This window comes from Bombina bombina, chromosome 10, assembly GCF_027579735.1.
Source record: "Bombina bombina isolate aBomBom1 chromosome 10, aBomBom1.pri, whole genome shotgun sequence".
In the NCBI taxonomy this organism is placed as follows: Eukaryota; Metazoa; Chordata; class Amphibia; order Anura; family Bombinatoridae; genus Bombina; species Bombina bombina.
The window spans coordinates 46076426-46148514 of record NC_069508.1 but is presented as its reverse complement, the minus strand read 5'-3'; the positions used below and the strand labels follow the sequence as shown (position 1 = coordinate 46148514).

The 72089-nt window shown below is 38.9% G+C and overlaps 1 protein-coding gene across 1 annotated transcript; it reads right to left on the bottom strand.

Moving 5' to 3' along the window:
* Window positions 1–29911: 29911 nt before the first annotated feature.
* On the bottom strand, window positions 29912–59100 carry LOC128641409 (DBIRD complex subunit ZNF326). The gene is made up of 10 exons (XM_053694032.1): window positions 58817–59100; window positions 56508–56601; window positions 46489–46867; window positions 44777–44927; window positions 43255–43354; window positions 42802–42949; window positions 42527–42623; window positions 33847–33977; window positions 31283–31378; window positions 29912–30360 (listed from the first exon to the last, which is right to left on the bottom strand). The coding sequence occupies exons 1-10, from the start codon at window positions 58878–58880 to the stop codon at window positions 30232–30234; spliced, it is 1389 nt and encodes a 462-aa protein (XP_053550007.1). The 5' UTR covers window positions 58881–59100; the 3' UTR covers window positions 29912–30231.
* Window positions 59101–72089: the final 12989 nt, after the last annotated feature.

Sequence of the window (72089 nt, the reverse complement as noted above, 5' to 3'; positions counted from 1 at the left end):
AAAAGGTATACTCGGTCTTTCCCACTCCTTAGCAATGATCTCAGAAGCTTGGTCTGGTACCGGAAAAACCTCTATCGAGGAAGGCACCTCAAAATATTTGTTCAGCTTACTGGATTTCTGGGGATTAACAATGACCGAGGAGTCGCTGTCGTCCAGAATAGCCAAAACCTCCTTAAGTAACAGACGGAGATGTTCTAGCTTAAACCTGAAGGATACAACTTCAGTATCAGCAAGAGGAATTACACTGTCAGAATCTGAAATTTCACCTTCAGATCCTACTACGTTATCCTCCTCCTCAGGCTTCTGTGAGGGGACATCTGAAATAGCAACAACTGCGACAGACACCTCGCTTACTGAATGTTTTTTTGGGGGGGTTTTTTTAATATTTTTTTTATTGAGATTCAATTTTAGGGTATACAAAACATGAATGTCAGTTTAGAATATACAACAACAGACAAGAGAGGAAACAATTGTTATACATCCAGCTATTACATAGTTTAACAGCAAGACATTTGTAGAATCAATAAACATAATCTGTACCCAACGAACTGTATGCCTTCTAAAATGAAAACCTATAAGGCCACTCTTGGACCTCACATTATTGCAGAAAGATATAACGTTAAAGAAGGCAACCAAGAACAGTAGGAGACCACTCTTGGATCTCAAATCACGAATCTCAAGTTTCATATTTAATGTAGTGTAGAGCAGGTTCTTATTTCTGCAGTTTGATATGTAAAGCTATAGGAGTAACATTGAGCTCTTCTGGACTTCTTACTGACTATAGCAAGATTTATGAGAGATGTACAAATATATAGCTACAGACCCAGCACGGTTCAGCATGCCCAGTAAATATAATGGAGAATAGGGTAAATAAATAAATGTATATTGGGACAGCCCAGAATAAACACAACAATACTCTGAAGTGACTGAGGAGGTCTGTTTTGTATGCCTACTTCTTATATTGAAAATGGAATATGTGTAAGGCTTCTCATTATAAGATAGGTGGACATTTAATTAGGAAGATTCTTTTGGAGAAATATTGTGAGATGAGATGACAGCCCTCAGCCATTTTATGAATCTAATCGGAGTCTACATTTGCTAAAGCTATGGATAGTAGAGTGCTATGGGTGTGTCATTAAACAATGGAGAGTATCTTTAAGAGCCTAAATCTTGACTCCACTCAGACACCGTGTTGTCTCGGCCGCTGACAACATGGTTAGTAATATAGACAGGAGGGAAGCTATGTTATATCAAGTCAGACTATTGGTTTAGTAATACTAACTTCTCTAAAATGTTATCCTTATAAGAAAGACATTATGCTATCAAATGAATAACAGTAGGAAACATATTATTACAATACTAGCTATATCAAACATAATAAGTCCCTTTAACTAGGAGTAATTGTTCCTTATCATGGATAAAACTATTTGCCAACACCCAGGCTAGAAAAATATAAAGATTGTTCAACTCTATAAAACAGATAAGGCATTAATATATCAGCTCAACCTCTTAGGTCTATTCAACTTTATATAGAACAGTCAAAGACAATCAAATAGCACCAGTCTCCTTAAAATTAAGTGGGGTATTGCCAAAACAGTTGCTCACATTCTAACTAGTTAAACATATGCGTGTTAATAATGTGAGGCATCAAACAATTCTTCTGACCCTTTATCCAATGCCAAGTTTGATTTTGGGGCTACCGCTGTTTGCTGTATTACAGGCAAGGGTGTCTGTGACAGGTTCAAAGTAGAGAACTGGAAGTAAAAGTACAGGGTGAAGCCACCTCATCCTGGGTTGGAGATCGTGGAAGAGACCATGAATAAGCTGTAATTTAATGTAATGCGTTGTCGATATGACTTGTGATATGTCCGGTATTAGTGCAGCCCGTTCATATGCACTTCGTTTCTGGGGGTGGAGTGTAATTTCTATCATATGAGAGGGCTCAGTGAAGCTATAATAAACAGTTTGTAATCCGTCATCGTCTATTTCAGAAGTAGCCCACAATGATTTCAACTGTTGGGGACACACGCAATCTGTAGACAGTACTGGCACGGGTGTATAGCTTGGAAGTATAGTCGCTCTCCTCTCCGGTATTGCAATCACCTCCTCGATCTCCAACCTCACATGTCCTCACATGTCCCATATCTAATTGTGAAGTTCAGGAGACCACAGTCATAAAAACACCAGAGTGCCAGCTAGATCCTCAGATACCACAGCAGAGATACAAAGTAGATTTAACAACAAGATGGTCCGATGTTACATGAATAATCGGCGGATTTTCCATCTCATGTCAGGAACTCCTGAAATTGCGACCATTCATGGCTGCCGCCTAGACACGCCCCCTTACTGAATGTTTGATTTTCCTGCAACATAGGGAAAGCAGACAACTCATCTGAAACTGCAGATGACATGAGAGAAACGATATCTTTAAAGTAACTACAGCGGGAGCTAGAGAAGAAGAGCAGGGCACTGCATGTGAGGGCGGTAAAATCTGGGACGCTTGAGGAGAAAGCTGGGGCATATATTGAACATTTTCATTAGATTCCTGAACAGCATCCTCTTTAGAAAATGTTGGTTCAGCAAAAAGTCTATCCCTGCCGCTTAAAGTTCTCTCAATACATGAGGAACAGAAAGGGATTGGTGGTTCCACATTGGCATCATAACATAGAGAGCAAGTGACACTTTGCAATGCCTCTTGTTCCATCTTCTAACTCCCAATTAACAAATTGACATAAAAGGATAAGATTTTTTAAGTAGAAAATGAACATTAATATATTCTTCAATAAAAAGCCTAAACACTTTCCATGTTTGTTGTTTTTGTGATAAGAGTGCTAAAATGACTCTTATGACAGGAGTTAGCAGAAATACACATCAAGCACACAGACATAAATCACTAGGCTAACGTGTGAAATCTGTATTTAAGATACATGAAGAGAACACATGCACCCCTGCAATAAAATTATGCTCCCAGCCCCCCTCTGTCATAAATGATGCCCCCAGCATTAAAATTATTCTCCCAGCCCCCCTCTTTAATAAATTATGCCCCCAGAAATAAATTATTCCCCCCAGCCCTCCTGCAATAAAATATGCCCCCTGCAATAAAATAATGCTCCCACCCCCTTTCTGTAATAAATTATGCCCCCAGAAATAAATTCCCCCAGCACCCCTGCAATAAAATGATGCCCTGAGCCCCCCTGCAATAAATGATGCCACCAGCCCCACTGCAATAAATGATGCCCACAGCAATAAAATGAAGCCCCAGGCCAGCCTCCCTGCAATAAAATTATGCCTCCAGCAATAAAATCATGCCCCCAGCCCTCCTGCAATAAAATTATGCCTCCAGCCATAAATGATGCCCCAGCTCACCTGCAATAAAATTATGCTCCCAGCCCCCCTTTGTAATAAATTATGCCCCCAGCCCTGCTGCAATAAAATGATGCCCCCAGAACCCCTGCAATAAAATGATGCCCCCAGAACCCCTGCAATAAAATGATGCCCCCAGCACCCCTGCAATAAAATGATGCCCTTAGCACCCCTGCCATAAAATGATGCTCCTAGCAATAAAATGATGCCCTGAGCCCCCCTGCAATAAATGATGCCACCAGCCCCACTGCAATAAATGATGCCCACAGCAATAAAATGAAGCCCCCAGGCCAGCCCCCTGCAATAAAATCATGCCCCAGCAATATAATGATGTCCCCAACCCCCCTGCAATAAAATGATGTCCCCAGCACCCCCTGCAATAAAATGATGTCCCCAGCCCCCCTGCAATAAAATGATGTCCCAAGTCCCCCCCTGCAATAAAATTGTCCCAAAAGTCCCCCCCTGCAATAAATTTAAGCCTCCAGCCATAAATGATGCACCCAGCCCCCCTGCAATAAATGAGGCCCCCCAGCACCCCTGCAATAAAATGATCCAGCATTAAAATGATGCCCTGAGCCCCCCTGCAATAAATGATGCCACCAGCCCCCCAGCAATAAATTATTCCAACAGCAATAAAATGATGCCCTGAGCCCCCCTGCAATAAATGATGTCCCCAGCCCCCCCCTGCAATAAAATTATGCCCCAAGCCCCCCTGCAATAAAAGTATGTCCCCAGCCCCCCCCCCCCCCCGCAATAAAATTATGCCCCAAGCCCCCCTGCAATAAAAGTATGTCCCCAGCCCCCCCTGCAAAAAAAGTATGCCTCCAGCCATAAATGATATCCCAGCCCCCCTACAATAAAATTATGCCCCCAGCCCTGCTGCAATAAAATGATGCCCCCAGCATCTCTGCAATAAAATGATGCTCCCAGCAATAAAATGATGCCCTGAGACCCCTGCAATCCCTGCAATAAATGATGCCACCAGCCCCACTTCAATAAATGATGCCCACAGCAATAAAATGAAGCCCCCAGGCCAGCCCCCCTGCAATAAAATGATGCTTCAAGCCCCCCTTGCAATAAAATTATGCCTCCAGCCATAAATGATGTCACAGCCCCCCTACAATAAAATTATGCCCCCTGCACCCCTGCAATAAATAGATGCCCCCAGCCCCCTTCAATAAAATGATGCCCTAAGTCCCCCTGCAATAAATGATGCCACCAGTCCCACTGCAATAAATGATGCCCCCAGCAATAAAATGAAGCCCCCAGGCCAGCCTCCTGCAATAAAATGATGTCCCCAGCCCCCTCCCGCAATAAAATGATGTCCACCAGCTGCCCCAGCAATAAAATGATGCCCCAAGCCCCCCTGCAATAAAATGATGCCACCAGCACCCCTGCAAAAAATTATGCCCCCAGCACCACTGCAAAAAAAGATGCACCAGCAATAAAATGCGCTCCCCCTCGCGCACCCCCCAAACTAAAAACCCGCAGTTATCTGCACAATGGGGGCCAAAGCTGTCATCATTTTCTCTGTTCACATCTGCATTACAATTGCACATAACACTTGGCAGCCAGGAAACGCAGCAGGTACCAATCCCCTTGCATTACATAGGCACTGCTGCAAAAGAAGACGTCATAGGTTTTCAATAATAATGAGACAGATAAGATTTTCAGCGGTATACTTGAATTCAGGGGATTGGGGAATATGACCGGGCAACCTAAATGACTGCAAATGCTGAAAAATCTAAGTAAATTGATTGAGCAAGTTATTAAGTGTTAGAATTAATGTCATTTTCTGTATCTCTTGACACTGAAAACAATTACCTAAACCTACAACTGAAAACCACTGTATCCGTTCTAAAGAAATTTGGCACGCAAGACTGTTTTTTTTGTGTCTTAGGTTCTTTTTTTGTGAAAAATGAGCCCTGGCTGCTGAAATGTAAATGTTTAAAAGTATAAATTGACTGAGAGGAGTTTGTGCAATGTGCAGCTGAGCCTGCCCTGAGCTGAAACTGAATGATCAAATGAATGAACGGTACCTACCTAAATAAAATTGCTCCGCTCCACTGTCTGACTGAGCCTGACTCCTCCTGATAGGTCACGGCTGACCGGGCTGACACAGTGACAGTGACTGCTCTCTCTGCTGCACAAACACACGCCGTCGACTTAGACAGTAGTACTGACACTGAGCTCTGCTCTCTCACCTTTGTGTTTGTTGATCTTCCCACCCGGCAGTCAGCCCCAGAGACTCAGACATGCTCATGTCTGATTGGCTGAGGGGCGGGCACTGCCGGGCAGGGCTCCCGAGGCTTGAAGAAACAAGCCTCCGGTGGGAGCAAGTATGGGCCGCAAGAGACTGCATTAGCTGTTATTCGCCACTGGGTGGCAGTCTCTAGCGGCCCATACAACACAATATTTTCATATTGCGCAATGGAAGGATAGCTGGCCTCTACTTTCTTGCGCAATATGAATATATTATAATTACTTAATATTACGTTTGTTTTTTTTAAAGTACAACTGAATTTGGTGGAGGTGGAGGGGTGTCACCTTTTAATGCCCAAAAAAAAAATTTGCAAAAAAAAACAAACCATTTAATTTTTTTTTTTTTTTAATTTTAATAAAAAAGGCTGTAATACATCACATTGGCAAGGGGAGGCACTGCCTCACCTGCCTCCTATGAGTGCACGTCACTGATTTTCTAAATCTAATGATGGTCTAAAGAAATCTCCATCATCACTGCAATTCCTACAAATACTAATATATATAATCCATACCTAGGCCGGCTGTATGGGATGATTAGTCGTACGACTTCTACACACCCCTAATCTTAATCATCTCCCTAGCAGTACATCTAAACCCAATGAGATGGCGGTTACTCTTTGGACTTGTAGTTTAGGGCACGCAGAATAACTGACACATAGTGGAAACCCACATATTTTCCAGATGTTATATTACCTTGTATTGTTTTGCGGGGACATGTTTTTTCAGCCTGTTTGTTTACCTGCAATGAATTACTGTAATGTTATTGCTACCTGATTGCGATATGTTTTGTTTTTTGCAAGTGCATTGGTATCCCAAGGTTATGTCCCAGGGCAAGTAGTATAGGAAATGTTCTCAACCCCCCCCCTCTCTCTCAATAATCAAAACACATCCCCTAATAATCTTAATGACCCCACGAGACGTCACTTATTTTCTCTAGCTTAATTCTAAATATTGCCCCCCTCGCTGAGATAGGCCCTTATGCTCTATATTGTTCCCACTCACCCATCCCTTTTAGGGGTATTATCACATCCCTTTTATTGTACACACCAAGTCCACACCTTTTATAGCCTTTCAAGCTCTGCCCCCCCCATGTGTACCTTCATTCCCTCCGCTTCCCTTATCCTTTTGTACAAACGTACTGTATATTATTGCTCTAAATTCCTTGTCCCCTTTATCCTTTGATGTAAACGTACTGTACGTTACTCGCCCGAATCCCTTACTCCAATTCTGTACACCATTGAGCTTACTTCGTAAGCAGTGGAAAATATATCCTATAGAAATTCTCCTATGTTTTGCATGTTCCATTGTCCATTAATCTTATAATTTAAGGTGGTCTTGAATTGTGTTTTGGTACAAACTACTATACACTCAAAATAACCTAGCCACTCCAGATCTCCTAGCTCCTCCTCACCCTCCTCTTTCTCCCTAAGTTTATACCTAAACCCTCTAGCTCTTTTTTTTTTCTCTCTCCCCGCCCAGATATATTAAAATTATGGCATATTCTCCACCTATTACCTTCACAACATTGAACATTAGGGGGCTAAACTCCCCGACAAAGAGAAGCCTATTGGTGAAATGCCTTCTATCACAGAAAACTGATGTAGGTTTCCTACAAGAGACCCATTGGGAAGATGGGGATACGTTGAGACTGAAAACTCCACTTTTCCCCGTTGTATATACAGCCTCTTATGTCGGTAAAAGCAGAGGGGTAGCTATTCTGGTCAATCAAAATCTCTCTTTCCAATGCTTACATGTTGAACAAGATGTAGAGGGGTGATATTTAATGCTAGTGTGTAAATTGAATAATTATCTGTTTACACTGGTTAACATTTATGCTCCCAACCAAGGTCAACTGAAATTCCTTAGGAAAATATTAGATCTGGTTGACAAAATTAAACAGGGAACCCTCCTTACAAGAGGAGATTTCAACTTAATATGGGATCCAGATCTAGATAAAGAAAATTCTCCAAACCGGACTCTGGTGATGCATATATTAAAGGGACAGTCAACACCGATTTAATTTTTTATTTTTTTTAATTTTAATAAAAAAGGCTGTAATACATCACATTGGCAAGGGGAGGCACTGCCTCACCTGCCTCCTATGAGTGCACGTCACTGATCTTCTAAATCTAATGATGGTCTAAAGAAATCTCCATCATCACTGCAATTCTTACGAATACTAATATATATAATCCATACCTAGGCCGGCTGTATGGGATGATTAGTCGTACGACTTCTCACTGGCCCTCATGAAGATCTTGTTATGTAGGGTACACGCCCCTAATCTTAATCATCTCCCTAGCAGTACATCTAAACCCAATGAGATGGCGGTTACTCTTTGGACTTGTAGTTTAGGGCACGCAGAATAACTGACACATAGTGGAAACCCACATATTTTCCAGATGTTATATTACCTTGTATTGTTTTGCGGGGACATGTTTTTTCAGCCTGTTTGTTTACCTGCAATGAATTACTGTAATGTTATTGCTACCTGATTGCGATATGTTTTGTTTTTTGCAAGTGCATTGGTATCCCAAGGTTATGTCCCAGGGCAAGTAATATAGGAAATGTTCTCAACCCACCCCACCCCCCTCTCTCTCAATAATCAAAACACATCCCCTAATAATCTTAATGACCCCACGAGACATCACTTATTTTCTCTAGCTTAATTCTAAATATTGCCCCCCTCGCTGAGATAGGCCCTTATGCTCTATATTGTTCCCACTCACCCATCCCTTTTATGGGTATTATCACATCCCTTTTATTGTACACACCAAGTCCACACCTTTATAGCCTTTCAAGCTCTGCCCCCCCCATGTGTACCTTCATTCCCTCCGCTTCCCTTATCCTTTTGTACAAACGTACTGTATATTATTGCTCTAAATTCCTTGTCCCCTTTATCCTTTGATGTAAACGTACTGTACGTTACTCGCCCGAATCCCTTACTCCAATTCTGTACACCATTGAGCTTACTTCGTAAGCAGTGGAAAATATATCCTATAGAAATTCTCCTATGTTTTGCATGTTCCATTGTCCATTAATCTTATAATTTAAGGTGGTCTTGAATTGTGTTTTGGTACAAACTACTATACACTCAAAATAACCTAGCCACTCCAGATCTCCTAGCTCCTCCTCACCCTCCTCTTTCTCCCTAAGTTTATACCTAAACCCTCTAGCTCTTTTTTTTTCTCTCTCCCCGCCCAGATATATTAAAATTATGGCATATTCTCCACCTATTACCTTCACAACATTGAACATTAGGGGGCTAAACTCCCCGACAAAGAGAAGCCTATTGGTGAAATGCCTTCTATCACAGAAAACTGATGTAGGTTTCCTACAAGAGACCCATTGGGAAGATGGGGATACGTTGAGACTGAAAACTCCACTTTTCCCCGTTGTATATACAGCCTCTTATGTCGGTAAAAGCAGAGGGGTAGCTATTCTGGTCAATCAAAATCTCTCTTTCCAATGCTTACATGTTGAACAAGATGTAGAGGGGTGATATTTAATGCTAGTGTGTAAATTGAATAATTATCTGTTTACACTGGTTAACATTTATGCTCCCAACCAAGGTCAACTGAAATTCCTTAGGAAAATATTAGATCTGGTTGACAAAATTAAACAGGGAACCCTCCTTACAAGAGGAGATTTCAACTTAATATGGGATCCAGATCTAGACAAAGAAAATTCTCCAAACCGGACTCTGGTGATGCATATATTAAAGGGACAGTCAACACCGATTTAATTTTTTATTTTTTTTAATTTTAATAAAAAAGGCTGTAATACATCACATTGGCAAGGGGAGGCACTGCCTCACCTGCCTCCTATGAGTGCACGTCACTGATCTTCTAAATCTAATGATGGTCTAAAGAAATCTCCATCATCACTGCAATTCCTACGAATACTAATATATATAATCCATACCTAGGCCGGCTGTATGGGATGATTAGTCGTACGACTTCTCACTGGCCCTCATGAAGATCTTGTTATGTAGGGTACACGCCCCTAATCTTAATCATCTCCCTAGCAGTACATCTAAACCCAATGAGATGGCGGTTACTCTTTGGACTTGTAGTTTAGGGCATGCAGAATAACTGACACATAGTGGAAACCCACATATTTTCCAGATGTTATATTACCTTGTATTGTTTTGCGGGGACATGTTTTTTCAGCCTGTTTGTTTACCTGCAATGAATTACTGTAATGTTATTGCTACCTGATTGCGATATGTTTTGTTTTTTGCAAGTGCATTGGTATCCCAAGGTTATGTCCCAGGGCAAGTAATATAGGAAATGTTCTCAACCCACCCCACCCCCCTCTCTCTCAATAATCAAAACACATCCCCTAATAATCTTAATGACCCCACGAGACATCACTTATTTTCTCTAGCTTAATTCTAAATATTGCCCCCCTCGCTGAGATAGGCCCTTATGCTCTATATTGTTCCCACTCACCCATCCCTTTTATGGGTATTATCACATCCCTTTTATTGTACACACCAAGTCCACACCTTTATAGCCTTTCAAGCTCTGCCCCCCCCATGTGTACCTTCATTCCCTCCGCTTCCCTTATCCTTTTGTACAAACGTACTGTATATTATTGCTCTAAATTCCTTGTCCCCTTTATCCTTTGATGTAAACGTACTGTACGTTACTCGCCCGAATCCCTTACTCCAATTCTGTACACCATTGAGCTTACTTCGTAAGCAGTGGAAAATATATCCTATAGAAATTCTCCTATGTTTTGCATGTTCCATTGTCCATTAATCTTATAATTTAAGGTGGTCTTGAATTGTGTTTTGGTACAAACTACTATACACTCAAAATAACCTAGCCACTCCAGATCTCCTAGCTCCTCCTCACCCTCCTCTTTCTCCCTAAATTTATACCTAAACCCTCTAGCTCTTTTTTTTTCTCTCTCCCCGCCCAGATATATTAAAATTATGGCATATTCTCCACCTATTACCTTCACAACATTGAACATTAGGGGGCTAAACTCCCCGACAAAGAGAAGCCTATTGGTGAAATGCCTTCTATCACAGAAAACAGATGTAGGTTTCCTACAAGAGACCCATTGGGAAGATGGGGATACGTTGAGACTGAAAACTCCACTTTTCCCCGTTGTATATACAGCCTCTTATGTCGGTAAAAGCAGAGGGGTAGCTATTCTGGTCAATCAAAATCTCTTTCCAATGCTTACATGTTGAACAAGATGTAGAGGGGTGATATTTAATGCTAGTGTGTAAATTGAATAATTATCTGTTTACACTGGTTAACATTTATGCTCCCAACCAAGGTCAACTGAAATTCCTTAGGAAAACATTAGATCTGGTTGACAAAATTAAACAGGGAACCCTCCTTACAAGAGGAGATTTCAACTTAATATGGGATCCAGATCTAGATAAAGAAAATTCTCCAAACCGGACTCTGGTGATGCATATATTAAAGGGACAGTCAACACCGATGAAAACTTTATCCCATACCTTAGATCAAGCAAAAAAAAGAGCCTGCACCGCATCCCATCTTCAATAACACTTACTTTAGGTGGCTAATCTTCAATGAACATTTAGTTAACAGCGGCAGATATGGCCGCCAAACTCCTCCCCCTGTTACGTAGGAGGCTTCTTGTTTTAAATCCATACTCGTTCACAGGGACACTGTTCTATTTCTAATGTGCACGCTCGCTATTAGAAATAGAGCAGTGACTCCGTGAACGCGGCTAAAGAATCTAGCCGAGGATTTGATTTGCATTGGCTGAAGACTTAGAGAAGCCTCCTACGTAACAGGGGGAGGAGTTTGGCGGCCATATCTGCCGTTGTTAACTAAATGTTCATTGAAGATTAGCCACCTAACGTTAGTGTTATTGAAGATGGGATGCGGTGCAGACTTTTTTTTGCTTGATCTAAGGTATAGGATAACTTTTTCATGGGTGTTGACTGTCCCTTTAATCTTTCTGCCCCAAAATTTCAGGACTTAGTGTACCAGCATCAACTCTTCGACATTAGATGGGCAGCTTTCAAGGCTAACTAGCGAAGATTAAAAAAAGATAGGGGAGCACCCTTAGGCAAATTGATGTGTGACTTCAGGGAAACAGATTAAATAAAACCAACCCTACACAGACTTACTCAGATAAATTGTTACATCTTAAGGCCCTCATCAAGGAAAGAGGAATTGAAAGAGTTAGAGAGGCCACAATGCGATTTAAACAGCTTATGTATTCAAAAAGCAATAAAGCAGGCGCGCTTCTTGCAAAAAAGGAAATTTATGCTTACCTGATAAATTGATTTCTTTTACGATATGACGAGTCCACGGATTTCATCCTTACTTATGGGATATCGCCTCCTGGTCAGCAGGAGGAGGCAAAGAGCTCCAAAGCAGAGCTGCATAAATAGCTCCTCCCTTCCCCCCCCAACCCAGTCATTCGACCGAAGTTAGGAAGAGAAAGGAAAAGCCAAGGAGCAGAGGTGACTGAAGTTTAACAAAAATAAAAACCTGTCTTTAGAAAAAAATGACAGGGTGGGCCGTGGACTCGTCATATCGTAAAAGAAATATATTTATCAGGTAAGCATAAATTTCCTTTTCTTTTACAAGATATGAAGAGTCCACAGATTTCATCCTTACTTATGGGATACAATACCAAAGCTATATGACACGGATGAAAGGGAGGGACAAGACAGGAACCTAAACGGAAGACACCACTGCTTGAAGAACCTTTCTCCCAAAAACAGCCTCAGACGAGGCAAAAGTATCAAATTTGGAAAAAGTGTGAAGAGACGACCAAGTTGCAGTCTTGCAAATCTGTTCAACAGAAGCATCATTTTTAAATGTCCATGAGGAAGCCACAGCCCTAGTTAAATGAGCCGTAATTCGTTCAGGAGGCTGCTGTCCAGCAGTCTCATATGCAACACGGATGATACTCTTCAGCCAAAGAGAAAGAGAGGTAGCCGTAGCTTTCTGACCTCTACGTTCCCAGCAAAAACAACAAATAATGAAAATGTTTGACAAAAATCCTTAGTTGCCTGCAAGTAGAACTTCAAGGCACGGACTACGTCCAAATTATGTAAGACGCTCCTTCTTAGAAGAAGGGTTAAGACACAAGGAAGGAACAAAAATTTCCTGATTAATATTTTTGTTAGAAACAATCTTAGGAAGAAAACCAGGTTTGGTACGTAACACCACCTTATCAGAATGGAAAATAAGATAAGGAGAATCACATTGTAATGCCAAAAGCTCAGAAACTCTGCTAGCAGAAGAAATAGCAACCAAAATTAAAAAACTTTCCAAGATAATAACTTAATATCTATGGAATGCATAGGTTCAAACGGAACCCCTTGAAGAATATTAAGAACTAAATTCAAACTCCAAGGAGGAGCAATTGGTCTAAACACAGGCGGATTCTAGTCAGGACCTGACAAAAAGATTGAACATCTGGAACATCTGCCAGACGCTTGTGTAGCAAAATAGACAAAGCAGAAATCTGTCCCTTTAAGGACCTTGCTGACAACCCTTTCTCCAATCCTTCTTGGAGAAAAGATAAAATCCTGGTAATCCTAACCCTGCTCCATGAGTAGCCCTTGGATTCACATTAATAAAGATATTTACGCCATATCTTATGGTAATTTTTTCTAGTAACAGGCTTGCGTGCCTGAATCAAGGTATCAATGACCGCATCAGAGAACCCCCACTTAGATAAAATCAAGCGTTCAATCTCCAAGCAGTCCGCTGCAGAGAAGTTAGATTTGGATGATGGAAGGGTCCCTGAATGAGAAGGTTCTGCCTCAATGGAAGCTTCCACGGCGGCAGAGAGGACATGTCCACCAGATCGGCCTACCAAGTCCTGCGAGGCCACGCAGGAGCGATTAGAATCACCGAAGCCCTCTCCTGTTTGATCCGTGCAATCACCCGGGGAAGGAGAGCAAACGGTGGAAACACATAAGCTAGGTTGAACTGCCAAGGCATCTATCAGTTCGGCCTGAGGATCCCTGGACCTGGATCCGTATCTTGGGAGCTTGGCATTCCGACGAGACGCCATCAGATCCAATTCCTGTCTGTCCTACCTGAGAATCAGGGTGACAAAGACCTCCGGATGGAGTTCCCATTCCCCCGGATGAAACGTCTGTCTGCTCAAAAAATCTGCCTCCCAGTTGTCCACTCCTGGGATGTAGATTGCTGACAGATAACAAGAGTGAGCCTCCGCCCACCAAATTATCTTGGATACTTCTGTCATCGCTAAGGAACTCCTTGTTCCTCCCTGATGATTGATGTAAGCCACAGTCGTGATGTTGTCCGACTGAAATCGGATGAATTTGGCCGAAGCCAACTGAGGCCAAGCCTGAAGCGCATTGAATATTGCTCTCAATTCCAGAATATTGATTGGAAGTAGAGACTCCGACTGAGTCCACACACCCTGAGCCTTCAGGGAATTCCAGACTGCACCCCATCCTAGTAGACTGGCGTCCGTTGTCACTATCACCCATGAAGGTCTGCGGAAGCACGTCCCTTGGGACAGATAATCCAGCGACAACCACCAAAGAAGAGAGTCTCTTGTCTCCTGATCCAGATCTATCTGAGGAGACAAATTTGCATAATCTCCATTCCACTGTCTGAGCATGCTCAGTTGTAGAGGTCTGAGATGAAAACGAGCAAACGGAATGATGTCCATTGCCGCCACCATCAATCCAATTACCTCCATGCACTGAGCCACTGATGGCCGAGGATTGGACTGAAGGGCTCGGCATGTATTCAGAATCTTAAAATTTCTGACTTCCATCAAGAAGATTTTCATGGATATAGAGTCTATTAGAGTTCCCAGGAAAGGAACCCTTGTCTGTGGAATTAGTGAACTCTTTTCTAGATTCACCTTCCACCCGTGAGTCCTTAGAAAGGACAGAACCATGTCGGTATGAGACTTTGTCAGTTGATAAGACGACACCTGGATCAGAATATCGTCCAGATAAGGCGCCACTGCAATGCCCCACGACAGCAGAGACCCTAGAACCTTCGTGAAGATCCTGGGTGCCGTGGCCAGCCCGAAAGGAAGAGCCACAAACTGAAAATGTTTGTCCAGGAAGGCAAACCTTAGGAACTGGTGATGATCTTTGTAGATAGGAATATGAAGATATGCATCATTTAAGTCCACGGTAGTCATATATTGATTGACCCTCCTGGATCAATGGAAGAATTGTCCGAATAGTCTCCATCTTGAAGGATGGAACTCTGAGAAACTTGTTTAGACTCTTGAGATCTAAAATAGGTCGGAATGTTCCGTCTTTTTTTGGGAACCACGAAAAGGTTTGAGTAAAACCCCTGCCCCTGTTCCTGTTTTGGAACGGGACATATTACTCCCATAATGGAGAGGTCTTTTACACAACGTAAGAACGCCCCTCTTTTTATCTGGTCTACAGACAATCGTGAAAGAAGAAACCTACCCCTTGGGAAGGAATTTTTGAACTCCAACTGATACCCTTGAGACACGATTTCTAGTGTCCAGGGATCCTGAACATCTCTCATCCAAGCTTGGACAAAGAGAGAAAGTCTGCCCCCTACTAGATCCGGTCCCGCCCCTTCATGCTGTCTTGGTAGCAGGTTTCTTGGGTTGTTTACCCTTATTCCAACCCTGGTTAGGTTTCCAGGTGGCTTTGGCTTGAGAATAATTCCCTTCCTGTTTAACGGAAGAGGGGATTCCCTTGAAGTTTCGAAAGGAACGAAAATTACTCTGTCGTCCCCTTTGCTTAGCTGTTTTGTCCTGAGGGAGGAGATGACCCTTAACTCCCGTAATGTCAGAAATGATCTCCTTCAAGTCAGGCCTGAACAGGGTCTTACCTTTAAATAAAAGCTCTAGGCGATTCCTTTCAGAGGACACATCCGCAGACCAAGATTTTAACCATAAGGCTCTGCGCGCTAAAATGAAAAATCCTGAATTCTTAGCCGCCAATTTGGCGATCTGAAAGGCGGCATCAGTAATAAAGGAATTAGCCAGCTTAAGGGCCTTAATTCTATCCATTATTTCTTCTAAAGGAGTCTCAGTCTTAAGGGACTCTTCTAGAGCGTCAAACCAAAAGGCACCCGCAGTTGTGACTGTTACAATACAGGCCGTTGGTTGAAACAGAAACCCTTGATGAATATATAGCTTTTTAAGAAGACCCTCCAATTTCTTATCCATAGGGTCCTTGAAAGGTCAACTGTCTTCAATAGGGATAGTCGTACGCTTAGCCAAGGTAGATATAGCTCCCTCCACCTTAGGGACCATCTGCCAAGAGTACCAAACGGTGTCAGCAGGGCCGCCACTAGAAATTTTGGGGCCCCTGACTTAACCATTGATCAGGCCCCCCCCCCTCCTTTGACATGTGCAATTTTTGACCAAGTGACTAAAACGTATATGCACTTTATTCTTCAGTGTCTATTTAAACTTGGAAATGTTGTAAAGGTAGTAACATACACTGAAACACACAGAAGGATTCACATATAGACACTCTAGCAAACACACAAAGAAACTCAGACACAGACACCCAAACAGACACTTAGCACTTGTTTACATTGACCTGACAAGTAATGAGGTAAACTACAGTTTTGTAAAAAAAAAAAAAAAAGGAGATTTAGAAAACAAAATATGGAGTTCTGATTATCTTTTTGTAAAGGAAGATGCCAACTAAATGATGACAACAGCATGCAGTGGCTGAAAGGAAGGGCCCTGAACTGCCTAAACAATAATTTAAAGGTCAAATGGTAGATTGGTGACTTCCGGAAAGGTCTCAGTCTCAAAATCTGTAAAAAGATGTGAATAATCAGTATTAAGGTCAAAATGTCCTAAAAAGGAACAGACAATGGACACACACACAAACTCAAACTTGCACATACACCCAAGGAAACACCAACAGAGACAGCCCCAGAAAACACACAAAGACATGCACGCACACACACACACAGAGAAACCCACAGAAAGACATACATACACACCCTCACTGAGATATCCACAGAAAACACAGACATACACACACACCCTCACAGAGACACCCATAGAAAATACACACCCTCACAGAGACATCCACAGAAAACAGACATACACACCCACCCTCACAGAGGCATCCAGAGAAAATACACAAAGACAAACACACGCCCACCCTCACAGAGACACCCAGAGAAAAAGCTCAAAGACATATGCACACACCCTCACAGACATCCACAGAAAATGCACAAAGACATACACCCACCCTCAAAGAGATACCAACAGAAAAAAAAATACATACACACTCATAGAGACACAAACCAAAGCACAAAGACATAAACACAGACACCCACAGAAACACTCACAGGAGGAAACATATATGCACCTTGCATCCCCTAAATCAACAGTGTGTGACATGCATGATAAAAAAATGCAGACATTAAGAGATCACTTTTTAAAGAATCGTATTTGTAAATGTGCAAACAAATCTGTCAGCTGTACTTGTGGATTTTGAAAATGCTGTACCCTATATGGTCTTGGTGGAACCATAAGCTGTGGTGCTCATACCATTAGATCTGGTTAAATGCAGGATTTAAGCTTGTTGGTATGCATTTCAAAATTAAGTCATCTGTAGTGTAAACTGAACAGTTTTAAGTTAACTTGTCTCATTTCCAACACTGAGCAATCTTAGTCTGAGAGTATAACATGTTATGCAGATGTAAAAATCTTAGATAAAATGCCTCCTTGTATCTGGAAAGTCTTTGCATAAAGGGGCAGTAAACTGGAATGTAATATATATAATTTGTGTATTGAGGAGAAAACATTTCTGCATGGTTTTAAATATAGAATTTCTACAGGATTGTCAAATAATCATAAATACACTACTGCTAAAAAAAAAAAATGTGTTTTTATGGACCCCTGGCCCCACCATACAACTACTGCCACACTGAAGTTACAATCTTAAATTGCACAAAGAAATAAAAACCATTTGCTAAGTAATTCCTACCTCCTCTGCAAATGAAAGTGGTCAGCCATCTGACTCAGGCACACACTCTACAAAGTGGCAAGTCTGTCTCACACTGTGCATAGTGGTTTAGTGCACACTCAGAAATCCTCTCAAATGCTAATACTTTACTCCTTGTAATAACATTTCCCATGCTCAATTAGCACTCTGCTGTAGTACCCACTGGTGGCTGCCAAAAATTTTTTTTAGTTCTTGCCTCATGGGGCCCCCCTAGCCCATTGGGCCCCTGACAGGAGTCACCCCTGTCACCCCCTGATGGCGGCCCTGGGTGTCAGCTATAGGGTACATTTTCCTAAACATAGGGGAAGGGGAAAACGGGATACCCAGTCTCTCCCATTACCTTGTAATAATTTCCGAAATTCTCTTAGGAACCGGAAACGCATCGGAATAAGAAGGGACCTCTAAGTATTTGTCCATCTTACTCAATTTCTCTGGCGGGACCACAATAAAGTCACAGTCCTCCAGAGTCACCAAAACCTCGCGTAGCAAAAGGCGGAGGTGTGTAATGCACTTCCTGAGACAGTTCCCCCTCAGACAGGGCCTCCCTACCCCCCAATTCAGAGCCCTGGGAAGGTATATCGGAGAAAGCCATTAAAGCATCAGAAGTTGCAGGGACCACATGGGCCTCTGTCCTGCTGCGTTTGCCTTGTAACACTGGCAACTTAGATAAAACTTCTGTAAGAGTGGATGACATAACTGCAGCCATATCCTGCAGAGTAAATGAAGCAGACGCCGTTGAAGAACATGGCGTCACCTGTGCGGGCGTTAAAGGCTGTGCCGCTTGGGGAGAAAGATGTGGCATACCCTGAATTTCATCAGTCTGATGACATTCATTAGATATATCTTTATTAAAGAAAATGTGTTCTTTACACTGTAAAGCCCTCTCAATACATGAGGGACAAAGTGTAACCGGGGGTTCCACAATGGCATCTAAACACATAGGACATGTAATGTGTTCAAGATCGTCCATGTTAACAGAAATGAAAAGTTAGCTTGATTGTGTCTAACAATAAAAATCTAAACTTATAGCTAAGAAAAACGTGTGCACTGTATCCTTAAAAACAAACTGTCCCAGCTTTAGCTTAGCGTTTGACTTAAACAAAAATACAATTTGAGTATAATTTTTATCCCAATTTGCTAAGAAAGGGCCACAGATACACAAATTTAAACGGTCACCTCGCTGCAGCTCTGCTGCGGCTCCTACCTGACTCCACTGACCAAAAATTCTCCTCTAAAACGGTGTGCCTAAGATCGCTTGTCTATACTATCACAAGCGGACTTAGGAGCCGTAAGGAATGCTGTCCGTCTCAGAAAACAAACTGGGCGGCTGAAGGCGCGAAAATTAGCCCTGCCCTTCGTGGGCGTACACAACATACCCCGGGGGAAAAAAACTGGGTACCACCATATACCGGAGCCAGATAGAGAGTAACTTTATCTCCCTCCGACTCCGGTACTACTCCCAGCGTCAGCCTCATATTCACAAGATCCCCCATGTAAGCCAAAACATAGGACATGTAGTGAACTCCGCACTTAACATAACAAGTGACTCACCCGTTGCGTCAGCAATTGTATCTAACGCAGCTCCCAGCGCATCTAAGTCTATTTGTTCCTGCCAGATGAGATGGGAAAAGAGTAACATGTTGGGATCCCAGTTACAATAAAAAGACAGCCCACACATGCTACCAAGGGAAGCCCTTACCCGAGCCCCTCACAGGAAAAAAAGGCAGAGTACAGTGGGTTCTGGGATATGTTGCAGAGCCCCAGAGAACAAAAGGACTGCACTTACCTCCATGCTGAGGAACAGCATGAAAATCTTACAGTGCCAAGAGGTCCACTCTTCCTCCTGAGGTCCTGTAAGGTAGAAGGGTCTTAAGTCAGTATTCTATGACCGTACACAGAGAAGCAGCACAAGTATGGGAGGCGCAGTGAAGCTAAAAATCCACTAGTTCAGATAACCTGACAGGCTATTTCCAGACGCTTCTCTGTAGAAAAATAGTACCCTCTGCGCCATTTAAAAATAAAAAAAACTCTTGATTGAAGAATCCAAACTGACACCTCACTCCTATCACTTACACAGGCAAAGAGAATGACTGGGTTGGGGGGGAAGGGAGGAGCTATTTATGCAGCTCTGCTGTGGAGCTCTTTGCCTCCTCCTGCTGACCAGGAGGCGATATCCCATAAGTAAGGATGAAATCCGTGGACTCGTCATATCTTGTAAAAGAAAACAGGCAGCGGGCAGCCGCGGCAAGAATCTCCTCGTTATCTTACGAGTGACAGACAGCATATACTCCAGCAGATAACGGGACAATGTTCACGGAATTCTATTCAAAGCTATACAACATTGCGGAACATGAGCGCCCTGAGGCAGTATTGCATCAAGACATCAAGCATTTCTTAAAAGCCTTACTTACCACAGATATAAGAGAAGTGTAGGGAGGCGTTAACAAAACTGTTTTCTGTAGAAGAGGTTGAGAGAGTCCTGAAACAAATTCAAAATAATAAAGTAATTGTATTAATTACCGTCCCATATCCCTTATTAATTTAGATACTAAGCTGTATTCAAAGCTTATAGCCAATAGGATTGTCCATTTACTACCAACGATCATACACTGATCAAGTTGGATTCATGATGGGAAGACAGGGTCCGGATAATACCAGAAGATTGATTTCAGTATTCACGGAGGCACAACGTTTGAATGTCCCTATGGTGGCCCTGTCGGATGCTGAAAAGGCCTTCGACAGGGTCCGATGGGAATATATTTTGGAGGTTCTTCCATCCTTTGGGTTTCCCAAACCCTTTATCTTAGCAATTCAAACCTTATATTCAGTTCCGCATGTGGGAGTCAAGGAAATGGGATTCTGCTCTTCAGAATTCCCAATTCGTACTGGGACTAGGCAGGGTTGCCCACTTTCACCGCTAATTTTCGCGCTGGCAATGGAACCCTTCGCCCAAAAGATTAGACAATCTGATTCATGGGGTCCCTCTTTTAAGTCCCTCGGAAAAAATAGTTCTTTTTGCAGATGTGACCTTGCTTTTGACGGAACCAGTGACCTCCATTCCAGCAGCCTTTGACGTGATTGGACAATCCACTCTAAAGCTTAAGTCCGCTTTTTCGTTTCCCTGGTCAACACACCTCAAGCACCTAGGTATTTACCTTAGTGCCAAACCGGATCAGTTAATTCGGGACAATTATGACTCATTAATTTCCGAGCTTAAGCAACTGTTAGCTAGATGGGACTTTAACCCTTTGAGTGCTAATAACAGCTCTGAGCCGTCACAGAGTTTCCCACTCTGGTGCTAATGACGGCTCAGAGCCGTCACTAGCACTCTTTTTGCAGATGTGACCTTGCTTTTGACGGAACCAGTGACCTCCATTCCAGCAGCCTTTGACGTGATTGGACAATCCACTCTAAAGCTTAAGTCCGCTTTTTCGTTTCCCTGGTCAACACACCTCAAGCACCTAGGTATTTACCTTAGTGCCAAACCGGATCAGTTAATTCGGGACAATTATGACTCATTAATTTCCGAGCTTAAGCAACTGTTAGCTAGATGGGACTTTAACCCTTTGAGTGCTAATAACAGCTCTGAGCCGTCACAGAGTTTCCCACTCTGGTGCTAATGACGGCTCAGAGCCGTCACTAGCACTCTCCCAACTTGAGGGAGATCTGGGGGCTCCTACCCCGGCGATGATGCCTGTAGAGTGACAGGCATCACCGGGGCTTCCTGTTTTGCGTGGTGACGTCACCGCGCAACTTTATTTATACTTAATGTTAAGTATAGGCGCAGGGGGCATGCTACTTAGAAGCCTGTATCTCAGGCATCTAAGCAGCTACAGACCCCCAAGACCCACCATTGGATAGGTAATCGCCTAACCTTTCCAATAGTGTAAGTCTTGGGGTTCTGAAAAAGAAAAACAGAATTTATGTTTACCTGATAAATTACTTTCTCCAACGGTGTGTCCGGTCCACGGCGTCATCCTTACTTGTGGGATATTCTCTTCCCCAACAGGAAATGGCAAAGAGCCCAGCAAAGCTGGTCACATGATCCCTCCTAGGCTCCGCCTACCCCAGTCATTCGACCGACGTTAAGGAGGAATATTTGCATAGGAGAAACCATATGATACCGTGGTGACTGTAGTTAAAGAAAATAAATTATCAGACCTGATTAAAAAACCAGGGCGGGCCGTGGACCGGACACACCGTTGGAGAAAGTAATTTATCAGGTAAACATAAATTCTGTTTTCTCCAACATAGGTGTGTCCGGTCCACGGCGTCATCCTTACTTGTGGGAACCAATACCAAAGCTTTAGGACACGGATGAAGGGAGGGAGCAAATCAGGTCACCTAAATGGAAGGCACCACGGCTTGCAAAACCTTCCTCCCAAAAACAGCCTCAGAAGAAGCAAAAGTATCAAACTTGTAAAATTTGGTAAAAGTGTGCAGTGAAGACCAAGTCGCTGCCCTACATATCTGATCAACAGAAGCCTCGTTCTTGAAGGCCCATGTGGAAGCCACAGCCCTAGTGGAATGAGCTGTGATTCTTTCAGGAGGCTGCCGTCCGGCAGTCTCGTAAGCCAATCTGATGATGCTTTTAATCCAAAAAGAGAGAGAGGTAGAAGTTGCTTTTTGACCTCTCCTTTTACCAGAATAAACAACAAACAAGGAAGATGTTTGTCTAAAATCCTTTGTAGCATCTAAATAGAATTTTAGAGCGCGAACAACATCCAAATTGTGCAACAAACGTTCCTTCTTCGAAACTGGTTTCGGACACAAAGAAGGCACGACTATCTCCTGGTTAATGTTTTTGTTAGAAACAACTTTTGGAAGAAAACCAGGTTTAGTACGTAAAACCACCTTATCTGCATGGAACACCAGATAAGGAGGAGAACACTGCAGAGCAGATAATTCTGAAACTCTTCTGGCAGAAGAAATTGCAACCAAAAACAAAACTTTCCAAGATAATAACTTAATATCAACGGAATGTAAGGGTTCAAACGGAACCCCCTGAAGAACTGAAAGAACTAAGTTGAGACTCCAAGGGGGAGTCAAAGGTTTGTAAACAGGCTTAATTCTAACCAGAGCCTGAACAAAGGCTTGAACATCTGGCACAGCTGCCAGCTTTTTGTGGAGTAACACAGACAAGGCAGAAATCTGTCCCTTCAAGGAACTTGCAGATAATCCTTTCTCCAATCCTTCTTGAAGAAAGGATAGAATCTTAGGAATCTTTACCTTGTCCCAAGGGAATCCTTTAGATTCACACCAACAGATATATTTTTTCCATATTTTGTGGTAAATTTTTCTAGTTACAGGCTTTCTGGCCTGAACAAGAGTATCAATAACAGAATCTGAGAACCCTCGTTTTGATAAGATCAAGCGTTCAATCTCCAAGCAGTCAGCTGGAGTGAGACCAGATTCGGATGTTCGAACGGACCTTGAACAAGAAGGTCTCGTCTCAAAGGTAGCTTCCATGGTGGAGCCGATGACATATTCACCAGATCTGCATACCAAGTCCTGCGTGGCCACGCAGGAGCTATCAAGATCACCGACGCCCTCTCCTGATGGATCCTGGCTACCAGCCTGGGGATGAGAGGAAACGGCGGGAATACATAAGCTAGTTTGAAGGTCCAAGGTGCTACTAGTGCATCTACTAGAATCGCCTTGGGATCCCTGGATCTGGATCCGTAGCAAGGAACCTTGAAGTTCTGACGAGAGGCCATCAGATCCATGTCTGGAATGCCCCACAGTTGAGTAATTTGGGCAAAGATTTCCGGATGGAGTTCCCACTCCCCCGGATGTAATGTCTGACGACTCAGAAAATCCGCTTCCCAATTTTCCACTCCTGGGATGTGGATTGCAGACAGGTGGCATGAGTGAGTCTCCGCCCATTGAATGATTTTGGTCACTTCTTCCATCGCCAGGGAACTCCTTGTTCCCCCCTGATGGTTGATGTACGCAACAGTCGTCATGTTGTCTGATTGAAACCGTATGAACTTGGCCTTTGCTAGCTGAGGCCAAGCCTTGAGAGCATTGAATATCGCTCTCAGTTCCAGAATATTTATCGGTAGAAGAGATTCTTCCCGAGACCAAAGACCCTGAGCTTTCAGGGATCCCCAGACCGCGCCCCAGCCCATCAGACTGGCGTCGGTCGTGACAATGACCCACTCTGGTCTGCGGAAGGTCATCCCTTGTGACAGGTTGTCCAGGGACAGCCACCAACGGAGTGAGTCTCTGGTCCTCTGATTTACTTGTATCTTCGGAGACAAGTCTGTATAGTCCCCATTCCACTGACTGAGCATGCACAGTTGTAATGGTCTTAGATGAATGCGCGCAAAAGGAACTATGTCCATTGCCGCTACCATCAAACCTATTACTTCCATGCACTGCGCTATGGAAGGAAGAGGAACGGAATGAAGTGTCCGACAAGAGTTTAGAAGTTTTGTTTTTCTGGCCTCTGTCAGAAAAATCCTCATTTCTAAGGAGTCTATTATTGTTCCCAAGAAGGGAACCCTTGTCGACGGAGATAGAGAACTCTTTTCCACGTTCACTTTCCATCCGTGAGATCTGAGAAAGGCCAGGACTATGTCCGTGTGAGCCTTTGCTTGAGGAAGGGACGACGCTTGAATCAGAATGTCGTCCAAGTAAGGTACTACTGCAATGCCCCTTGGTCTTAGCACCGCTAGGAGGGACCCTAGTACCTTTGTGAAAATCCTTGGAGCAGTGGCTAATCCGAAAGGAAGCGCCACAAACTGATAATGCTTGTCCAGGAATGCGAACCTTAGGAACCGATGATGTTCCTTGTGGATAGGAATATGTAGATACGCATCCTTTAAATCCACCGTGGTCATGAATTGACCTTCCTGGATGGAAGGAAGAATTGTTCGAATGGTTTCCATTTTGAACGATGGAACCTTGAGAAACTTGTTTAAGATCTTGAGATCTAAGATTGGTCTGAACGTTCCCTCTTTTTTGGGAACTATGAACAGATTGGAGTAGAACCCCATCCCTTGTTCTCCTAATGGAACAGGATGAATCACTCCCATTTTTAACAGGTCTTCTACACAATGTAAGAATGCCTGTCTCTTTATGTGGTCTGAAGACAATTGAGACCTGTGGAACCTCCCCCTTGGGGGAAGCCCCTTGAATTCCAGAAGATAACCTTGGGAGACTATTTCTAGTGCCCAAGGATCCAGAACATCTCTTGCCCAAGCCTGAGCGAAGAGAGAGAGTCTGCCCCCCACCAGATCCGGTCCCGGATCGGGGGCCAACATTTCATGCTGTCTTGGTAGCAGTGGCAGGTTTCTTGGCCTGCTTTCCCTTGTTCCAGCCTTGCATTGGTCTCCAGGCTGGCTTGGCTTGAGAAGTATTACCCTCTTGCTTAGAGGACGTAGCACTTGGGGCTGGTCCGTTTCTACGAAAGAGACGAAAATTAGGTTTATTTTTGGCCTTGAAAGACCTATCCTGAGGAAGGGCGTGGCCCTTACCCCCAGTGATATCAGAGATAATCTCTTTCAAGTCAGGGCCAAACAGTGTTTTCCCCTTGAAAGGAATGTTAAGGAGTTTGTTCTTGGAAGACGCATCAGCTGACCAAGATTTCAACCAAAGCGCTCTGCGCGCCACAATAGCAAACCCAGAATTCTTTGCCGCTAACCTAGCCAATTGCAAAGTGGCGTCTAGGGTGAAAGAATTAGCCAATTTGAGAGCACGGATTCTGTCCATAATCTCCTCATAAGGAGGAGAATCACTATCGATCGCCTTTACTAGCTCATCGAACCAGAAACACGCGGCTGTAGTGACAGGGACAATGCATGAAATTGGTTGTAGAAGGTAACCCTGCTGAACAAACATCTTTTTAAGCAAACCTTCTAATTTTTTATCCATAGGATCTTTGAAAGCACAACTATCTTCTATGGGTATAGTGGTGCGTTTATTTAAAGTAGAAACCGCTCCCTCGACCTTGGGGACTGTCTGCCATAAGTCCTTTCTGGGGTCGACCATAGGAAACAATTTTTTAAATATGGGGGGGAGGGACGAAAGGTATACCGGGCCTTTCCCATTCTTTATTTACAATGTCCGCCACCCGCTTGGGTATAGGAAAAGCTTCTGGGAGCCCCGGGACCTCTAGGAACTTGTCCATTTTACATAGTTTCTCTGGGATGATCAAATTCTCACAATCATCCAGAGTGGATAATACCTCCTTAAGCAGAGCGCGGAGATGTTCCAACTTAAATTTAAATGTAATCACATCGGGTTCAGCTTGTTGAGAAATTTTCCCTGAATCTGAAATTTCTCCCTCAGACAAAACCTCCCTGGCCCCCTCAGAATGGTGTAGGGGCATTTCAGACCCATTATCATCAGCGTCCTCATGCTCTTCAGTATCTAAAACAGAGCAGTCGCGCTTACGCTGATAAGTGGGCATTTTGGCTAAAATGTTTTTGATAGAATTATCCATTACAGCCGTTAATTGTTGCATAGTAAGATGTACTAGGGGCCTCCTGAGTGGGCAAGACTCGTGTAGACGAAGGAGGGAATGATGCAGTACCATGCTTACTCCCCTCACTTGAGGAATCATCTTGGGCATCATTTTCAGTGTCACATAAATCACATTTATTTAAATGAGAAGGAACCCTGGCTTCCCCACATTCAGAACACAGTCTATCTGGTAGTTCAGACATGTTAAACAGGCATAAACTTGATAACAAAGTACAAAAAACGTTTTAAAATAAAACCGTTACTGTCACTTTAAATTTTAAACTGAACACACTTTATTACTGCAATTGCGAAAAAGTATGAAGGAATTGTTCAAAATTCACCAAAATTTCACCACAGTATCTTAAAGCCTTAAAAGTATTGCACACCAAATTTGGAAGCTTTAACCCTTAAAATAACGGAACCGGAGCCGTTTTTAACTTTAACCCCTTTACAGTCCCTGGTATCTGCTTTGCTGAGACCCAACCAAGCCCAAAGGGGAATACGATACCAAATGACGCCTTCAGAAAGTCTTTTCTATGTATCAGAGCTCCTCACACATGGGAATGCATGTCATGCCTCTCAAAAACAAGTGCGCAATACCGGCGCGAAAATGAGGCTCTGCCTATGATTAGGGAAAGCCCCTAAAGAATAAGGTGTCTAAAACAGTGCCTGCCGATATTATTTTACCAAAATACCCAGATTAAATGATTCCTCAAGGCTAAATATGTGTAATATATGAATCGATTTAGCCCAGAAAATGTCTACAGTCTTAATAAGCCCTTGTGAAGCCCTTATTTACTGTCTGAATAAAAATGGCTTACCGGATCCCATAGGGAAAATGACAGCTTCCAGCATTACATCGTCTTGTTAGAATGTGTCATACCTCAAGCAGCAAAAGACTGCTCACTGTTCCCCCAACTGAAGTTAATTCCTCTCAACAGTCCTGTGTGGAACAGCCATGGATTTTAGTAACGGTTGCTAAAATCATTTTCCTCTTACAAACAGAAATCTTCATCTCTTTTCTGTTTCAGAGTAAATAGTACATACCAGCACTATTTTAAAATAACAAACTCTTGATTGAATAATAAAAACTACAGTTAAACACTAAAAAACTCTAAGCCATCTCCGTGGAGATGTTGCCTGTACAACGGCAAAGAGAATGACTGGGGTAGGCGGAGCCTAGGAGGGATCATGTGACCAGCTTTGCTGGGCTCTCTGCCATTTCCTGTTGGGGAAGAGAATATCCCACAAGTAAGGATGACGCCGTGGACCGGACACACCTATGTTGGAGAAATAAGAGTAAAAAAAAAAAAATTGTTCAAAAAATAAAAAAAACACCTTAAAAAAATCTTAGCACCCAGGTGGGAAAGTGCTTAGCACTCAAAGGGTTAAAGAACTCTCCTGGTTAGGGAGGGTTTCTTCAGTTAAAATGTCCTTAAAGGGACACTGAACTCAAATTTTTTCTTTTGTGATTCAGATAGAACATGCAATTTTAAGCACTTTTCTAATTTACTCCTATTATCAATTTTTCTTCGTTCACTTGCTATCTTTATTTGAAAAAGGCATCTAAGCTTTTTTTTTGGTTCAGGGCTCTGAACAGCACTTTATTGGTGGATGAATTTATCCACCAATCAGCAAGAATAACCCAGGTTATTCACCAAAAATGGGCCGGCATCTAAACTTACATTCTTGTATTTCAAATAAAGATACCAAGAGAATGAAGAAAATGTGATAATAGGAGTAAATTAGAAAGTTGCTTAAAATTGCATGCTCTATCTGAATCACAAAAGAAAAAATATGGGTTCAGTGTACCTTTAATCCCGAAGGAGTTATCTGTTTCGCTGTATACCGCTCAATGTTCCGCACTCTACGGTTTCATTTTCATAAATTATTCTTCGATTACATATGGCAATATAAAGCACATAGAATAGCCTACAACACGCTGCATAGGCCATTCCCTCGCAGAGGCATAGCAGCCCCCAACATCTTTACCTACTATGAAGCAGCGAGGTTATCACAGGTCACTGCATGGGGTCTAAGAGGATAAACCGGGCTGGTACCTTTTAGAGGCGTCCGGAATACCGGCGGATTTAGAACTCAGACTTAATTTGGGTCCCCACTACAAAGAAACTTAAGTCCCATCTCCATAATATTAAAGTACAACACAACCTTTTAATATGGCAATCCCCGAGAAGCAGCCTATTAATTGCCCCTCACCCTTCGCCAGTACACCACACTGCAGGTTTGTTTTGGGATCTTCAAAATATCCACTCAGAAGAATGGAGACAAAGGGTTTTTGGTCATTGCGGACTTTTTTGACCAAAATATGTCACCCACTAGATTTGAGCCAGCTCCGCCCGGCTCCCGTTTGAGTCCCTCAGAGTCCTTAGCTTTCTGAGAACTTGGGGATTTCTTGTGGATCCCCTTAGGTCTACTCCGTGGGAAATCAGATGGAGAAGTGTCTCTAAACACCCCAAACCTCTTACAATTCACTATAACCTACTCTTATCAGACCTTACCCAGGGGTGCCATGGCAGTACAAAGCGTGGAATAGGGAAATTAGATACTAATTGGGAAGGTGCTATTTCGTTGACCAAAAGAACCATACACTGCATCACTATGCTTGAAGTTTATATAAAAAAGGTAATATTGAAGTGGCACAGAACTCCTGCAAGACTAGCTAAAATGTATCCAACGACCTCACCTTTGTGCTGCCGTGGATGCGGAGCGGTAGGCTCAGACTTACACATCTGGTGGGAGTGCCCGAAAATGGCCCCAATATGGAGAGAAATTAGGAGACTTTGTAACTCGCTGAACCTTATTCCTGAGATTCTACCCGCCAACGCTTTGTTATATATAATTGGAAATGACATGCCACAATTGTCGATATACATATTTACGGCAGTTAAGTTATGCATTGCACGGGCAAGGAAGTCCCTTGAACCCCCAAGCCTTAATGAAATATATGCAGCGATTGACTACATGGCCAGATACTTTTTTAATTTGATTAATCAGATGGACACCTACTAGCTGGTTTGGGACGCCTGGTTACACAAACGCTAAGGATTCTCAAAGACACCCTAATTCTTAGAAGGATTAAAAGGAATTACCTTACCTTTTCCCTTTTTTTTTTTTATCTCCCTATCCTTACCCTATTCATCCTTTCCGTAACCTTTTCCTCTACCCATCATTCCCACAGGAGGATCTAAGAACGGACTAATTTTTAATTGGCTGTTACACAGACTAAGACTACAAACTATACCCTATGCTACTACGTACCAAAAATTATATTTTCTTTATGGACACGTTAGTGAATTATATAGATCATGTGACGTACCATAAGTGTATGGTTCATCTGTTTGACACCACTTAAAATATATATGCAAAGACTATTTAAATTTTATCCTGTATACACCTGTAACTAACAACTATTTCTACAACAGTCAACGTTCTTTATGCAATGAATGCATATGAATGATCCTATGTTAATCAGCATTTTGTACGCAATTATATTGGTTGATTCTTTGTATAATATAGCAAAACCTTTTCAATAAAACACTTTAAAAATTTTTTTTTAAAAAATAGCGAACTAAAATGTGCATTTCAATTTTAAAAAGCAGCATTTTGCTTCTAGTAAAAGTTAGTGTTTTAAGGTGACTCATAATGCTACGTGTGATCTGCAGGTTGGAATTCCAGTGCACCATTTCCATGTCTCTCATACGGTGGTAATTACATGCTTCTGCCCCTTTTCCCAAGTCTATACTAAGCAAATGCATCCTTGTGAAGAGGTCCTACTGGTCTCTAAAATCACTTAAAAAAAAAAAAAAAAAAAATTTTACAAAAAAAAAGTAATGAAATTATGTTTATTGTCATCTCTGAACAAGTATGACAGATGAAGCAAATAAACCGTTTACTGCCAGTGTTTTGGTCACAGGGTCTAAGAAATAGATATAGATCTCTTTAACACCAATAACAAATTAGAGATTTTATTATTTTTTTAAACTACAGAAAGGATTTGATGAGGTTGGGAAAAAAAAAATTTAATTGCAGTATTTATACCAAAACACAGCCAAAGTAATAAAAAATAATTTGACTTCCACAAGACCAGACCTAAAAAATAGGATACAACATTTAAAATAGGATTTACATAACAATCTTTAACCCATCAGTTATTCAGTAGTTTCAGCGACGATTATATCAGAAGTAAAATCTTCTTCTTTATCAACTTCAACTGATGGAGCTGTTTGAGCTTCTGTCTCAGAAGCTTCCACTTCTTGAGTTTCAAATGGATTCTCACCCTAAAAAGACAACAACAGTTTAATATTCTAAAAAGGATTCTTAAATACAGAATTGTGAACACTGGCAATCCAGTTAAAAGGACAGTCAACATTAATACAACATTACCCAGTTGGCACTAAAAAACAAACAAACCCACAAGCGTGATAAACATTTAACCCCCTAAACCAGACATCCTCAAACTTGGCCCACCACTGAGCATCTTGGGAAATGTAGTTCCAAAACCTGTGGAGGGCCAAATTTGAGGATGTCTGCCCTAAACTATACTTGCCTTCATCACTGACCTCTTCTGCTCCTCTCTTTTCAAAAGCACATCACAGATGCACTGTAATCACACTGTGCCCGACTACGCACTTGTACTAAATAAAGTGTGCACTCCAGTACAGGAGCGTGCTATTTTAAGTTCAATGGCGCGATCGATTACTTTAGACAGCGTGCCTGTGACGCCCTTTTAAAAAAATAAATATGAAACAAATACTAATGTTGACTGTTCATTCAATATCCAGGATGTCAGGTTTTGTTTTCTTTAAAAAAAAAAAAAAAAACATAAATATAAAAACATCCATACAAACAGTGCATGCTTGTAGTTTAGGAAAGTTTTAACTGCATAATTGCCAACATGCTATGTAACCAAGAAGCAAAAGAAATCTATCAGACAAAAAAAAAAATCTGTGCAGCCCTATCGTTTTTTAAATGCCTTCTGCAAATTAAAAAGCTTTTAAGGCTGTTTTAGCCAGAGCAGTCCCTTGTGCACATACTGACAAGCCTCATAAGGCGATTGCTCGCCCATCAGACTGGTTGGCTATGCTTGTATAAGTGTCTATAGAGGAAGGCTCTAATACTGGCACCTGGTGTATACAAGAGGGGAATGAAACATAACTAGTGCACTTTTAGAGAATTGTACTACAGGATAAGTCTCATTACCTTTAAATAGCGTTCATATCGTCCTTTTACAACTGGGTTGTTCAGGATGCTGGTTGCAGTCAAGATACTCTCTCTCTTTATTTGATCCTTGTAGGTCTGCAGAACACACAATGACATTTATACAAACAGGCAAAAAGTTACTTACGGACTACACTAAAAACAGAAACCAGTTCAGTTTATTTTTTACAGTACCAGTGATATTGCACTGCAATATAAAAATTATATTTTGCTTCAGCCTTTCAGTGTTCAGGTACCAATATGATTAAGAGTATTGTAAATCTTACACAGTTGTGGTCTTAGTTTGTATTGCTATTAAATAAGTGACTTTTGTGAGTCACTTAGATTTTTAAGTCCCCCCCCCATATACATATCAGAGGTCTATAAAAACTAACTAGTTTTACATGTCATTAAAATTTTAATTAGCACAATGTGCAGAATTTTGCAAATCAGTAATAAACTACTTGAAAACTTTGGTGAGTATGTTAGTCTAGCTTTTGGCTGTAACACTGCTGAACAACCAATGTGTGGAATGCAACTGGTTCAGGCAGTTTGCAATATACCCAAGATTTTTCTTGGACAATTAAGATAGAGGGTACAATGTTTCTATGTACTTCTATCATATTTGCTTCATTCCTATGGTGTTTGTTAAAGGAGCAGCAATGCACTACTGGGAGCCAGCTGAACATGTTGAGTGAGGGAACGCCAAGAGGCACATATGTGCATTAGCTAGCTCCCAGTAATGCATTGATGCTCCTAAGCCAACCTAGTATTTCTCAAATGAACAATACCAAGACACCAAAATCAGAGAACAGAAGTAAAAAGCAGAAACAGAGGGGCGCCTCATGTGCAGATCAACCAATGGAAACAGATCCAAATAATGTTAGTGTAGCCAAATGAGTAATCGCATTTATGGAAAGCACCCTAATGTGCTAGCAGCAGCAGACCGATGGATAACTCGGGGTGTATCAGCTCACCCTCTCCTGGTAGCAGCAACCGACCAAGGATGCAGGATACACAGGAACACAGTGGGAGCAAAAGAAGGTGCCATCACTTAGCTTAAGTTAAAAAACAATATGCAGTTTCATCAGGTATATGTATATATATATATATATATATATATATATATATATATATATATATATATATATATATATATATATATATATATATATATATATATATATATATATACACATACATACAATATATGCCTGATGAAAAGGCTACTTATTAAGCAGAGAAACGCGTTGCATATCACAAATGTCCCCTTTTCACTGAATGCTTATTATTTCTGATTTTTTTTTTTTTTTAAATAAGCTGGTTTATAACTTAAGCTAAGTGATAGCACATTCATTTGTTTGCTGTGTAGCTCCCACTGTGTTCCTGTGTATCCTGCATCCTAAAGTTGGTCGGGTGCTGCTACCAGGAGAGGGTCAGCTGATACACCGAGTTATCGGTCGCCTGCTGCTGCTAGCACATTAGGGTGCTTTCCATAAATGCGAGTACCCATTTGGCTACACTATCATTATTTGGATCTGTTTCCATTGGTTGATCTGCACATGAGGCGCCCCTCCATGTTTTCTGCGATGAGGAGAGCAGCCACCTTCAACCTTTTTCTTCTCTGAGAAAATGTACAGGACTGCATAGTTCTTGCACAACATCTTACATTGTAACATAATTTACTTATTTGTATCACTATCACAATAGGTGGGAAATAAGATGATTGAAAAAGCATACAATTAAACAACTTTCCAATTTACTTCCATTATATAATTTGCTTTGTTCTCTTGATATCTGAAAAAGCATACTTAGAAAGGCTCAGGAGCTGGGAGCTAGCTGGACATATTCTTTTGTCATTGGCCTAGCAATTTGTTCAGCTAGCTCCCAGTAATGCATTGATGCTCTCTCCAAAAGGATGAGAATGAAGCAGAAATAGAATTGGAAAGTTGATTAAAATTATCTTTTTTTTTTATTGGTTTCTTGCCCCTTTAATAATAACACCATCTGGCTGACTGTCTACAAGGCTAAATTTTTAACCAAAATATTAAAAGCCCTTTAACATCAGTAGAACTGCGTAATTAACAAGTGCATAATAGAAAGATAATGCAATAGCACTTGCTCTGAATTTTAAAATTTACTTCCAATTTCAGTAATTGAAAACACATTAAGAGGAGACCAATGTTACAGTACACTGTAATTGTAATTATGGAACCCCCCTATCTTATTTTGTAATACAATTATGTGCACTCAATTCTTTGTATATCTCTAATATGACATACAGCATTAATGCATTGCACGGCTATGAATTATTTTTGCAAAGCTCATTCCTATTACACGATCTTAGAAAAAACTAAAATCAAGAAATGTGATAAAATAACTTCAGTATTTAAAACCTGAACCATTGTTAGGATTAAGCAAAATGGTTTCCTCAAGACAAATCTGCTGTTTATATTGTGAGCAAACATGGATTTTTGTGGGATAGCAGTAGTTTTATTTTCACCTCTAATATTTTACTACACTTTTTTTAACACTATCTTAAGCAAAAAGAAAAAGCAAGATCTTACCACTTTACTCTTTATATGTTCAGGAGATTTCAGATGAATCTGCACAGAAACGTTTAGAGCAGGAATGTATGCGTTACAGGCACTGCAATGCACAGTCTCTACCTTCATCATGTGATCTTCAAGAGTAACACCTGAAAAACATCCAAAGCATCAATAAACATATATGTACTTAGTGAACACTTTAAAAGGGACATAAAGCCCAACATTTTTATTTCCCGATTCAGATAGACCATACAATCTTAAACAACTTTCCACCGCACTGTTATCACATTTTCTTTGTAAGCTCAGGAGTGTGCACGTGTCTTCAGCACTATATGGCAGCAGATTTGCAACAATGTTATACATTAGCAAGAGCACTAGATGGCAGCACTAGTTTGTCACTTGTGGCCTCAGGCATGTGCATGCTAACTTTCTAGATATCTCTTCAACAAAGAACATGAGAATAAAGCAACATTTGATAATAGGTAAAATGGAAACTTTAAAAATAACATAATTTATGTAAGAACTTACCTGATAAATTCATTTCTTTCATATTAACAAGAGTCCATGAGCTAGTGACGTATGGGATATACATTCCTACCAGGAGGGGCAAAGTTTCCCAAACCTCAAAATGCCCATAAATACACCCCTCACCACACCCACAAATCAGTTTAACGAATAGCCAAGAAGTGGGGTGATAAGAAAAAAGGTGCGAAGCATAAAAAATAAGGAATTGGAATAATTGTGCTTTATACAAAAAAATCATAACCACCACAAAAAAGGGTGGGCCTCATGGACTCTTGTTAATATGAAAGAAATGAATTTATCAGGTAAGTTCTTACATAAATTATGTTTTCTTTCATGTAATTAACAAGAGTCCATGAGCTAGTGACGTATGGGATAATGACTACCCAAGATGTGGATCTTTCCACACAAGAGTCACTAGAGAGGGAGGGATAAAATAAAGACAGCCAATTCCTGCTGAAAATAATCCACACCCAAAATAAAGTTTAACAAAAAACATAAGCAGAAGATTCAAACTGAAACCGCTGCCTGAAGAACTTTTCTACCAAAAACTGCTTCAGAAGAAGAAAATACATCAAAATGGTAGAATTTAGTAAAAGTATGCAAAGAGGACCAAGTTGCTGCTTTGCAGATCTGGTCAACCGAAGCTTCATTCCTAAACGCCCAGGAAGTAGAAACTGACCTAGTAGAATGAGCTGTAATTCTTTGAGGCGGAATTTTACCCGACTCAACATAGGCAAGATGAATTAAAGATTTCAACCAAGATGCCAAAGAAATGGCAGAAGCTTTCTGGCCTTTCCTAGAACCGGAAAAGATAACAAATAGACTAGAAGTCTTACGGAAAGATTTCGTAGCTTCAACATAATATTTCAAAGCTCTAACAACATCCAAAGAATGCAATGATTTCTCCTTAGAATTCTTAGGATTAGGACATAATGAAGGAACCAGAATTTCTCTACTAATGTTGTTGGAATTCACAACTTTAGGTAAAAATTCAAAAGAAGTTCGCAACACCGCCTTATCCTGATGAAAAATCAGAAAAGGAGACTCACACGAAAGAGCAGATAATTCAGAAACTCTTCTAGCAGAAGAGATGGCCAAAAGGAACAAAACTTTCCAAGAAAGTAATTTAATGTCCAATGAATGCATAGGTTCAAACGGAGGAGCTTGAAGAGCTCCCAAAACCAAATTCAAACTCCATGGAGGAGAAATTGACTTAATGACAGGTTTTATACGAACCAAAGCTTGTACAAAACAATGAATATCAGGAAGAATAGCAATCTTTCTGTGAAAAAGAACAGAAAGAGCGGAGATTTGTCCTTTCAAAGAACTCGCGGACAAACCCTTATCTAAACCATCCTGAAGAAACTGTAAAATTCTCGGTATTCTAAAAGAATGCCAAGAAAAATGATGAGAAAGACACCAAGAAATATAAGTCTTCCAGACTCTATAATATATCTCTCGAGATACAGATTTACGAGCCTGTAACATAGTATTAATCACGGAGTCAGAGAAACCTCTATGACCAAGAATCAAGCGTTCAATCTCCATACCTTTAAATTTAAGGATTTCAGATCCGGATGGAAAAAAGGACCTTGAGACAGAAGGTCTGGTCTTAACGGAAGAGTCCATGGTTGGCAAGATGCCATCCGGACAAGATCCGCATACCAAAACCTGTGAGGCCATGCCGGAGCTATTAGCAGAACAAACGAGCATTCCCTCAGAATCTTGGAGATTACTCTTGGAAGAAGAACTAGAGGCGGAAAGATATAGGCAGGATGATACTTCCAAGGAAGTGATAATGCATCCACTGCCTCCGCCTGAGGATCCCGGGATCTGGACAGATACCTGGGAAGTTTCTTGTTTAGATGAGAGGCCATCAGATCTATCTCTGGGAGCCCCCACATTTGAACAATCTGAAGAAATACCTCTGGGTGAAGAGACCATTCGCCCGGATGCAACGTTTGGCGACTGAGATAATCCGCTTCCCAATTGTCTACACCTGGGATATGAACCGCAGAGATTAGACAGGAGCTGGATTCCGCCCAAACCAAAATTCGAGATACTTCTTTCATAGCCAGAGGACTGTGAGTCCCTCCTTGATGATTGATGTATGCCACAGTTGTGACATTGTCTGTCTGAAAACAAATGAACGATTCTCTCTTCAGAAGAGGCCAAAACTGAAGAGCTCTGAAAACTGCACGGAGTTCCAAGATATTGATCGGTAATCTCACCTCCTGAGATTCCCAAACTCCTTGTGCCGTCAGAGATCCCCACACAGCTCCCCAACCTGTGAGACTTGCATCTGTTGAAATTACAGTCCAGGTCGGAAGAACAAAAGAAGCCCCCTGAATTAAACGATGGTGATCTGACCACCACGTTAGAGAGTGCCGAACAATCGGTTTTAAAGATATTAATTGATATATCTTCGTGTAATCCCTGCACCATTGGTTCAGCATACAGAGCTGAAGAGGTCGCATGTGAAAACGAGCAAAGGGGATCGCGTCCGATGCAGCAGTCATAAGACCTAGAATTTCCATGCATAAGGCTACCGAAGGGAATGATTGAGACTGAAGGTTTCGACAGGCTGTAATCAATTTTAGACGTCTTTTGTCTGTTAAAGACAAAGTCATGGACACTGAATCTATCTGGAAACCCAGAAAGGTTACCCTTGTTTGAGGAATCAAAGAACTTTTTGGTAAATTGATCCTCCAACCATGATCTTGAAGAAACAACACAAGTCGATTCGTATGAGACTCTGCTAAATGTAAAGACGGAGCAAGTACCAAGATATCGTCCAAATAAGGAAATACCACAATACCCTGTTCTCTGATTACAGACAGAAGGGCACCGAGAATCTTTGTGAAAATTCTTGGAGCTGTAGCAAGGCCAAACGGTAGAGCCACAAATTGGTAATGCTGGTCTAGAAAAGAGAATCTCAGGAACTGATAATGATCTGGATGAATCGGAATATGCAGATATGCATCCTGTAAATCTATTGTGGACATATAATTCCCTTGCTGAACAAAAGGCAATATAGTCCTTACAGTTACCATCTTGAACGTTGGTATCCTTACATAACGATTCAATAATTTTAGATCCAGAACTGGTCTGAAGGAATTCTCCTTCTTTGGTACAATGAAGAGATTTGAATAAAACCCCATCCCCTGTTCCGGAACTGGAACTGGCATAATTACTCCAGCCAACTCTAGATCTGAAACACAATTCAGAAATGCTTGAGCTTTCACTGGATTTACTGGGACATGGGAAAGAAAAAATCTCTTTGCAGGAGGTCTCATCTTGAAACCAATTCTGTACCCTTCTGAAACAATGTTCTGAATCCAAAGATTGTGAACAGAACTGATCCAAATTTCTTTGAAAAAACGTAACCTGCCCCCTACCAGCTGAACTGGAATGAGGGCCGTACCTTCATGTGAACTTAGAACCAGGCTTTGCCTTTCTAGCAGGCTTGGATTTATTCCAGACTGGAGATGGTTTCCAAACTGAAACTGCTCCTGAGGACGAAGGATCAGGCTTTTGTTCTTTGTTGAAACGAAAGGAACGAAAACGATTGTTAGCCCTGTTTTTACCTTTAGACTTTTTATCCTGTGGTAAAAAAGTTCCTTTCCCACCAGTAAAATAATTTGTTTCCCTGGAAAGAAATGGAAAGTAGAGTTGATTTAGAAGCCATATCAGCATTCCAAGTCTTAAGCCATAAAGCTCTAATAATATCAAAAATGGCATCACAGATGAAATTATTAGCATGCTGGAGAAGAATAATAATATCATGAGAATCACGATTTGTTACTTGTTGCGCTAGAGTTTCCAACCAAAAAGTTGAAGCTGCAGCAACATCAGCCAATGATATAGCAGGTCTAAGAAGATTACCTGAACATAGATAAGCTTTTCTTAGAAAAGATTCAATTTTTCTATCTAAAGGATCCTTAAACGAGGTACCATCTGATGTAGGAATGGTAGTACGTTTAGCAAGGGTAGAAATAGCCCCATCAACTTTAGGGATTTTGTCCCAAAATTCTAATCTGTCAGGCGGAACAGGATATAATTGCTTAAAACGTTTAGAAGGAGTAAATGAATTACCCAATCTATCCCATTCCTTAGCAATTACTGCAGAAATAGCATTAGGAACAGGAAAGACTTCTGGAATAACCGCAGGAGCTTTAAAAACCTTATCCAAACGTATAGAATTAGTATCAAGAGGACTAGAATCCTCTATTTCTAAAGCAATTAGTACTTCTTTAAGTAAAGAGCGAATAAATTCCATCTTAAATAAATATGAAGATTTATCAGCATCAATCTCTGAGACAGAATCCTCTGAACCAGAAGAGTCCAAAGAATCAGAATGATGGTGTTCATTTAAAAATTCATCTGTAGAGAGAGAAGATTTAAAAGACTTTTTACGTTTACTAGAAGGAGAAATAACAGACAAAGCCTTCTTTATGGATTCAGAAACAAAATCTCTTATGTTATCAGGAACATTCTGCACCTTAGATGTTGAGGGAACTGCAACAGGCAATGGTACATCACTAAAGGAAATATTATCTGCATTAACAAGTTTGTCATGACATTTAATACAAACAACAGCTGGAGGAATAGCTACCAAAAGTTTACAGCAGATACACTTAGCTTTGGTAGATCCAGCAGGCAGAGGTTTTCCTGTAGTATCTTCTGGCTCAGATGCAACGTGAGACATCTTGCAATATGTAAGAGAAAAAACAACATATAAAGCAAAATAGATCAAATTCCTTATAAGACAGTTTCAGGAATGGGAAAAAAATGCCAAACATCAAGCTTCTAGCAACCAGAAGCAAATGAAAAATGAGACTGAAATAATGTGGAGACAAAAACGACGCCCATATTTTTTGGCGCCAAATAAGACGCCCACATTATTTGGCGCCTAAATGCTTTTGGCGCCAAAAATGACGCCACATCCGGAACGCCGACATTTTTGGCGCAAAATAACGTCAAAAAAATGACGCAACTTCCTGCGACACGTATGACGCCGGAAACGGAAATGAATTTTTGCGCCAAAAAAGTCCGCGCCAAGAATGACGCAATAAAATGAAGCATTTTCAGCCCCCGCGAGCCTAACAGCCCACAGGGAAAAAGTCAAATTTTTGAGGTAAGAAAAATATGATAATTAAAGCATAATCCCAAATATGAAACTGACTGTCTGGAAATAAGGAAAGTTGAACATTCTGAGTCAAGGCAAATAAATGTTTGAATACATATATTTAGAACTTTATAAATAAAGTGCCCAACCATAGCTTAGAGTGTCACAGAAAATAAGACTTACTTACCCCAGGACACTCATCTACATGTTTGTAGAAAGCCAAACCAGTACTGAAACGAGAATCAGTAGAGGAAATGGTAAATATAAGAGTATATCGTCGATCTGAAAAGGGAGGTAAGAGATGAATCTCTACGACCGATAACAGAGAACCTTATGAAATAGACCCACTCTCCTCACATCCCTCTGACATTCACTGCACGCTGAGAGGAAAACCGGGCTCCAACTTGCTGCGGAGCGCATATCAACGTAGAATCTAGCACAAACTTACTTCACCACCTCCCTTGGAGGCAAAGTTTGTAAAACTGATTTGTGGGTGTGGTGAGGGGTGTATTTATGGGCATTTTGAGGTTTGGGAAACTTTGCCCCTCCTGGTAGGAATGTATATCCCATACGTCACTAGCTCATGGACTCTTGTTAATTACATGAAAGAAATATATATATGTAATTGTATTCTCTATCTGAATCATGAAAGAAAAAATGTCGGGTTTCATGTCCCTTTAAAAAGCTTTTTCTGTGAAAAATAATCACAGAACAAAGGCGCCTCCTAGTGTGATATAGTATATACAGGATGAGGTGAGTAAAAGAAAAGAATGAATACTCACAAGTGGAGCAGCACTAAATTGTGCCAAGTCAAGCAGGAGATTGCTGTGTCCCAGCATGAGTACCAGTATCCCAGGTGTCCTCAGTGGAAATAATAAGTTCAGAATCTCAAATAAAATTGTAATTATCACAATTTAATATAAAACATAAAAACAGATCAAAATGAATGGCTCTGGTATTAAAAAACAAAAACAAAAAAAAAAAAAAAACAGAAAGCAACGCGTTTCTCAGAACACTTTCATCAGGCTTCTGCTAACTAAATGAGTTCTGACTTAAATACAAACCACCAATCCTAATTTCCTAAAGAAAGACCCACCTCCTCAGGTGTTCTGAAGCTTAATTGAAATCAATTAGTGCTTGCAACATACAAGACTGCAAGTGCAGCAATAGGACAGGATATTGATCAGGTCAAATGACTCTTAGTCTGACGTTTTTTGACGTAGTAGTAGAGCTAACCTCTCACTGCAGACACGGAAGTAGCCTCCAAGTTTGACAATAGGCTGGACCTCCAACGAGTCAAATGACTCGTTATATGATGGATAAAGAAGTATTTGCTGTATACAATCATGGACTGGCATGGTTGGCAACGATGTGATCATCACGTGAAATTCAAACTGTAAGGTAACACTCTAATGGCTGGTAACGATGTGATCGCTATCTGAAATTCACTCTGTAAGGTTACATAATAGGTGGCGATCATATCGAGCAAGTTAGTAAAATGCCACCCATATACCTATACGTAATTGAAATCAACAGCATAAAAAGGTATATATATATATATATATATATATATATATATATATATATATATATATATATATATATATATATATATATATATATATATATATATATATATCACCTAAAAACGAGAAATAAAATTGCTTAATTCTTCTTAGGGGATACTTGGATTACTCACATTGCGACTTCGTAATATAAATGGTTCATTTTGTTTATCCATAGGCAATTCTTTATATTATACGATTAAATCATTGGGACTGATAGGTTTTACACAGTGCATTTAATGAAGGAAACAATTATAATCTTCATAAAGGAGATCAGCTAGGTTTACACTTTTTTATTTCTATGAAAAATGTAATATGATTATGGTGACATGATGTTCACATCAAGGTACTTGCAGTTGTAATGATTTGTGTTGGTAATGCATGTTCATTTATGGTTAGTGTGAAGACACTTGCAGTCTTGTATGTTGCAAGCACTAATTGATTTTAATTAAGCTTCAGAACACCTGAGGTGGGTCTTTCTTTAGGAAATTAGGATTGGTGGTTGTTTGTATTTAAGTCAGAACTTATTTAGTTAGCAGAAGCCTGATGAAACAGACAGTGTTCTGAGAAACGCGTTGCTTTCTGTGTTTTTAATACCAGAGTCATTCATTTTGATCTCTGTTTTTATGTTTTATATTAAATTGTGATAATTACAATTTTATTTGAGAGTCTGAACTTATTTCCACTGAGGACACCTGGGATACTGGTACTCATGCTGGGCCAGTGAGCTGGGAACCTGCAATCTCCCAGTTTGCTTGACTTAGCAAAATTTGGTGCTGCTCCACTTGTGAGTATTCATTCTTTAATTTACTCACCTCATCCTGTATATACTATATCACACTAGGAGGCGCCTTTGTTTTGTGATTATTTTTCACAGAAAAAGATTCATCTTGACGGGATGTTGTGACAGAGAGCTGACTCCTATCGGGTGTGAACCCTTGTGTGACTATCCTATGACCTGAATGAATAATCAGGACTAGCATCAATAAAGGACTTGTGCTCCTAGTATCCATCTAAGGACTAACATCCAAAATCAGCCAAGAATCATTAGGACTCATGTCCACTGCTATAGTCTGTCTTTAGACACCATTGATTTTTATTTATTGTTTTGTTTTTTATTACTGGTATATTATTCCTGTATTAATTGTGCTGTAGATAGAAATAAACACTTTTATACACATACTTTTATCCACAAATTGCGCCCCCTAGAGTTGGTACAAAGTTTGTATCAACATTATAGGAGTCCCTTTAAAACAAAATTTATGCTTACCTGATCAATTTATTTCTCTTGTGGTGTATCCAGTCCACGGATTCATCCATTACTTGTGGGATATTCTCCTGTTGGGAAGGAGACTATCCCACAAGTAATGAATTAATCCGTGGACTGGATACACCTTACAAGAGAAAAGCAACCACTAGCTAAAGCAGAATAAAACATGCATAATTACAACTAATTAAAAACAAGTGTTAGTTTTAATACCTTCCATTGTTGCTTTTTCCATTTGTTTTGATGTCTCCACCTGAGAAGTTTGTGCCTTTCTCATTGCAGTTTTCTTGTACTTATTTACAATGCTCTCCTAATATGAAAAAAAAAAAATTATATGTATTTATCTTTATCTATATTTCAGATACACAATAGAATGGGTGAAACTTTATAAAAATATGACTGCTAACACTGTCATTGGGAGGGAGGAAAGAAGGACCGCCCCCCCAAGGAATAAGCAGTTTAACAAAGGCAAAACAAATGCCACTTACATGTAGAAAGTCTATTACAGCTTTGTCAAACTTAGTTTGCTTCTGAATATGCTCCAAAATTTCCTTGTGAGCAGCACTCTCCAAATGTTCTTCAATACCTTTCTCGTCAAAAGAGCGGAACTTACAAAATGAGCAAGTGAAAGCCATCCTGCAATGAGTTATAAAATGAGTACACACATTTTATTTTGAGAAATATTTATATTGATATCTATATGTATATCTATATCTATAAATACATTTTGACTTAGAAAATAGGTATGGTATGGCATCTAACAAGCGTTTTGAGTCAAATTACACACATTCAAGACAGCAAAGTTCTTTTAAAGAAAAAAATGTTCCATACTAAAATTATAATTTAGTCACTACACAGGTTTAAATAATTCATGACTGGTTGAGTATGGGATATCCTTTTAACTACAATAGAAAATTAGCTCCACACGAACTACAGCTTACCAATAACCATCTCCATATTTCTCAATGTACTTTTCTCGTCTACGTTTCTGCTGCTCTTTTCTTGCTTCTGCTCTGCGCTGTTCTTCTGCTTCATCTTTCACTTAATAAAATAAAAAAAATATTTATTAAGATCACGGATATACAGGGCTGGAACTTCACAAGTCCTGGTGCCCCAGCAATTTTTGGGGAATAGAGTTCATCTGCTTTGTGTTCACATTGTAGCCATACTTTTCTCTTTCTCCTTCCCTTTACTTGGTCAAGGGAACATAAAACCCAACATTTTTCTTTCATAATTCAGAGAGCATACAATTTTAAATAACTTAATTTTACTTCTATTATCAAATTTTCTTAGTTTTCTAGTTATTCTTTTTCAAAAAGCAAGGCTAGCAGTTTTGTAAGAACACTAGATGGCAGCACTGTTTCCTGCCATGTACTGCTCCAGACGTGGACACTACCTATCTAGATATCTCTTCAACAAGAACATAAGAGAAAAATTTGGTCATAGAAGTAAATTGGGAAAAAAAAAAAACTTTCAAAATTGTATGTTCTGTCTGAATCATGAAAGAAAAAGGTTTCTCTTTAAATCACTTTCTCTGGCATAGTGTAAACTTGTGTTGGAACGTAGGATAACACTTATTTTAGTCATGCAAACAAAACTGCACTGTGGGTAGCAGACTGCTATCTTTCCTCTAATCTGAATAGAGTAAAAGGGACACTAAACAAACTGTAAGCTGTATAACAATGTATCTGAGCAGAATTGTGCAATAAATAATGCAGCTTTATGTCACATAACATTTTTTCTTTTCACATATTTCCCTGTCTCCCAGAACAAGAGAACCCTTGCTAACCAATAAGCTAATATGCGGATATAACATGAACTCTGTTTGCAAATGTGCAGCTAAGCGACTGGGGAAGCCTGTCCTCTTCTATTTTCTTAAAGACATACTAAATCCCAAACAATTCTCTCACGATTCAGACAAAGCAGGCAATTTTAAACAACTTTCTAATTTTCTCCTATTCATTTTTCTTCGTTCTCTTGGTACAGAATCTATTTGAAAAAGCAGGAATGTAACGCTTACGAGATGGCCCATTTTTTTTCAGCACCAAAGGCAACGCTACATTTAGCTACCAATCAGCTCCTAAGCTTACATTCCTGCTTTTTCAAATAAAGATACTAAGAAGAAAAATTGATAATAGGATTAAATTAAAGTTGCTTAAAATGGCCTGCTCTATGTGAATCATGAAAATAAAAATAAAGTGGGTTTCATATCCCTTTAAACATTAGTAGTTTTTTTGCAGGCTCAGCCCATTGTTATTGACATGTCCTGTTGACTACAGGTGATTGATGCTATTTCAAATATAAAAATAAAACAAATACTTTTTCCATACATTTAATACTCTGCAGTAGGTATAACATGAAATTTAGAACACATTAAAGGAAAAACTATTATAGTATAATGTCCCTTCCAACTACACTTGGAAATGACTGCCCCCCACGGAACTACAATATCCATGATCTTACCTGGTTGAGCGCCATTGTTTTCATTTTGATTTGTCCCAGAATTCGGAAGCTTTTGTTTCTTTTTAGCTGGTGTCCCAGATTTACCAGGTTGCACCATCTTCCTCTTCGCTCCCCGTGCAAATCCAGCTTTAGCAGAACCGCCACCCCTTCTCTGAGAACGATCATAAGAAATGTCAGGCAATTTAAAACATGCTTTCTTTATAGACAGGAGATCAAAAAGGAACAGTAAAGTCAGAAGTAACCTTTAATAGATTGGCTAAAGCATAGAATTATAAACAACTTTACAATGTATTTATAGTATCAATTTTTGCTTATTTCTCTTGTGATCCTAGGTGAGCTCAGAAGAGTGCATGGCTAGCTATCTAGCAGCAGTGTTTAACAATGTTACACATAGTTACATACACTGCAGCCACCAAATGCTACAGACACTATGGCAGCAACGTTTAACTATGTATAAAATTGCTATAAACATTGTTGCAAACACTGCGGTCAGATGACTAAGAACATTTGCATACTCGTGAGCCCACCTAGGATTACTGTTTACAGCAAAGGATACCAAGAGAACTAAGCAAAATGGATCATAAGAGTAAATTGGAAAGTTGTTAAAAATTGCATGCTCATTCTGAAACATAAATGTTAAAGACTTTACGGTCCCTTTAAGTTACTACACAAACTAGTTTTGCAGCCTCATGCTATAAAATGGGGGGGCGGAAATGGCTTCCAAAATTCCAAATTTGGCAGATCATGCTAGAGGCAGCTTTATACAGGCTGATATAGAACTGAATCGGACCTAGTAAAGTGAAATTGCAACATGCTATATATTTAAGTTAATTAAAGGTGCAATGCATTTAAATAGTACTTCATGCACAAGGGTCAATACACTCATCCCCTTGTTTTGTTTAATTGTAGAACAGAACTGCAGGAGCTGTCCTGGCCATATATCACTCTGAAGGCTCAATTTCAGAATTGGAAAACAGAAAATAAAGTACTGCAACCCAGGCAGCAATGTGAGAATGAAAGCACTTACACAGTGCTTTATCTATGAAAGGGTCGCTTACAGTACATGCCTAGCCTTTGCTAAATAATAAGTGACAAGTTAAATTCTCCTGTGACAGGAAAACCATTTATAGTTTCACATAGTAAACGCATTGCACCTTTAATTGTATTGCAAAAGGTTGCAAGACCTTGTATTTAGTAGATTACCACACCCACGCTAGTTGAGTGTGGTCAAGGAAAATGATATAGCCTTGTTACCCTGTATTCAACAGAAAGATTAGTTTCTTTCATGACCAAGAGATTTCCAGAATGCAAAAAAGTACCCATTGTCTTTTAAAATCAAACTGCTTTTACAGACAACTTTAAAAGTGGGATTTTGCATAGCCCTAAAGACATTCCCAATATGGGCATTATGTCATTTTATGGTTTTGGTCTTGGAATGATGCAATATTACTAGGCATGTGCATTTGGAGTATTCCGGCAAAAACAAATGCTTAAGACTGTCTGCAAAACATTCAGCAATTTTCAACGCTGGATTTATTCTTGTGAAAGTGCAACACTCAAGATTTGCATTTTCACAAGAAAAAATCCAGCTCCGATAATTTCCGAATGCAGATTCGGTAGCCATGTTTGGCATTTGTTTTCGTCGGAATTCTCTGAATGCACATGCCTAAAAATTACTATCAAAAAAGAATCTGGAGAGATTCTGTACTTACTCCTCTGCCACGACCTCTGCCTGGTGATGGTCCTCCAAAAGCAGCAAAGCTTCTGCCGCCAAACGCAGGCATTCCTCTCCCTCGAGAGCCTACAGCTGCAGGCTTATTAAAGGGTGAAGAAAATCTGCCGTAGGAAGAGTAATCGCCTCTTCCATCATCCATATAGTCAGTCAATCTTTCACGTGTGTAAGGTTGCTCCCAGCTAGACCCGCCCTGGTTTCTACCTTCATAAGAGTCATGGCTAATCCAGGAGTTGTCATATCGACCATCATTACTATCTCCGAAGTTGCTTTCTCTGGGGTCACTATTACCATAGCCAGATCTGTACAGATCTCGCCCACCCAGAGAAGACCTGGAGTCATAAGACTCATATGGTCTGCTGTGAGGAGAAAAATAAAGTAAGCATATGAGCATAATGCACATTCAGAATAAAAAGTATCAGTTGACATTTATCAACTTTAAAAGAGACACCAGACTATAGATTAGCAATGTATTTTAAATAGTTTATATTATATATGGTGGGAAAAGTATAAAACTCAAAATAAATAGGTTTACTTATTGCACTGGTCATATCACTCTCCCAGGCATTTCCCGTCCCCCAATGCAGCACTAGCCAATGGTACAGGTAGTTATCTACCGCACAACAGAATATTCCAACTGCTGTGCTTTAGTTAATACTTTTGTATGACAAGTCACACAACAAGATGTAAAGTCTGGGGCTCTCCACACTTACTGCCTGTTAAAGTATTTTATCTGAATTGCTGCATCACCAGCTTGCATTGTATTGAAATGAAATGTCTGGGAGGCAGCACATATAAAGACCAGTTGTCAATATTGCTAGACTGTTTATAGGACTTGCTATGTTTTAGAAGTGATTATTATGAAACTCAAATTCTTTAATTTGTTGTAACTTAAAGCCTTAGATTTACAAACCCCTGAAACTAACACCAACACCACCATCAGTGTCATATGCCATCCAATCACTGGACTCTAATCAGTCAGTTTGTATCAGAAAAGGACACAAATGAAGACTGAATTATTGTTTGAGGACAAGCACAAAAGATTAAAGGGACACTGAACCCAATTTTTTTCTCTCGTGATTTAGATAGAGCATGCAATTCTAAGCAACTTTTTTAATTTACTCCTATTATCACATTTTCTTCATTCCCTTGGTATCTTTATTTGAAAAGCAAGAATGTAAGTTTAGATGCCGGGCCATTTTTGGTGAACAACCTGGGTTGTTCTTGCCGATTGGTGGATAAATTCACCCACCAATTAAAAAATGCTGTCCGGGGTCCTAAACCAAAAATTGTCTGGCTCCCTAGATTAGATGCCTTGTTTTTCAAATAAAGATAGCAAGAGAACGAAGAAAATTTGATGAGTAAATTAAGAAGTTGCTTAGAATTGCATGATCCACCTGAATCACGAAAGAAAAAATTTGGGTTCAGTGTCCTTTTAAATAAGCTTTAAAGGGACAGTATACACGAAAAAAATAAAAAAAATAAGGGCTGTTTTAATAAAGCTTGTTATGTAGATTAAGTTTGCAATATATATGTATTGGCTATTTTGCTGCTAAATGTGCTAAAAATGAGAAAAACCTTGCTGTATTTTCAGGACATATGGAGACGTACATCATACTGACTTGTTACAGGGCTAAAGCTTTCCCCACGCTCCCTAACTAGTGTGCTCAAAGCAGGAAGTCACCGGCTTTCTCGTGCTGGAGATTTAACTAGCCTGACTATGCACTGTGTACAAATGTGAAGCGTTGCATAGTCTCCCCAAAGGCGGCTAAAAAACAAAAAAAACAAACCCAGTTGGTTTCTTACCTTCTCTGCTTCACAAAAATGTAGTGGAATCTCACCACTTCCTGTCTCTCCATTTACTTGTCTTAGCCACTGCTAAAAGCAGACATGAATATCACACTCACAGCTCTGTCAATTTGAAATATGATCCTCACATCTGTTTACAGAGCTGTGTGTGCTTCTTTACTGTCCGGTGCCCTAAACAGTGATGAGGGGAGAAGGGTAGGATTTCACCACACTATTACGGACCAGGAGAAACCAAGCATGACTGTTAGAGGGTTAAAGGTTTTAGGTCAGACAATGGGGATACAACTAATCCATGCTTGAGTTCTCCTGGTCCATAAAAATCTGATGGAATGCTACCCCCCTACCCACCCTCAGTATACACTTTGGTATACTGTCCCTTTAAAATTAAGTTTCTTATTAGACACTATTCTAAGTTATATTTAAACATTGCATGAAGGTTGAGATATCAAGCATGTTTACTTTCTAAGTTTAAAGCTGAACTCCAAATAAGGATAATGAGCAGGATGTGCCACTTTAAGTGTGGATTTTCATGTATAAAAATACTTACTTGAAAATTGTTATTTAAAAAGATAGATAATCCCTTTATTACCCTTTCCCCAGTTTGCACAACCAACACGGTTATACAATACTACCCCTGTGATAACCTTGTATCTAAATCAAAGGGAAAAAAACTATTGAGAGAATAGGGAAAGTATGCTCTTTCTACGCATAAAGTGTATATTTCTCCACTTTTAAAAGTTAACTTTTACTAGTATTAATTAAAAAAAGGCAGCAGAAATAGAAGAAGTATCTGGTGTGCCAGAAAAATAGTTAAAAACACAACTCTAACTTTAGCTTGTATAAAGTACTTCAATGTTGCTGATTTTAAGTTGTTTATCACATATGAGGAGGAAAAAAAATCTATGATATTAGGTAAATGTAAGAGCCTCTATTTAGGAACTGTGTCCTGAATTGCCCTATATTAGGGTAGATAAGCCACTTTTTTTTACACTAAGGGCTAGATTTATCAAAGGCTAGGCGAACTCTGTATGTGCTTCGTCTGTAACTGCGCCCCAGCTCGCCTCCGGAGAAGCGCACATGTGCGCCTGAATTTATCATAAAAATATAGAGGTAACTTTGTGCAGGCGAGCTGGGGCGTAATAATTATAAATTTCGCCTGTCGGAAACGGCATTTACTCCCTATAAATATTTACGCCGCCATGTTTTGATTATTAAAAAAGTGTTTAATTTAATATTTAGCTTATATTTATATTATAAAATGTTTTTGTCCTGTTTTTAATAGATAGATATATCTATCTATCTGTTGGTACCCATATGCGCCAGTGGAAGCGCAAATTTCTGGCAATAACAGTTTCTTCTTGGCGCTGATCCTTTGAAAAGTTAGTTAAAAGAAGAAAGTACTGCATCACAAGATGTAAAAGCATGTATTATAATGGTGTTCGCCTCAGTCTGCATGGCGAAATATACAACACGCAATTCAAGCCGAAATTGCAGTTCCCTATCGGCGCAAAGCAATGATAAATAAGAAACTGGGTGTATTTGTAGATCGGGCTGTTAAATTACGCCTATTACTAATGTAAATTGTAACACTCAGGAGCGCGCCTGTGCGCCTAGGCGAATGCACGCTGAGTGCAAAGAAGTTTCTTTCAGATTTGCGCAATTATAGGCGCAGAATGCTTTGATGAATATGACGATCAGTTTGTATGAGCTATTTTGTACGGAATTAAAGGAGAATGGCTTTGATAAATCTAGCCCTAAATAAGCTATAAATCCCTTCCCCATCCTTCCCACAATATGTCCCGAATGTTACAACAAATGTTACAACAACAAATAAAAATATCGACTAGTAGATAGTCCCTCTGAGGAAGCATATAAGTGAAGCGTGACCGCGTCAGGGGCTTCGTGTTTATTTTAACTGCACTCTGTTAATTTTAGACTATCTACTAATTGATATTTTTATTTGTTGTTGTAACATTCGGGACATATTGTGGGAAGGATGGGGAAGGGATTTATAGCTTATTTAGTGTAAAAAAAAAAAAAAATGTGGCTCATCTTATCTACCCTAATATAGGGCAATACAGGACACAATTCCTAAATAGAGGCTCTTACATTTACCTAATATCATTGATTTTTCCCCTCCTCCTCATATTTGATAAACAACTTAAAATCAGCAACATTGAAGTACTTTATACAAGTCAAAGTTAGAGTTGCGTTTTTAACTATTTTTCTGGCACGCCAGATACTTCTATTTCTGCTGCCTTTTTTTAATTAATACTAGTAAAAGTTACATTTTAAGTGGAAACATATATATTATTTATGTGTAGAAAGAGCATACTTTTCCCTATTCTCTCAATAGGTTTTTTTTTTATTTGATTTAAATGTTGTAATATGCTTTAAGCACACTCCCAGCCAGTTACCTCTTTCTATAATATAGACAACAAGGTCAGCTGGGAGACATTAGAACTTTTGCCTTTTCCAGCAATTTTGGGATCACCTCCCTCTGTTTTGTTATAAACCTTGTATCTAAGCCTATGCAGGCTAAACTCAGTGCTTTTTACGAAATTTCATTCAGTGCTGGTTCAATATACAGTTCACAAACTTGCACTGTCTAGCTGCGAAAAGTTAATAAAATTCACTAAAGAGGCGACCCAGAGGGGCTTAGAAACCGGAAGATATTTAGAGGTTATAAAGCATATTAATATAACAATGTTGGTTATGCAAAGATGGGGAATTACTATCGTAATAGTTAGGGACTAAGATTAAATTGGCTCCTGCACGTATCCACTAATCAATGTGCAGCATGAAGGTAAGCGTTCTGCTTTCCATTCTCCAGTAATGAAACAAAAATATGCTGAGATACATAACATGAAAAGCAGGATATACAAAAAATAAAAAGAAATTGCAAAAAAGTTATTTCACTACCCCAAAACACTATTGGGAAATCATTTGAGTTTATTGTCCCTTTAAGAACTGCATTGCTTCGTTAAAGGGACATTGTATTTAAAATGTTATAAAATATAATTATATATTATAATTGCCTAGAAGCCAATTATTGCTTTAAACATGGCTAAGATTATCCGATATTCCTTTAAATATGGAATATAAATACAGAAAAGATAGCAAAAGAATTATGCATACATTTTATGGGGGGTTCACTTTTTATTTTAATGTCCTTTTAACACTACCTTAACCAAGGGACACAAGGGGCAGTGAGGAAAGGGCCCCAGGAGCTTATAATACTCAAACTTACAGAAGTAATTCTTTACAGAAAGGGGGGGGGGTATTCATGGAACAAACTCATTAGAAATAGTAGACAACTACAGTGAGGGACTTCAAAGATGCCTGGGATAAGCATAAGGCTATCCAATGTACTGATTAAAAAGGACATGAAAACAGTTTTCATAATAAAAAAAAAAATCATGGGTAGAACTTTCTGATTGGTGTCTCAATGTAGCCACCAATCAGCAAGGAGTAAATTAGAAAGTTGCTTAAAATTACATGCTCTGAATCATGAGAGATTAATTTAAATTTGGGCACACTTGCCAGCTCTATTTTGCTGCCAAATTTTGTTTCTATAAATTAACAGCACAACACGTGTTGCCATTCCTAAGGCCAGGCTCTCTTACATTGAAAGTTTAGGGGCTTTGGAGTCTCAATTTGTTTATGCATATGCTTAAAAAAAAAATAAAAAAAATCACAGGAAGCAATTTCTGGAATTGGATTTATGTTAGCACTAAACAATAGTAGGAATGCACTAAAAAGTAAGAGTACAAATTAAGTAGAAAATGACAAAATATCCTTTGTTGAAGGAGAAGCAATGCACTACTGGGAGCTAGCTAACCCATCAGGTGAGCCAATGGCATGTGGCATACATTAGCCACCAATCGGCAGCTATCTCCCAATAGTGTAATCTCTCCATTTTGCGTGAAGCACTCACAGATCTTAAGTTAAACTATTTCCAGCTTTTTAATGTATAAGTTTGACTGTACATGCTCAAGTAGACATTTCGGTCTCACCCTGAAAACTTTTTCAAGGCAATTAAATCAACACATGTTAAATTATGCAATTTGGGCTTCAGAAATCTGAAAATTAGAAAATATTACACTGCTACTTCATAATGCCACCCAATTGGAAAAATATATAATGTATTTCAAATGTATAACAGGGACGACGACTGCTCACCCTTAAGATAACTACCCAATCTATACATCAAGAGGAAAGAACATTCACTACTCCATCCCTTTTACCAACTATAAAGTTTTTAGACAGAACAAAAAAATATATAATAAAAAAAAAAGGATATAGATTTATCAGGGCTTAATTTCCACTAGCGAGTGAGAATTTAAAAGTGGAGAGTGAAAGTTAGTGAGTGTTGGGCTACCTGCTACAAGTATTATCTAAAAGAGAGAGAGAAAAAAGAGAGAGAGAAAAAAGAGAGAGAGAAAAAAGAGAGAGAGAAAAAAGAGAGAGAGAAAAAAAGAGAGAGAGAAAAAAGAGAGAGAGAAAAAAGAGAGAGAGAAAAAAGAGAGAGAGAAAAAAGAGAGAGAGAAAAAAGAGAGAGAGAAAAAAGAGAGAGAGAAAAAAGAGAGAGAGAAAAAAGAGAGAGAGAAAAAAGAGAGAGAGAAAAAAGAGAGAGAGAAAAAAGAGAGAGAGAAAAAAGAGAGAGAGAAAAAAGAGAGAGAGAAAAAAGAGAGAGAGAAAAAAGAGAGAGAGAAAAAAGAGAGAGAGAAAAAAGAGAGAGAGAAAAAAGAGAGAGAGAAAAAAGAGAGAGAGAAAAAAGAGAGAGAGAAAAAAGAGAGAGAGAAAAAAGAGAGAGAGAAAAAAGAGAGAGAGAAAAAAGAGAGAGAGAAAAAAGAGAGAGAGAAAAAAGAGAGAGAGAAAAAAGAGAGAGAGAAAAAAGAGAGAGAGAAAAAAGAGAGAGAGAAAAAAGAGAGAGAGAAAAAAGAGAGAGAGAAAAAAGAGAGAGAGAAAAAAGAGAGAGAGAAAAAAGAGAGAGAGAAAAAAGAGAGAGAGAAAAAAGAGAGAGAGAAAAAAGAGAGAGAGAAAAAAGAGAGAGAGAAAAAAGAGAGAGAGAAAAAAGAGAGAGAGAAAAAAGAGAGAGAGAAAAAAGAGAGAGAGAAAAAAGAGAGAGAGAAAAAAGAGAGAGAGAAAAAAGAGAGAGAGAAAAAAGAGAGAGAGAAAAAAGAGAGAGAGAAAAAAGAGAGAGAGAAAAAAGAGAGAGAGAAAAAAGAGAGAGAGAAAAAAGAGAGAGAAAAAAGAGAGAGAGAGAAAAAAGAGAGAGAGAAAAAAGAGAGAGAGAAAAAAGAGAGAGAGAAAAAAGAGAGAGAGAAAAAAGAGAGAGAGAAAAAAGAGAGAGAGAAAAAAGAGAGAGAGAAAAAAGAGAGAGAGAAAAAAGAGAGAGAGAAAAAAGAGAGAGAGAAAAAAGAGAGAGAGAAAAAAGAGAGAGAGAAAAAAGAGAGAGAGAAAAAAGAGAGAGAGAAAAAAGAGAGAGAGAAAAAAGAGAGAGAGAAAAAAGAGAGAGAGAAAAAAGAGAGAGAGAAAAAAGAGAGAGAGAAAAAAGAGAGAGAGAAAAAAGAGAGAGAGAAAAAAGAGAGAGAGAAAAAAGAGAGAGAGAAAAAAGAGAGAGAGAAAAGAGAGAGAGAAAAAAGAGAGAGAGAAAAAAGAGAGAGAGAAAAAAGAGAGAGAGAAAAAAGAGAGAGAGAAAAAAGAGAGAGAGAAAAAAGAGAGAGAGAAAAAAGAGAGAGAGAAAAAAGAGAGAGAGAAAAAAGAGAGAGAGAAAAAAGAGAGAGAGAAAAAAGAGAGAGAGAAAAAAGAGAGAGAGAAAAAAGAGAGAGAGAAAAAAGAGAGAGAGAAAAAAGAGAGAGAGAAAAAAGAGAGAGAGAAAAAAGAGAGAGAGAAAAAAGAGAGAGAGAAAAAAGAGAGAGAGAAAAAAGAGAGAGAGAAAAAAGAGAGAGAGAAAAAAGAGAGAGAGAAAAAAGAGAGAGAGAAAAAAGAGAGAGAGAAAAAAGAGAGAGAGAAAAAGAGAGAGAGGGGGGGTTAAAAAGAGATTGGAGAGAGGAGTCAGTGGCAAAAGACAGATGAGAGATAATTATAAAACATTTTTTCCAGGTCTGCTATGACCTCACATTAAATGTCAGCACTCTCTGCATTCTCTCAGTTCAAAATCATTTTTCTGTCCAGTTGTCTTCCCCAGAACCTTAGTTAAACGGACAGTCTACATTCATAAATTTATATATAGTTAGAATTGTTGTCCTACATTAACTTGTCTTACCTGTAGGTCAGCATACTGCAAAGAACGGTTTAATCAATAATTCCAAAAGATTCACGCTGTTCAATCCAGTAAAATGGCCCCTAAACTCCGCCTACCGCTGTCTTCTTCATTCCCAGAAGTATTTTTTTTTTTTATTTAGTGGCCGCGAAATGTGTGATGTCACTGCATTGTGCCTCCACCTACTGCGCATGAGACCTACTGCGCATGAGCAATAAACGTTGAAGACTACCTGAAGAGCTGGGGAGTGCTTTTAGTATTGCACCATTTCTCCCATACTAGTGTTAAGTACTAATGTTCCGGATTGCTCTATGCGATGACGTCACGATTGACAGCATGTGCTAAATGACGGGAACGCTGGATCTGGTTTATTTGCGATTTCAGTCAGGGAAGTGGCTTGAAGTGAGGTATGGTTGATGTCATTGATATGCAGAGTTTAAAGGGACAGTCTAGGCCAAAATAAACTTTCACGATTCAGATGGAACATTGTTTAAAATTACATGCTCTAATTTACTTTTATCACCAATTTTGTTTTGTTCTCTTGGTATTCTTAGTTGAAAGCTTAACATAGGAGGTTCATATACTAATTTCTTAGATCTTGAAGGCCACCTCTTTTCAGAATGCATTTTAACAGTTTTTCACCACTAGAGGGTGTTAGTTCACATATTTAATATAGATAACACTGTGCTCGTGAAGTTATCTGGGAGCAGGCACTGATTGGCTAAACTGCAAGTCTGTCAAAAGAACTGAAATAAAGGGGCAGTCTGCAGAGGCTTAGATACAAGATAATCACAGGTTAAAAGTATATTATTATAACTGTGTTGGTTATGCAAAACTAGGGAATGGGTAATAAAGGGATTATCTATCTTTTAAAACAATACAAATTCTGGTGTAGACTGTCCCTTTAAGGGCGATTTTAATTGACTGAACAGCGTGATTCTCTTAAAAATATTGATTAAACCTTTGAGAGCAGTATGCTGACATACAGGTAAAATAAGTTTATATATGGTAACGATTCTAAATATATAAATTTATTATGGATGTAGACTGTCCCTTTAATGTTGCTAACTGCTATGCACTTATTTTTGTTATTTTACTACTGTATGTAGGATTATTTAATATATGGTATAAAACAAACGATACTAAAAGATTCCTTCACAATAAGGTGTTTCACATTGGCTAGACATGCTAAGAGGGAGGTGGGTTAGTGGGTGTGGTATGGGTGGATAGTGGATGTGATCAAAAGTGGCGAGTAACATTTTGGGCTGGCTAGTAGATTAGTGTGCAAACTTTTGAGCCCTGGATATATATCCAATACAAATTTTTGCATAGAAAATTATCACAACTAGGCAAGTTCCCCGCTTGCGTTTCCCCAGTAAAACTCCACATACATTGTTACCAATGCACAAGAGGATTCTGGTTAAGATATGCAAAATCTCAGTATTTTGCTTTAAACAGTGTTTTAACACAGCGATCCCTTAACAGGATTATTTATTGCATCAACACCGAAAAATTGAGATTTTGCATATTTTACCCAGAATCCTCTTGTGCATTGGTAACAATGTATGTTGAGTTTTACTGGGGAAACTGCCTAGATATACTAATTTTTTATGCAAAAATTTGTATTGATTAACTTGAGACATGGAGGATTTTTATCTCCACCATTCATTATAAAATTATATATATATATATATATATATATATATATATATATATATATATATATATATATATATATATATATATATATATATATATATATATATATATATATATAGATGGAGAGAATATGCAAAAGTGTTCATTAACCTGTATTGCAAGAGAATCAGCAACACAAGCTGAGATAGGCCCCTTGCAGTTTTCTTCTGTTAGATTTAAGGTGCACAACCTCATTAAATGATCAATGTTTGAAGTCCAATTACCTGTCAGAGGCCATATCCCTTGTATACGATGGGTCCTCATACGTTTCCATTTCTGTTTGTGCATATCTTTCGTTTCCATAATCATGAACGGGTGCTGAAAGAGAGTATGGTTTAAATTAAAAGTTTTAGAAGACTAAAACAAAGCCATTTAATAGGGTATATTTAGCCTTCTTCATTTGTTACAGTCTGATACGCCTCTTTTAAAGGTTTATGATAGTATGTATCAGGCCATGAATGCAGAGAGGGCCCAGGAACCATACTTGACGTTCAACACCTATTTTGACTGAGTTTAATCCATGCAGAGAGATTAAACAGTTTAAAAGCAGCTTTGAGCAGCAAAGCACTACTGAGAGCTAGCTGAAAACAGCTGGTGAGCCGATGACAAGAGACAAATGTGTAGTCACCAATCACCAGCTAGTTCAAAGTAGTGTAGGAAGCGTACGTAATGTTGTACAACAAAGGAAATTTGAAAATAGAAGTGAATTCTAAGGTGTATTAAAAGACAGTAAACATCTAAAAAAAATTTGTGTTGCTATAGACCAGTGACGAAAAACCTAGGCAGCTCAGAAGTTTCAGAACTGCATATCCCATGGTCCTTAGGACCTCTGCAGTCCAGTCGAGCATCATGGGATATGTATATCTAAAACATCGGAAGTGCCAAGGTTCGCTATCACTACTGTAGACCAACATCAGCCAAGTCTTAACATTATAAAAGAAATTAACATTATTTTTACTGCAGTTAATTTCAATAGCTAAACTACCCCAATCACTTCCCTTATGTGGAGGAGCAAGGGTCATGATGTTAGAATAAGGTATTTTGATTAGATGCTGTTAGTTAAAGGGACAGTCAACACCTATGAAAACTTTCTACCATACCTTAGATCAACAACAAAAAATGAGCCTGCACCGCATCCCATCATAAATAACACTAATGTTAGGTGGCTAATCTTCAATGAACATTTAGTTAACAGCGGCAGATATGGCCGCCAAACTCCTCCCCCTCCTCCGTACCTTTCTTGTTTTAAATAAATACTCGTTCACAGGGACACTGTTTTATTTATAATGCGCTATTAGAAATAGAACAGTGTCTCCGTGAACACGGCTAAAGAATCTAGCCGAGGATTTGATTCTCATTGGCTGAAGACTTGGAGAAGAAGCCTCCTACGTAACAGGGGGAGGAGTTTGGCGGCTATATCTGCTGCTGTTAACTAAATGTTCACTGAAGATTAGCCACCTAACGTTAGTGTTATTTAAGATGGGATGCAGGCTCATTTTTTGTTGTTGATCTAAGGTATGGTAGAAAGTTTTCATGGGTGTTGACTGTCCCTTTAACGCCAATTAGAGACATGTAGCAGAGTTAGCCTTGATAAGTCAGCAGGGGGCATCTAAAAAGGGTCAATAAACACTAAAATGTTAGATAGAAATAGTGCAATCAAATTAGATCTTAGTCTGTGAACAACATGTAGTGTATTTTGTAAAGTTTCATAAGCTGATTAAATATTGACAATATAAGTAAGATTTGTGTGTCTATAAAACAATGGGAGCCGCCATTTTGTAACTTAGGTTACCTACTCCGCTGTGGCCAATTAGGGACAATTATAAAAAGGTCACTAAAGTATGCAGCCAATGGCTGTGAGGAATATAACAGTGTTCTACACTTCCATTTCTAACAGGAACTGAAAAGCTCACAATTTCAGAATGGAATTGCAGGGAAAGAGTATATATATATATATATATATATATATATATATATATATATATATTCGTTTTATATTTCCATTTAAAAAAAGTGATCCAATAAGAAATTGCACAATTATCAGAGCTAAAGAAAGGGGCGACAAATAGATTGCAACGTTGTTTCATTTTGCAGATCATAGCAGTGTATTTACTGTCCCTTTAAAATTGCATTTTGATTCACTTTAATTTATACTTTCCTGGCTTTTTATTGTATAATTTGTGTGCGTGTACATAACACAACTGCATACAAATTGCTACTTTACATTAATAAATATTTTATAGAAACCCACGATACAATACAAAGCCCTGTAACCACGAGCCTGCAGCAGCGCCACTATAAAAAGCAGTTGCCTTGGGAACGTGTATGGAGACTACAGGTCCAGGACTATTTGCTCAGCCATTTGCAGCAAACTGAGCTTATTGCGCAACCGGCATGAGGCAAACGATAGTAAAGAGCGGACATACAAGGGTTCCGCGTACAACAAACAAAACTTCCCGGATGAGCAAATTAGCCATTTATAAAAATGAGTTACAGCACAATCACTGAGCAACTGACAAATAATCTACCGTACCGTCACGTAATGCCGGTCGTCCTCCGCCACCTCGGCCCCGCGCTGCAGACAAAGGATGCGCCATGTTCACTTAGCCGGGCCCAGTCTTCGCCTTACTAGAAAAATCAAACAGACACAACTGCGTTTGCACGAGAGCTCCCTCCGGTCGTAAAATGTAATACACGCGAGGCGGGGAGTGCTCAGTATAACCGACTGCTGACCGAACCGGACGAGAACAAGGGAGGTCAGACTGAGGAGAAAAACCTCTAGACGGCCAAAGCCTAGAAAAATGGCCGCGATTTGGTGTTGCGTCACTGAAGAGACAAACTCTAACGTGATTGGTTGTTTACTGTCACGTGGTCTATGAGAAGCGGCTTATTGGACCAGTGGGGCTCTTTTCTTAAAGTTTCCCCCCCCCCCTTTAGTGGTTAGGTACGGTTTGTGGTAACCGAAACTCTAGTGAGGCCGATTTGATTTCCGTTTGCTTTGTTATCTCTGACGTTTAACGGTCAGACCGTCTTTTTTATATTCCAATACTAAAGTGTACGGTGTTTGCTCTGCCACGGTTTTTGTATTTATTTTGCGATGTGTTAGTAAATTAGGTTTAAAATATGGGACTTCCTTCTTACAATACTACAAAAAACATTATTGCTGTCTAGGTATAAGCCTTTTTTTTATTATAGATGATTGTGTAGTTTTGCAATAGTATTCCTTTAAATATGGACATTGTTAGCTAAGTGGAAAATTAAATTATCTAGTTCCAAAAATAAATAGTGTAATTCTGTTTAATCTTGTGGCTAAATCTAATTAGTGTTTTCTCATGATTTGCTGCCCCAGATCTATCTGCACAAAGTTTATTCACAGTTGTCTGGAATGATACAGATTAGATACTAACATCAGTTATGTAAAAGCCTAGGAGGGAGCATAAATCTGCTAAACTGTGTGACATTTATAGTTTCTATATATATTAGGCCACTACTCATGGATAACTAAACAAATGCACCAGAAAAGTAAGAAATTAGTCTGGTGATCTATTGGAATATTTTTATTTCTGAAATTATGCACTATTCAAAAGTTAAAGGGACAATGAACCCAAATTTTTTCTTCCGTGATTCAGATAGAGCATGCAACTTTCCAATTACTCCTATTATCAATTTTTCTTCGTTCACTTGCTATCTTTATTTGAAAAAGAAGGCATCTAAGCTTTTTTTTGTTTCAGTGCTCATGACAGCACTTTTTTTATTGGTGGATGAATTTATCCACCAATCAGCAAGAATAACCCAGGTTATTCACCAAAAATGGGCCGGCATCTAAACTTACATTCTTGCATTTGAAATAAAGATACCAAGAGAAGGAAGAAAATTTGATAATAGGAATAAATTAGAAAGTTGCTTAAAATTGCATGCTCTATCTGAATCACAAAAGAAACAATTTGGGTTCAGTGTCCCTTTAACATGATTTGCATGAAATAAAAAAAGGCATAGTGAGCTGAAAACAAATCCCCATTAATGTGTCCCCAATGATATATTTTACCTGTTAAAGTGTATTAAAGGGCCATAATAACAAATAACATGCTCTAATTTGTTAAAGCATGTCATTTTAAGACTAGTGACCCTTTACTACTATGTGTTTAACCTCTGCAAAGAGGGTTAAACACACAGTTGAAGAAGTGTTACTCAGGACCCTCAAAGCACTAGCTGATTACATGTAATATTTTTTCATATTATGGCCCTTTTAATTGTTTCCAGCTTTACCTTTATTTTGTTTTGTTAAAGTGAAGGTAAACTTTACATGTTTTAAAATAAGGAATGTAAGTGATATTTTAGAGGGACTTTAATTGATCACTTCTAACAAAGATGCTTTTTTTGGTGACACCTTTTTATTTCCCATGAAGCTCAGCTTTTCACAACATCTGGTGAATAAAGGAAGTACAGGGTGGGGTGCAAAAATGAGTTGCAGGGGGGTTTAAAACAAAACAATTCCAAAAATCTAAATATAATGGAGACAAAGGGATTGGGGGTATATATATATATATACAGGAGATGGAAGAAACATGCATAAATTTAGGCAATCACCATGAATTTATAATTGTAAGTGTATTTTTTTTAAATAAAGAACATTGTTAAGACACCAGAGCACAAAAGAAACACAGTACTTTGGTAGTGTATAGTAAATATGCTGAACACAACTACAATGGGTACAATGAAGCCCATGTCTTTATTTAAAATGTTAGGTTTTAAACCAGGTGTGGTCTGTACACATTTTTATTCTTCAGAAATTTGACTATGAATTATTTCATTTTTGTGGCTTAATTATTTTATCTCTGCTGCTAAAGCCAATTTTAGACAGATAAAAATATTCAAACTATTTATATGTTTAACATAGCAGGGTCATACATTTCCAATTCTTAGGTATAATCTTTGCACGCCGAGGCTTATTTGTCTATACCGCAACAAAGTTCTGATGTAAACAAATAAGAACAAATTGAAATCACGCATTCGTTCATGCGATCACATGATTTCAATTATAGGATCGAGTCAGGGGGTAGTGCCTATGACGCTAGGCACAGCCTCCCATCCCAGTTATGAAGCCACAATGGCTTCAGTGCAGCCAATCGGCTAGGACGTTCCATGCCGCCCTAACGGCGCTAAAGCCCAGCGCAGTTAGGATGGCATGGAACGGGTTACATTTCAGAAAAAGAAGGGGAGAAAACCTAAAAGTATGTTGCAATTTTTTTACTACTCATAATTAAAGGGACTTGAAACCCACAACTGTTCTTTCATCGTTCAGATAGACCATACATTTTTAAACAAATTTCAAATTTACTTCTATTATCAAATTATGAAATTTGCTTTGTTCTCTTGGTATTCTTTGCTGAATGAGCAGCAGTAAACTTACTGGGAGCTAGCTAAACATATTGCCACCAATCAGCAACTAGCTCTCAGTAGCGCATTGCTGATTCTGCCTAGGTATGCTTTTCATCAAATGATACAAAGAGAACAAAACTAATTTGACAATAGAAGTAAATTCAAAAGTTGTTTCAAATTGCATTCTCTATCTGAATCATGAAAGGTTAATTTTGACTTTACTGTCCTTTTAAAGATTTTCTAGTACAATCTTAAAGTGTCTCATGTCTCTTTAAACATAAGCAGCGCAGACAGCCAATCTACTGTTTTACAAGAGGTAAAAGATACTGATTAGAAAACAGCAAACATCACTAAAAAAAACTCTTGCAAATATATGACAAATGAATAAGGTTTAACATGAATAAAGAAAAGTAGTAAACAATTTGCCTTCACATTTGTAATTTGTTCTTTTTAAAATTATTTTTATTAAAAAAGTGGAAGATGTCTTTCAAAATATATGCATGTTTTGTACACTGTTGGTGAAAACAATACTTTATAAATAAAGATACATATTTTGCCAGCGTTTTAGTTAGTAGATAACTAATTTATTATGCCATAAATTCCTATGCTTTATTCATTGTATGCCTTTATACCTATAAATGTTATTTAAAGGGATATAAAAACCAATAATTTTTCTTTCATGATTCAGATGGAGAATACGGTTTTAAACAACTTTTTAATTTACTTCTATTATCAATTTTTATTTGTTCTCCTGAAATCTTTTGTTGAAAAGCAGAGACATATGCTTAGGGGCCGGCTTATTTCTGGAGCACTTTATGGCAGCAGTTTTGCAAGAATGTTATCCATTTGCAGGAACACTAGATGGTCACAGCACTATTTTCTGCCATGTAGTGCTCTAGATGCCTACCTAGGTATCTCTTTCACACAGAATATCATGAAAGCAAATTTGGTAATATAAGTAAATTGGGAACATTTTTAAAATGGTCTGCTCTGTCTGAATCATAATAAAAAATGTTGGGTTTCATATCCCTATAAGCAAACAGGAAAACTAAGGGAACACTGAAAGCGAACACATCATGGTATATGTAAAAGTATATAACAATAACTAAATAGAAGACTTTCATAACATTGTGTGTGTGTGTGTATATATATATATATTATATATATATGATATATTGTAAGACTACTTGTAATAGTTAAATAATAATATTCATTAATATTGACCAAAGATAGTCACTGGATTACAGGAGTGACAATAATTGTTCAATATTAAGTCTAGTGATGCCTACGTTCTTTTCATTATGTATTTGGTAGGGTTGCACTGATACCAAGTATTTGCATGAGTACTTGTACTCGTGCAAATGCACCAATACTTAAAGGGACAGTACACTGTAAAATTGTTTTTCCAAAAATGTATTTTAAATGACTTGTTATACCAACTGCAGAGTATAAAATAGTTGCGAAATTGCATTTTCGTTTTTATTTGTGTATCTGAAGTAGCTGGTTTTGTGCTTTGAAACCACAGCCTATTACAATGGGTTGAGCTTCAGGTACTATCAGATCTCATTATGTTATCACTTTCATGTACACACACTTGCTTCCTTATCTTATATTTGTTTGGAACACCAAAGCTCAATACATAGAGAGAACAATGGAGAATTATCATTTTATTACTTAACTATCATGCCCCCACTGAGGGTGTAATCTCTTCTGCTGACTGTGTTTACTTAGGCTTGTCAATAGCATATACGCCAGTATCAAAACTTTCAGTATAGGTTGGGAAACCACAAGCTAAATCAGCTATTTCAAATGCTGAAATATGAGTAAAGGAGCTACTTGCAACCAATTTAATACACTCTAGCAGGTAAAAAGGATCATTAGGAATAATTTAAAGGGGAGAAAGTTTTTGGGTGAACTGTCCCTTTAAACCGATACCTCCAATTCCTAGCCATACGCCATCTTGTGGCATTTTTCAAACTGCATGTTCCCATTTCATTTTAAGCTGGAGTGGAGACAACTAAAAATTGTTCACTTCTGTTCTGCCAATACAAATTGCTGTTATTTGTATTTTTTTACATCAGAGCAGTGCTCTAAAAGCCACTACTATACAGCTGGAAGCCTACCTGGGAGAGATCACTGTACCTCATTCAGACAAACCCCTGAAGTACTGGGCAGTTAATAAACTGAGATTTAATGGCCCAAAAATATCTTTCTGACCCATGTAGTAGTGTGAAAAGTGAGACTGTTCAGCTTAGCATCAAATGTCCTTACTGAAAGATTATTCTAATTGCTAGATTGCCTGTTATACTGCTAGTTCTCATCCTAAACAATTGTGCTCAAAATATACTGTACTCTTAGGAACATCCTTAGCCAGGGCTGGACTGGGAATAAAAAGCAGCCCTGGAAAAATATGAAGACCAGCCCTATTTTCTGTTGTGTCAGTAGAATGCAAATGCCCCATTTTTCTCAAAGGGGATTACTGGGTACTCCTTCCCCAATATTATTTTCAGAATTAAATTATATAGCTTTTTATTAAGTACAAATGTCAAATTGATGAGTTATATAGGCACCCTACAACCCAATTACATCCAGTAATCACCCCTTTAAATTGTAGCTTCCCAGCCTCATCTGTTGCAGCTGTTATTTATTGTTGTTATTAACATGTTATTGTAATAATTTTATTTATAAACATGTTCTGTGAACTTTGTGACAACAATCACATAAAACTGTTTTATTATTTCAAAATGTCTTTTGAGTTACAGTTTATAATTATAAAGAAGCGATCTTAAAGTGAAGTTCAAGTCCGCCTCTCTAGTTAACATTTTACACATTTACTTTCGAAAATATTATCATGTTCATTCATCATTTTTCATAAAACTAAGCTTGTCGTTTGAATTTTTTAATCTATATTTACCGTCGGTATTGCTGCAATTGTCCGCCCGACATTTATCCGTTTTTGATTGACAGTTTTTCCCACATTCATGACCAATTACTTTACTTCCCCCGTGGCGTCCTGCCCCTTTTCACCATCGTCATCACCCACTATTGCGCATGCGTATTACTGCGTGTCGTCCTAATCGCAATGCTCGTTCACGCTTAGCGCATGCGTATTAGCCAGGATTGCGGAATCTGATACAAATACAATATAACAATGCTCCTGAAAGAAATAAGCGACGGACTGAAATTTTAAACGCATGCGCAAATGAAGATATAATACGCATGCACATATCGAAGCCCTTGTTGTGCACGAGCTTTGAAGAGACTATTTCAGCTTCTTCTTACGCTAGATACGTCATTGCAGACAAATAAGGAAGTGGACCGGGGGAGGAGTATCAGTCAGAAACATTGGTATTATTTATATTCAATTTTCACGTAGTTCATACATTTTTTTTTAAATCTAACTTAGCGACTGTGCTATTGAGAGGTTACTGTTTAAAGGGGTGATGAGCAGTGAGGTAAAATTGAACTTCACTTTAAATCATTAGTCTGTATTGTGCTTGGTAAACTGTCATGACATAAAAAAAAAAGTATTGGTATCGGTGAGTATTTGAAAAAAAGTATCGGTACTTGTATGCGGTCTTAAAAAAAGTGGTATCGGTGCAACCTTAGTATTTGGCTATACACTACTTACTGCACAAATAAGACACAATGTTTGAATTTTTATAGTTTAATAGCATAAATGAAATCAACAATTTAATCACAAAAACAATCTCTAATTTGCACATCAGATGTAACTATTTTTTTATATATTTTATTTATTTATTAGACAAAAACATTTGCCTTATTAGCTCAATGCACAATTATTAATCTGACTGGTTATCCTTTATTAATAATATATGATATTATTGGTATGGTATTATTCACTCAATTACACCCAGGGCAAGATTGATTGTTATGTATAATATGTACTTAGCTCAGGATAATATCGTGGTTAGGACAAAAGGTAAACAATCTGTACCGGTGCTGAGATCTAGACATGTAATAGAGCAAAAACCATAAAGAGAAAAGAGATCTCACAAAAGCACTCTTGTCTAATGATACCAAATTTAATCACCAAAGGCAATTATAACCTATAAGTGGTGAACAATACCATCATTAATGGAAGTAAGGATAATTTACAATACAATTTAAATTATTCTCTGTACTGTACATGAATAAATAAATACACCAAAGTACAATAAAGGTGACCACTAGTAGTTAAGTAACGGTAGACCACAAGGAAATTACCCCCTGATACGAGTAACCAAAAACAATGATACTTAGCTCAGGAACTGAGCTCACTGGAACGTCAGTCCCTAAATGTAAAGGCTATAGTCCAGGCTCTGTCCTCCTTGAAATTCTTGCTTGTAGACCCTCCCTGGATACTGCTGACGTTCCTCCGGTACCAAACACAGCTGGTCACTACAACAAACGGTAAGCACTAGGGGAGTGTGCTTTATCTCTTACGTGGTCGGTAACTGATCTGAGTCAGCCAATCCTAGCCGCGGAGATATCAGGTAGGTAACCGATGCCTTCTCCCACAACGGGCTAACCCTAAGACGGCTGATAATAAAGCTGAATAAGAAAGTATACGCTAGCTCTGTTGGTGAACGGGAGTTCGTGGTTTAGCTCAATGTTAACAGCCAAAAGAGAATTACCCCTACTAGGCTAGAATGACAAGGGACCAAAATTAAACCATAAGCCTTTTCCCAAACCAGGCTAAATGCGTTACCTGCAATAAGCTGTAAGCTGTCAGCCGAATGTAGAAAGTACTTGGTGTAGGAAAAACTTGCCTACGTACTTTTCACTTAATTAAAAGCTCCTTCCGGGCATGTGTGTATCTTCATAGACGGCCCTCCTCCTTATAAGCGGTTGTCTGTTTTATGTCCTCCGGAATATATTGCCATTGAACATTAGTTCCTAGTGAATTAAGAGCACTCAATTAGCCTCAGAGTTGTCACAATTATTGTGAATAATTTCTTACAGTTATAAACAGAAAAGTTACATCTTTGGCGCACACGAAACTGGCACAACAGTATAATGATACATCTCATTATTAGAATGCCATATTTTAAAAACTATAGGATAAAGCATCCTCATTTCATTATTGCTTAAAGGGAACTGAACCCAAATTTTTTCTTTCATTCAGAGAGAGCGTGCAATTTTGAGCAACTTTCTAATTTACTGCTATTATCAAAATTCATTCTCTTGGTATCTTTATTTGAAAAGCAAGAATGTAAGTTTAGAAGCCGGCCCATTTTTGGTGAACAACCTGGGTTGTCCTTGCTGATTGGAAAGCACCAATAAACAAGTGCTGTCCAGGGTTCTCAACCAAAATTTGTCGTGCTCCTTAGCTTAGATGCCTTCTTTTTCAAATAAAGAAAGCAAGAGAAGAAAAATTGATAATAGGAGTAAGTTAGAAAGTTTCTTAAAATTGCATGCTCTATCTGAATAATGAAAGAAAAAAAATTGGGTTTAGTGTCCCTTTAATTTGCTACATTAGATGCAAAAAATTACATTTGACTACAGAATTTACCAAGCAATCTATATTACATTTTTTGTAATATGTTATTACAAAATACAGTTAATAGTATTGCAATATCGGATTTATACAATTATATTCAGTTTCCAATCAAAATATTGGAATGATATACTAGCCTGATATCTTTAGGTATTACAAAAAAATGGCCCCGATTTAGTTCTTCATTTAATCCAAAAGGCGTCAGGGTGTCTAGATTAAACATCCACCTACTTTTATCTTGTAGTAGAATCCTGTCAAGGTCACCTCCCCTTATACCTAAATTGACCTTATCATTGCCAATGACTTTAGAATAATTTGTTTTTGAGTTATATGTCTGTTTGAAGTATCTTGCTACACTGGAGTTTTTAATCTTCTTTCTCAATGTCTCTTAGATGTTCGAGGATTCTATCTCAAAGGGGGCATGTAGTTTTACCTACATAGAAAAGTGGACAGCTGTATTTTGCTAGATAGACGACACCTTCAGTTCTACATGTAATTTTATTACTAATCTTATATACTTTCCCATTTCTTTATGCAAAATATTTGGCGCTCTCTATATGATTGCAGGCTTTGCATCATTTACTGAGGGTAACACCCTGGTTCAATAGTGGATTTTTTTTAGCCAGATTTGGGGATCAGGGGATCTAGTGAAATGCCTCTGAACTAACCTATCTTGTAGACTAGGTACTCTACGTGCTGTAAGCTGTGCTTATGGTGTCAAAACTTGGCTTATTTTAGAATCCATCATCAGTAAATACCAATTTCGTTTCATTATCTTTATCTTTCTCAGGTCCTCCCAAGATTCATTATATTGAGTAATATATCTCACTGTGTTCTGTTGTGTACTGTCTTTTTTAGTTCTAGGTGGTATGCTAAAAATACTGTCTTGTTGAGTCTGATGTTTGACACACTGAAAACTTTGACGAATAGTTTTTTGTGATAACCCCTATCTAGAAATCTTTGTGTAAGTTCAGCTAATTCACTTCTAAAGTCAGAATAGGTGGTGCAATTTCTCCTTGCTCTAATAAATTGGGATTTGGGAATATCTTTTATTTGGGCACTTGAATGGAAACTTTGTGCTCGAAGAAGACTATTTGTAGACATTGGCTTACAATAGATTTTAGTTTCTAGACCTGTATTAGTTCTCATAATTGTAATGTCTAGAAAATGTGTTTCTGTAAAACTTGATGATAGAGTAAATTTAAGATTATACTCTTTATTATCAAGACTAGCAACATACTTGTTCAATGTGATTTGGTCCCCTCGCCACAGCAGCAACACGTTGTCTATATAACGGAGCCACAACAAGGTGTGTGTTGTTGCTGGTTCAATATTAAGTACACAATTGTGTTCCCAATATCCAAGATAGAGGCAAGCATAGGAGGAGAGCGAATTTTGCCCCCATCACTGTGCCTCTCATTTGGATATAGTATTTATTGTTGAACACAAGAAAATTGTGTATTAAGGCAAATTGTAACAGGTCACATATGAAATTAGTATGGGAGTTAAGTGATATTCCTCTTTGTTGGAGAGCCTGTATCCTATTTGTGTGAGGAATACAGGGATATAACGATTCCATATCTATAGTGGCTAGTATAGTCTTTTCATCTAGTACTAGCCCATTAATCTTCCTTAATAAATCAGGTGTTTCCTGAACAAAAGATGGAAGATATCCAACAAAAGGTTTTAAAAAATGGTCAATATATTCACCTATATTTTCCAAAACTCCACCTATTCTGGCTATTTTTGGCTTGCCAGGAGGATATAGTTGTCCTTCTTTGTGGACCTTTGGAATGGTGTAAAAGGTTGGTATTTTGGGATGGCTAGGTAATAGAACAGGCCGTCTTTTTTTATATGTTATTTTCCAATACTTAAACTAAAGTGTACGGTGCTTGCTCTGCCACGGTTTTTGTATTTATTTTGCGGGTTGTCAGTAAATTGGGTTTGAAATATGGGACTTCCTTTTTGCAATACTACAAAAAAACATTATTGCTGTCTAGGTATAAGCCTTTTTTTATTATAGATTATTGTGTATTTTTGCAATAGTATTCCTTTAAATATGGACACATTGTTGGCTAAGTGGGAAAATAAAGGATCTAGTTACAAAAATAAATATTGTAATTCTGTTTAATCTTGTGGCTAAATCTAATTAGTGTTTTCTCAAAATTTGACATTTATACTGTTTCCATATATATATATATATATATATATATTCTCTCCCCTAGTTTTGAAAGCTTCAAGCGCTCCCTAAAAACTCTACTGTTCAGGGATGCATACAACCTATGCTAACCTTACTTTATACCAGTTCCACTCCTCCATTGCTATCCCCCGAACCCCCTTAGCATGTAAGCCTAAGAGTCCAGCTGTTTGTAGATCACCTTCTTAAGAGCCGACTACAACAGTGCAACTCTTGGCAGGGCCCTCTACCCATTTGATCCCTATAATTGTTTTGTTGTACTCCCCCTTTGTTTATAGCGCTGGGGAATCTGTTGGTGCTCTACAAATAACCGATAATAATAATAATATATTAGGCCACTACTCATGGATTACTAAAGAATTGCACCAGACAAGTAAGAAATTCGTCTGGTGATCTATTGGAAAATATTTATTTCTGAAATTATTATACACTATTCAAATGTTAACATGATTTGCATGAAAAAAAAATAAAAAGGCATAGGGGGGTAGTTATCAAGCCGTCAAACTCAAATACGCTGGAATTCCGCAGCGTATTTGTGGCGAGGCTGATTCGCCTTAGTTATCAAAGGCTAGAGACCGGCAAAAGTAGAATTTTGTGACGTAAACTTCGATCCGCCGGACTCAGTCCGACACAGATCGATTCTTACGTCACTACAGATGTTCCGCACACAAGTACGGCACAATCTGACTACTTTTGCTAGTTATCAAAAAACTAGCAGGTACGCTCGGCACTTTTACGGCCCAGCGTACCTGGTTTTCAAACCGCCACCCTGGAGGCGGCGGATCCCATAGGAATCAATGGGAGTCTGACCATAGTGAAAGTACAAGTTCGCTGCTGCCAGACATCCCATTGATTTCTATGGGAGCTGTCTACACCTAACACCCTAACATGTACCCCGAGTCTAAACACCTCTAATCTGTCCCCCCCTACACCGCCGCAACTAAATAAAATGATTAACCCCTAAACCGCCGCTCACGGAGCCCACCGCCACCTACATGATACCTAGTAACCCCTTATCCTGCCCCCCCTATAATAAAGTTATTAACCCCTATCCTGCCGATCCCGCACCTCGCCGCAAATAAATAAATAGTTTAACCCCTAAACCGCCGCTCCCTGACCCTGCTGCAACCTATATTAAATTTATTAACCCCTAATCTGCCCCCCTACACTGTCGCCACCTATAATACATTCATTAACCCCTATCCTGCCCCCCCACTACACCGCCGCCACTGTAATAAATTTATTAACCCCTAAACCTAAGTCTAACACTAACCCTAACACCCCCTAACTTAAATAATTAAATAAATCTAAATAATATTTATATTATTAACTAAGTTAATCCTATTTAAAACTAAATACTTACCTATAAAATAAACCCTAATATAGCTACAATATAAATAATAATTAGTTATTAACTATTTAATAGCTTACCTAGCTAAAATAAAGACATATGTACCTGTAAAATAAAAACTAACCTAAGTTACAATTACACCTAACACTACACTATACTTTAATAAATTATTCCTATTTAAAAACTAAATACTTACCTGTAAAATAAACCCTAAGATAGCTACAATATAATTAATAATTACATTGTAGCTATCTTAGGATTTATATTTATTTTACAGGTAACTTTGTATTTATTTTAGCTAGTTAGAATAGTTATTAAATAGTTATTAACTATTTAATAACTACCTAGCTAAAAGAAATACAAAATTACCTGTAAAATAAATCCTAACCTAAGTTACAATTAAACCTAACACTACACTATCATTAAATAAATTACCTACAATAACTACAATTAAATAAACTAACTAAAGTACAAAAAATAAAAAAAGCTAAGTTACAAAAAATAAAAAAAATAAGTTACAAACATTTAAAAAAATATTACAACAATTTTAAGATACTTACACCTAATCTAAGCCCCCTAATAAAATAACAAACCCCCCCAAAATAAAAAAATGCCCTACCCTATTCTACATTAAAAAAGTTCAAAGCTCTTTTACCTTACCAGCCCTTAAAAGGGCCTTTTGTGGGGGCATGCCCCAAAGAGTTCAGCTCTTTTGCCTGTAAAAGAAAAATACAACCCCCCAACATTAAAACCCACCACCCACATACCCCTAATCTAACCCAAACCCCCCTTAAAATAACCTAACACTAATGCCCTGAAGATCATCCTACCTTTAGTCGTCTTCACTCAGCCGAGCCACCGATGGAACTGAAGAGGACATCCGACCGGCAGAAGTGATCATCCAAGGGGCGCTGAAGAAATCTTCCATCCAATGAAGTGATCCTCCAAGCGGCGCTGAAGAAATCTTCCATCCGGGCGAGGTCATCTTCCAAGAGGCGCTGAAGAAGTCTTCTATCCGGGCGAGGTCATCTTCGAAGCCGGGTCTTGAATCTTCATCCCGCCGACGCGGAACATCCTTCTTTCCCGACGGACTACCGACGAATGAAGGCTCCTTTAAGGGACGTCATCCAAGATGGCGTCCCTTCAATTCCGATTGGCTGATAGGATTCTATCAGCCACTCGGAATTAAGGTAGGAAAAATCTGATTGGCTGATGGAATCAGCCAATCAGATTCAAGTTCAATCCGATTGGCTGATCCAATCAGCCAATCAGATTGAGCTCACAGTCTATTGGCTGATCGGAACAGCCAATAGAATGCGAACTCAATCTGATTAGCTGATTGGATCAGCCAATCGGAATTGAACTTGAATCTGATTGGC

Coding starts and splice junctions, on each gene's coding strand:
- LOC128641409 (XM_053694032.1), bottom strand. CDS start 58,880: ATGGCGCATCCTTTGTCTGCAGCGCGGGGCCGAGGTGGCGGAGGACGA. Junction 46,868..56,507: donor AGGGATATGGCCTCTGACAG/GTAATTGGACTT, acceptor TTCTCCTCACAG/CAGACCATATGAGTCTTATG. Junction 42,624..42,801: donor CTGTAATAGACTTTCTACAT/GTAAGTGGCATT, acceptor TTTTCATATTAG/GAGAGCATTGTAAATAAGTA.